General features: G+C 54.3%; 2 protein-coding genes across 3 annotated transcripts; one reads left to right on the top strand and one right to left on the bottom strand.

Moving 5' to 3' along the window:
- The first annotated feature begins 8,407 nt into the window (after positions 1-8,407).
- On the top strand, positions 8,408-24,224 carry FADS3 (fatty acid desaturase 3). Of its 2 annotated transcripts, XM_040255996.1 has the most exons (12): positions 8,408-8,844; positions 17,780-17,890; positions 18,312-18,509; positions 19,125-19,226; positions 19,355-19,477; positions 19,707-19,767; positions 20,290-20,366; positions 20,838-20,935; positions 21,280-21,376; positions 21,515-21,594; positions 21,769-21,894; positions 23,180-24,224. In XM_040255996.1, the coding sequence occupies exons 1-12, from the start codon at positions 8,638-8,640 to the stop codon at positions 23,229-23,231; spliced, it is 1,332 nt and encodes a 443-aa protein (XP_040111930.1). In that variant the 5' UTR covers positions 8,408-8,637; the 3' UTR covers positions 23,232-24,224. The 2 variants fall into 2 exon arrangements, with proteins under 2 accessions (XP_040111930.1, XP_040111931.1); XM_040255997.1 differs by lacking the exon at positions 17,780-17,890 and having other exon boundaries at positions 8,415-8,844.
- A 4,557-nt stretch (positions 24,225-28,781) lies between these two features.
- Positions 28,782-66,810, bottom strand: FADS2 (fatty acid desaturase 2). Its single transcript, XM_040255992.1, has 12 exons — positions 66,236-66,810; positions 54,049-54,159; positions 52,349-52,546; positions 52,102-52,203; positions 46,451-46,576; positions 37,934-37,994; positions 37,491-37,567; positions 32,060-32,157; positions 31,695-31,791; positions 31,324-31,403; positions 30,757-30,882; positions 28,782-30,433 (listed from the first exon to the last, which is right to left on the bottom strand). Exons 1-12 carry the CDS (start codon positions 66,440-66,442, stop codon positions 30,382-30,384), a joined length of 1,335 nt encoding a protein of 444 aa, XP_040111926.1. The 5' UTR covers positions 66,443-66,810; the 3' UTR covers positions 28,782-30,381.
- Positions 66,811-67,639: the final 829 nt, after the last annotated feature.

The following is a 67,639-nucleotide window of genomic DNA, read 5'->3' as shown; positions in this document are numbered from 1 at the left end:
ATTCTCCCTCCGCCGCAGACCCTCCTCTCCATTCCACTTGTGATTTGAATACCTTCTGTCTCCCCAGCCCCCCTGGGATGTTCACCAGCTAGGCCTCCTGTTGTAGACGGTCATTTATTCACTCAACAAACACTGGGCAACTCATACGCAGACACAGTTCCTGGTGCTGGGGGTACCTTGTTGGAGCTGAGACTCTCATGGGGAGGCTGGTAATGAAAATAATGCACGGAGAACATCCAACATGGCAGATGGAGGAAGTGAAGCGAGGAGGGCGATGGAGGGTGTCAGGGAAGGAGACATTACATGGAGTCTCCTATGTCCTCTCCTGCCTACAGTCTCTGTGTCCTGGGTCAATCCTGGGTCAGCTGGAGGACTAAGGAGGATGGAGGTCTGGGCCCTGGAGCCGCCCCATGCCTGCCCCGAGTTTCTGTGCTTGTGGCCCCGCCATACCCACCACCAAGGAGACACCAGGCAACACTTCAGAGCCCTGGCAGGGATTCCCCACCACAGACTCGCTCCGCCTGCACCTGCGATAGCATTTCCTGGTGTCAGGCCCAGATGAGGCGAGGTCAGCCAACAGTACGCTAAGATACCTGGAGGCGCATGTGACTCACACACTGTGGCCTCAGTATCTCAGTATTTATGAGCACTATTATGTCCTGGGGCGGGTTCCGAGCCATTTACATTGTGAAACGAAAATACCTCTTGCCATATTAATAAACAAGAAATGTCACAGCCATCAGCGATTTCTGACCTCCAAATGTGAATGGGGATGCAATCCAGTGGTTGCTGCTACCACTCATGGTGAGTGCTGAGGAGCTGGGGGAATACAAAAGCAAGGCGAACAAGCAAACAGGACTGGCCCCCGAGAGCTGCAGTGTGTATGACAGGAATGAACTCAGTGATCCCCTTCCCTGGTGGCTCAGACAGTAAAGCAGTAAAGCATACGACGATGCGGGAGACCCGGGTTCAGTCCCTGGGTTGGGAAGATCTCCCGGAGAAGGAAATGGCACCCCACTCCAGTATTCTTGCCTGGAAAATCCCGTGGGTGGAGAAGCCTGTTAGGCTACAGTTTGTGGGGTCGCAAAGAGTCGGACTCGACTGAGCGACTTCACTTTCATACATAGAATGCTGAATTCCTTAGCTTGATGCTGCTGCTGCTGCTGCTGCTAAGTTGCTTCAGTCGTGTCCGACTCTGTGCGAGCCCGTGGACGGCAGCCCACCAAGGCTCCTCTGTCCTTGGGATTCTCCAGGCAAGAATACTGGAGTGGGTTGCCATTTCCTTCTCCACCTTAACCTGATACCTGATCTTTAATGTTCAGACTGCTTGTACCCTTTGTTGCAAATTTGAATATAACCTGACTTCCACTCCTGCCTCCTTGGAGGCAGTTTTCTCGGAGCTACTGAGATGCTGTCTTCCTGGCTTGCAGTCCTAAGCATTCCCACCAAATAACTCTATTTTCAGGTTGTGACTGTATTTTTTAGTCGATTGCTGCTGCTGCTACTAAGTCACTTCAGTTGTGTCTGACTCTGTGCGACCCCACAGACAGCAGCCCACCAGGCTCCCCTGTTCACGGGATCCCCCAGGCAAGAACATTGGAGTCGGTTGCCATTTCCTTTTCCGTTCAGTCGACAACATGAACAAATTCACTTAATGCTCAGGGCACCCCTGTGAGGTACTATTTCCCCTCATTTTGCAGATGAGCTGACTGAGGCACCAAGAGGTCGCACAGGAAAAAGTGGCCCCAGATGAGGAATAAATGAGCCCTGTCCCAGAGCCGACGGCATCAGTCAGCCTCCTAGAAGCTTTCCTCTCACCACCTGCCGAGTTCCTGATGCTGCCTTAGGCCCTTCTGTGTTTTTCAGTTGTGCAGAATTAGGGTCAGGTGGTGGCAGATGGGGATTTTAATCTAGGTTTGTTTCTTACATATACCTCCTGACAGCTGCACCTGCAGGCTTCTGGGGGCGGGGGCTCTCAGGGCTTTGAGAGTTAGGAGGGGAAGGCTAGCTGACATCAGCCACACGCTCTTCCTCTCAAGTGAACTTTCTAGATTAACCCGCTCAGGTCTTGCTAAGTGCCGCTGGCACAGACAGCCACATCTTAAAAGCCAGCACCAGCTACAGTCATTGAGCCTGAGCCTAGCCCCACCCTGGCCTCACACTATGTGTCACATCTTACCATCTTCCGAGCCTCTCCTGTTTGATCTCGCCAGGGCTGAGGACCTGGGCAAGTCACTCCCCTCTGGGCCTCAGTTTTGAGTTGGGAATATCGGACTAAATGACCTTTGCAGCACTACCACCCCCCCACTTTTAAAAAATTTATTGTGGTTTAAAAAACAAACCACAAAATTTACCATCCTAACCATTTCTCACTGGACAGTTCAGGAACATCAAGTATGTTCACATTGCCATGAAACAGATCTCCAGGACGATTTCATCTCACATATCTGAAACCGTGAACCCATTGAAGAACTCCCCTCCCTCCACCCCTGGCCACCACCAGGCTATAACTACCTTAGTGATTTTCTCTAGGTGGAAAGTTTAGTCACTCAGTCTTGTTCGACTCTTTGTGACCCCCATGAATTGTAGCCTACTAGGCTCTTCCGTCCATGGGATTCTCCAGGCAAGAGTACTGGAGTGGGTTGCCATTTCCTTCTCCAGAGGATCTTCCAGACCCAGGGATTGAACCCCAGTCTCCCACACTGTAGGCAGACACTTTACCATCTGAGCCACCAGGGAATCAGGCAGTGTTTTGTCTATTGATGACTGGCTTATTTTCCTTACCATAATGTTCCCAAGGCTCAGCTGCGTTGCAGCAGCCTGGGGCAGGATTTCCATCCTTTTTAAGGCTGAGTAATGCTCCATTAGGGCCTCCCTTGTGGCTCAGACAGTAAAGCGTCTGCCTACAATGCAGGAGATCCAGGTTCGATCCCTGGGTCAGGAAATTCCCCCGGAGAAGGAAATGGCAATCCACTCCAGTATTCTTGCCTGGAAAATCCCATGGATGGAGGAGCCCGTTAGGCTACAGTCCATGGGGTCACAAAGAGTCGGACATCACTTCACTTCAATGCTCCATTGTATGCAGAGACCACATTTTATCTGTTTACCTCTGTTGAGATGACTTCCCTCATAGCTCAATTGGGAAAGAATCTGCCTGCGATTCAGGAGACCTGGGTTCGATTCCTGGGTTGGGAAGATCCCCTGGAGAAGGAAATGGCAATCCACTCCAGTGTTCTTGCCTGGAGAATCCCATGGACAGAGGAGCCTGGCAGGCTATAGTCCATGGGGTCGCAATGAGTCGGACACAATTTAGTGATGAAACCACCTAAACCACCACTACGTCTCTGTTGACTGCTGGCTTGAGCCGTTTCTACTTCTAGGCTAGTGATTAAATAATGGCTGCTATGAACTTGGGAGTACAGATATCTCTTTGAGATCCCGCTTTCACTTCTTTTGGACATTTACCCAGAGGTGGGACTGCTCGATGATATAGTGGTTCTGTTTTTGATTTATGTATTTTTAGCTGTGCTGGGTCTTCACTGCTACGCTGGCTTTCCTCTAGTTGCAGGACAGGGGGCTGCTCTCTAGCTGCAGTGCACAGACTGTGCATGGCGGTGGCTTCTTCGTCACAGGTTCTAGAGCACGTGGGCTCAGTAGCTGTGGCTGCTGGGCATTAGAGCGCAGGCTCAGTAGCTGTGGCTCCTGGGCGTTAGAGCGCAGGCTCAGTAGCTGTGGCTCCTGGGCATTAGAGCGCATGGGCTCAGTAGCTGTGGCTCCTGGGCGTTAGAGCGCAGGCTCAGTAGCTGTGGCTCCTGGGCGTTAGAGCGCAGGCTCAGTAGCTGTGGCTCCTGGGCGTTAGAGCGCAGGCTCAGTAGCTGTGGCTCCTGGGCGTTAGAGCGCGTGGGCTCAGTAGCTGTGGCTCCTGGGCGTTAGAGCACAGGCTCAGTAGCTGTGGCTCCTGGGTGTTAGAGCGCGTGGGCTCATTAACTGTGGCTCCTGGGCGTTAGAGCACAGGCTTAGTAGCTGTGGCTCCTGGGCGTTAGAGCACAGGCTCAGTAATTGTGGTGCATGGGCTTAGTTGCTCCATGGCATGTGGGATCTTCCCAAATCAGGGATCAAACTCTTGTCTCCTGCCTCGAATTCTTTACCACTGAACCACCAGGGAAGCCCTCTTATTTTTCATTTTTTGAGGAACTTTCCTACTGTCTTCCATAGCAGAGGCAGCATTTTACAATGTCACCAGCAGGGCATAAGGGTTCCAATATCTCCATATCCTTGCCAACACTTGCTTCCTAATGGCTACGAAGTGATATCTCACTGTGATGTTTTCTTTCTTTTTTTTCAATTGTAGTTCAATTCCAGTATTGTGTTAATTACTTTTGTACAGCAAAGTGACTCATTGATACATATATTTTTCATATTCTTTTCCATTATGATGTATCACAGGATACTGAACATAGTGCCCTTGCTGTTTATCCGTTCTGTATATACCAGTTTGCATCTACTGATCCCCAGCTCCCATTCCTCCCCTCTCCCCCGCCCCCCACCTTGGCAGTCACTAGTCTGTTCTCTCTGTTCCTGACTTTGTTTCTGTTTTATTTGTGTCATATTTTACATTCCACATGTAAGTGACGTCTTTCGGTATTTGTCCTTCTGACTGAGTATGATAATCTCTAGTTACGTTCATGTTACTGCAAATAGCATTATTTCATTCTTTTCTATGGCTGAGTAATATTCGGACATTCAGATTGTTTCCATGTCTTGGCTATTGTGAACAGTGCTGCTACCAACATAGGGGTGCATGTATCTTTTTGAATTATAGTTTTGTCTGGACATATGCCCAGGAATGGAATTGCTGGATCATATGGTAAATCTATTTTTATTTTTCCGAGGAACTTCCACCGCTGTTTTCCACAGTGGCTACACATTCCACCAACAGTATAAGAAGGTTCTCTTTTCTCTTCTCTATACCCTCTCTGGCAATTGTTATTTGTAGACTTTTTAATGATGGCCATTCTGACCAGTATGAGATGGTACCACACTGCAGTTTTGATACGCATTTCTCTGAGATCTTCCTGGTGGCTCAGATGGTAAAGTGTTTGCCTGCAATGTGGGAGACCCGGGTTCGATTCCTGGGTCGGGAAGATCCCCTGGAGAAGGAAATGGCAATCCACTCCAGCACTCTCGACTGGAAAATCCCATGGACGGAGGAGCCTGACAGGCTACAGTCCATGGGGTAGCAAAGAGTCGGACACAACTGAGCAACTTCACTTTCACTTTCTCTGAGATTAGTGATGTTGAGCATCTTTTCATATGCCTATTGGCCAATTGTGTACAGCCTCTTTTTTTTTTTTTTTTTTTCACTAAGGTGTATTCTAAGGAGCTTACTGAACCATCACAGTGATGCTTCCATAGTCTTTCAGGCTTGGTAGGGCCACAGCTCTTGAACAACGAATGATAACTCTTCACTGAGAAATTGTATCTAGGGCCTAATAACCAAGCTCAGCTTGGTGAGCTTGTGTGTGTGTGTGTATGTGTGTGTGTGTTCAGTCACCAAGTCATGTCTGACTGCAGCCTCGTAGACTGTAGCCCACCAGGCTCCTCTGTCCATGGAATTTCCCAGGCAAGAATCCTGGAATCCCGTTGGCATTTGCTACTCCAGGGGATCTTCCTGACCCAGAGATCAAACCCGCCTCTCCTGGGGCGCCTGCGTTAGCAGGTGTATTCCTTACTACTGAGCCACATGGGAAGCCTGTGGTGAGCTTTAACTCAAAGCCAAATTACAAACCTCTGACTTGGCTCCACTGCAGAACAAATGCCTGGGTTTGTGACTGCTCTTTCTGGGAGGTGCACAGCTTTTCTCAGAAATTTGCTCAACTGGGCCACCGCTGCCCCTCTGTGACTTGCCTGAGCCCTGCTGGCCTACACAAGCATCACTCAGCTCCAGGACAGTGACTGGCGGCTCCACAGGGGGATGGAGACTTCAGTGTGTCCAACAGGCCGTGAAGCAGCTCGTGGAGAAGCCCAGCAGTGGCTCATGTGACACCACCCTCCCCCCAAAAAATGCCCCAGCCAGTCAGACCCTCCTTTGCCTTTTGTATACTTCCCCTCCCCCTGCCTCAACCCAAAGCCTTTACAGTAGCCCCATGGCAGCTCAGGAATGTCAAGTGGTACCTCTCTCTTTCCAAGTAGCCTGAGGCCTCACTGCCCTGATGGGGGTTTGGAGACAATGGAATCCCAGGATTCCCCAGGGCCTCCAACTCTAGGAAAGTTGCCAGATTCCCTGGTTTGAAGCCCAAAGAAGCCATGGAAGGTCCAGAGGCCCTCAGAAAAATGAAAGCTGTTGGTGGAGCTCCGGGGAGAAGGCACAGTTCAGGCTTTAGAGCAATCGGCTTCCCTGATGGTTCAGTGGTAAAGAATCCGCCTGCAAAGCAAGAGACACTCTAGGTCAGGAAGATCCCCTGGAGGAGGGCATGGCAACCGACTCCAGTATTCTTGCCCGGAGAATTCCATGGACAGAGGAGCCTGGTGGGCTACAGTCCAGAGAGTCGCAAAGAGTCGGACCCGACTCAAGCGACTTAGCTCGCACTCCAGGTAGTAAGGTTCAGCTGCCTTTCTCCCCTTGTTGGGATGAAGTAGCTGGAGGCAGTGGCCTAGCCCTGAGCCCTGTCCTTGGTTTTCCTCCTAGGGGATCCTTTGTGGGCCTTCATCTTCCTCACCTCTCTGGGCACAGCTGGGGCAAGCGAAGGTTCTAACCCACTCAATCCCCTGCTACCTCACAGGAGCTGAGACCAGGCTAGGGCCCAGGGAGAGCGTCAGGGGTCAGTAACTGACCCTTGATGGCCGCTGAAGACAGGGTGGGGGCCACACCTCTTCCATCCTGCTGCCCATGTGTGGATATGACGGGGCAGGGGTGTCAGCAGTCCTCTCCAGCTGCGGAGCTGCCAGCCACGCTCCTCCACCCCTACATACACTCAGGGAGGGGACTCCAGGACGCCTCAGTAGAGACAGCTCAGGCAGCCCTCCGCCATGGTCTCTACAAGCTCTTACTGGTTGTCCTGGTAACCGAATGCAGGTGCTCTGGGTAACAAGGAGAATTCAGAGGCCTCTTCAAACCCTTCTTTGGACCCTGGCCAATCTGGTCCCACAAATATTACTGAGTGATTTAACTACCAAGTGTTAAATGAAAATAAGATTCTAGCACATCAGAAAACTATAGTTAGAGTTCTCAAAGTGTGTTCCCCAAACCAGGACATTGGCATCAGCATCGCCTAAGAACTTGTTAAAATCCAATTCTCTGCCCCCCAAACCAGACCTGCTGAGCCCTCCTGGGGGCCGAGCCCAGCAGTCTGTGCCTTAACACACCCTCTGGTGGTACTGATGTGGGCTCAGCTTTGATACCTGCTGTCCTGCAGCATAAACCTTAGCCTGATTTCATGCCTTGTCAGGTGTGAATTCTTAACTTTTAGAAACAGGTATCTTTGTCTCTGGGGCTTGCCAGGTGGCTCAGTGGTAAACAATCTGCCTGGCATGCAAGAGAAACACGTTCGATTCCTGGGTCAGGAAGATCCCCTGGAGAAGGGCATGGTATCCTACCCCGGCATTCTTTCCTGGGAAATCCCACGGACAGAGGAGCCTGATGGGCTACAGTCCGATGGGATTGAACAACAGTCAGACACGACTCAGCCACTAGACAAGGACAACAAAATCTTTTGTCTCTGACAAATGACAAAGTGTAGGGGAACAACCTACACTCTGAAAAGGAATTTAAGTAAAAAATAGGGAAGGGTAGTATAAGGAGCAAGCCAGCCAGCTGAGCAGCCACATCTGGTGAATGACAGTACCCCACTCCCCACTCCGGGGCCCCTGTTCTGCCCGGGTGGCCATCCCGCGGCCTCCCCACCTCTGAATCTCCGAAGGCAGAAGACCACTGACCTCCACAGATGGTCCCCCGAGGGGTGGGGGTGGTCAGTCCAGTAACAGCCCCGACCGAGAGACCTCGCTGAGCGGATGCTGGGGACCCCTGGTTCGAGAGTTCTTTACAGTCATCTCGAGGTAGTGTCCCTACCTCTAAGACCTCAGAATTTAACGTTCCAGAGGGCGCAGCGGGAAGGCCATTCTTCGCAGACTCTTGCACAGGGCCCCACCGGGCGCGGACCGGGCCCCCGAGGGCGCGGCGGACGCCGGCTGCCGGCTTCACCTTCCTGCGGCCCCGCCCTCCCTGCCCCGCCCGGCACGAGTCGGGTTGCGCCGGTGCCCCCCACAGGCCGGGGTGTGGTGGCCGCGGAGCCCCGCGGGCGGGGCGCGCCCGCTTCGACGCCGCCCTCCCCGCCGGCCCCGGCGGCGAGCGGCGCAACCAATGGGGGCCGAGCCGCTGCGCGGGGATTGGGGCGGCGGCGGCGGCGGGGGCCGGGGCGCGGGGAGGGGGTGAGGCGAGCGCTGTCAGCGCGGTTATAAGGGAGGGAAAAGTTGCCCGCGGACAGCCGGGCCGGCGCACGCTCGTACGGAGGCCGCAGCGGCAGGGCGGGGCCGCGGAGCAGCGGGTGGCGGCGGAGGCAGTCTCCGATCGCTGCCTCGCTCCCCTCGGGGTCTCTGCTCGGCGAGGTCCCGGGTTCGCGAGGACTTTTGCGAGCAACCATGGGCGGCGTCGGGGAGCCAGACTGGGAACCTGCTCAGCGGGGGGCGCCGCTGCCCACCCTCCGCTGGGAGCAGGTCCGCCGGCACAACCTGCCGGGCGACAAGTGGCTGGTGATTGAGCGTCGCGTCTACGACATCAGCCGCTGGGCACAGCGACACCCGGGGGGCAGCCGCCTCATCGGCCACCACGGCGCCGAGGACGCCACGGTAAGGCCGCCCACCGCCGGCCGGGTGGAGCCCCGGTGCTCGGCTGGGGCCTGGTCGCTGGGCACCATCCCCTGCTCCACCGCCGGTGGGAGCGGCGCGGGTTGGGAGCCGGGTGGGTGCTTAGCATCCTTCCTACTTGCGCTGACCTTTGACCTCCTGACGGGGGACCCAGAGTTGGGAGGGACTGACGGGGGCCTGATGTAGAGTAAGAAGACCACAGCCCGGCAAAAAGACCCGCACTCCTGGGGCTGAGCTGCAGCAGATGTCTGTGGGAGGAAGCGGGGGTCTCAGAGGTGGGTGTGCCGGGGCAGAAAGCGCTGGCCCTAGGTGAGGGCGCTCCCTGATGCTCTGGTGTTCCTCCTCTGGGTTCTGGGTCCCCCAAGAGAGGGGTCTTCATGCTGGGTGCTTGCTGGATGCCAGAGGTAGGGCGGGTTCCCTAGGGGCTGGCAAGGATGTGCCCTCAGAGGCTGGAGGCAGGGCAGCAGAGCCTGGGCAGGGCCTAGAGGTCTGTGGCTTTCCCAGGAACTGCTGTGAATGGCTCTGAGGGGCAGTGACTCACCTCTCCTGGGCTAGCAGCTGCGTGTGGGAGAATTTTGCCAGTCAGGCTGGGTGGGCCTCTTCGGAAAGCACAGTCACCCCAGGAACAGACGGGCTCCTGTGGACCCCAGCTTCCCCTCTGCAGCTATGTCAAGACATTTTAGTCAAGGAGGAATGTGGCCTGTCCAGTGGGACCATTTGGCAGAGGAGCCATCAGGGTGAGACTCCTCACCAGCCCCTTTTTCTACAGACCGCCCGACCCCCTGCCCCCAGCCAAACAATAGCACTTGGGGCCGTGATGCTCTGACCATCCCAAATTCTAGGTTGGTCACCCTGGGCACCAAGAAGTTCTTCAAGATTCCAGGGGATGCATCTCTAACTGGCGGGGCTTTAAATAACAAAAGAGATTGTGTCCTGTCCCAGCAGGGTCAGTGGCCCTGTTGCCAGAACCACCTTCTCTCTGCCTACTGCCTTCTCTTGTGGGTTGGGCGATCTTCCCGGGACTCTTTTAAGGAAAAAGTCTCTCTTCCTGACTTGCCCCGGAAGCTGAGAGGTTAGGGATCAGACATCTCCTGAAACTCTAGAAGGTGACAGTCAAACCCTTGTGTGCAATGCCAGGGGGCCACGCGGTGGCCAGGGAGTGAGGGCTGGTGAGTATGTGACCGTCTCCAGGCCTATACATGTGTGAATGAGGCCTGTGTTTGTGTGCGTGGTTACACACACGTGCATTGCTGCCAGGGCATTGGGGCGGGGTTGGGGGGTGGGTTAGTAAGGAGCTGCAGCTCCTCCCCGCTCCCCTGGGCTGAGCGCTGGGCACCCCTCCAGTATCCTGGAGGTGGCCGCTCTGGCCTTTTATCAATCTCTGACCTGGCGGACAGGATGGAGGCTGGTGAGAGGAAGATGATGTAGAATGTTTGTGAATCACTTTTTCCTGCTTGGTGCCCAGGCCTATGCTGGGGACCCTCCCTGTGTGGGAACCCCATCATCCATTTAGCTCTACACCCTGAGACCCCACGTGACCGCTGTCTCACTGATTCCTCACCAACAGGGCCCGTTTTCCCATTTCCATTAAAAAACATGCTCTCTGTTCCCTGGGGCCATGTACTGGCTCTGCCATTGGAGGCTCTGAGTGACCTTGAACCAGGCCTGTCACTCCTGTGAGCCTCAGTTTCCTCATCTGTAAAGTGGGGACAGCGGGGACAGACAGTGAGACAGCTGAGGGCGGGACTGTGCCTTTGCAACTCTGCGGCCCCACAGCTGCTACGCAGTTGTTCCGTCAGCGTGTGTTGCCGGCTGATAAGTATGAGGGTGCCCTGCAGACTGTAGAGTGCAGTAGACAGCCATGACATAGCCCCCTCTTTGGTTCATTCATGTCTGTAACAGGGCGTGTTGTTAGGCCATCTCTTAGCTTTCCCAAGGCCCCAGACACTGGGCTTAAGTTGCCACCAATACCTGGTCTGTTCAGGCCAAAGGGGTTATGAGGAGATTGGGGGTGGGGGACCCCAGTTTTTGTCTGTGGTGAGCCCACAGGGCAGAGCAGGGCTCAGACCACCTAAGGCCTGGTGTGGTCCAGCCCAGACCCCCAGGCACCCCAGCCCCTGCCCTGGAGCACTGGTGGGGGTGGGGTAGCCATGTCACAGGGGCTGTGTTCCCGCAGCCACCTCTTACCAGCCCCTGCCGCCCATCAGCTGTTCTCCTGTTCAGGCCACAGAAGCCTTCCTGCCAGGAAATTCCCAGAGTTCCTGTGCTGTGAAGTCAGCTTGTGGCCATCCTGGGATACAAAGCCGGGTACCCTGGGGAGAATGCTCTGGGCCCTGAGCCAGGTTTGTCTAAGAGTCATAGGCGGTCTGAAACTAGAGGAGCCAGCCAGGGAGGGGCAAGGCCCAGCCACTGCTGGTCATAAGTTGACCAGGGCTGGGTGCTGAGCACCTACTATGTGCCAGGCTCCGAATTCAGTGCTTGATTTATAGACAGTCCCTCTTTGAATCCTCATGATACCTCTATGGGACAGGTACTGTTATTATTTCCATTTTACAGATGAGAAAACAGACTCAGAGAGGCAAAATGACTTGAAATTAAGTGATGGGTCTCAGATTTGAATTCACAGCCCATGCTGTTAACCAGCTGCTCCACTGCCACTTAGCTGTTTATTTCATTCATTCATTCATTCATTCATTCTTCAATTATTAACTCACTAGATTCAACAGCAGATACCAGCAAGCATATCCCATATGCGAAACCTCAACCTAACTGAAGATACAGCTATGAACAGAAAATCTGCTGGGAGGGACTTCCCTGACGTCCAGTGGTTAAGGCTGCACGCTTCCACTGCAGGGGGCATGGGTCTGATCTCTAGTTGGGGAACTCTCATCCCTCATGCTGCATGAGGCAGCAGAAAGAAAATCTGCTAAGAGGGTGTTCCTTGGCGGAGGGACCAGCTAGGGCGAAGGCTCAGAGGTGGGGCCATACTCTGTGCGTTCAGGGAATAGCAAGACCATCGGTGTTGCCGGAGCCAAGCAGTGAGAAGGGCCAGCGATGAGGACCAGTGATAGCAGGGGAATCAGGACTGTGGTTTTATTCTAAGGGGAGAATGCAGGGCAGAACAGAGAAGACAGGGGAATCTGACATATCGATACATTTTAAAAGGATCCCTAGTGAGGAAGGGGAAGGCAGAGCCTCCCAGGAGAAGAGGGAGGCGTTAACAGATGATAGGGACCTCCCTCCCAGCCCTGCCAGGGGAAGCCACTTGGAAGAGGTGGCCATTCACCTGGGCCCTGAGGTGCAGGTGTGTCCAGAGGAGAGGGCAGGTGATGCTGGGCTCAGGGGCACCGATGGGAACCATTAGGATCTAACTCCGGGTGGTATTCAGACAACAAACTTCAGAGGTGATCCCAGTGTTAGCCCATTTTGCAGATGAGGAGACTGAGGCTGAATATGGGTGATTTAAAAGGACCTTCTTGGAACCCTCAAAGGGCAGGACCTTTGTCCTTGGGCTTGGAAGTTGGGGTTTGTGTCTGGGAGTTGAGTAGGGGCAGGTCTGAGCAGATCTGAGGCTCTGGAGTGAGAATGGGGCCGGAGAGAGGGGCTGGCCGGGGACTCAGATGACCTGGTCCTGGGGCCCACACTCTGCTTCCACTACCATGCCGGCTGCCTTGAAAGCTGCCTAATGGCCACTGCCTGTGAAGCTTGCCCTCTCTGGGCTCTGTAGACGTTTTCTGCAGTGTCCCCACCCACCCAGGCCCCTGGCGGAGCTGGGCGGTGGGGGGATTGGGGGGCACAGTGCCTTGGGGAGGTGTCAGGACTGTGCGGTGCTGGGCAGGAATGTGGGGATGCTAGCAGCCTAAGCACCCTGGGAGCCCGTCTACAGTTCCTCTAAGGATGCCCAAGCGGCAGCCATGGGTTTCTCAGGAAACAGCAGTGGAAGAGAACCAGAACTCAGTGGTGGAGAGAGGACCCAGGGGTCCACTTCATGTCACAGCTGGGTCAGTGGCACCTGTGAGGCCAAGGGTGCTGGGTGGAGGAGACCGCCCCCTCCCAGGCCACCACACTCATCACCAGGGGTGCTGGGGGGGATAGGGGCAACTTCCTGGGGGCATCTGCCATTGAGCAAGACTCTGCTGCTTGGGCAGGAGTTGGATACTCATGTCCAGAGCTGTGTGCCCTTTGGCCTCAGTTTCCTCATCTATAAAATGGGTATACTGATGGTGCCTCCCCATTGACTGGAAGGAGCATCTGGCCACTGGGGGTGAGATCCGGCTCTCCTTTCGAATCTTCCCACTCGAAAGGGAGGGAGGGAGGGAGAGAGAGACGAATTTCTGAGTGTGTCCTCCCCCGTCTTCACCAAGCCACTGTGGCCTCCTGAGCCGAGGTTAAGAGGAGCAGACCCAGGCCACCTGAGCCCCCAGCTGCTCCACCCCTTTCCTGATCTGGAACATTCCAGATTCTTTGAAGAAGTGATCAGAAATGCTCCCCGCCCCCACCTTATCTTTGGGGTGGAAGGTGTCCTGCTTCCTCGCCTCAGGCTGCCCAGAACGTGACCAGCAGGGCATACCTCCGCCCTCCCGCCTCCAGCCTGCGGGCCTGGATCTCTGGGTGGACCGCAGTGAAAGGCAGCTGAGGCCACGGGGACTGGACGCCGGGCCCCTTCCCAGTGCTCTACCTGCACTGACTCAGTCCTCTGGCAGCCCCACAAGATGGGCACAAGTGAGTCCTGATTTACTGACGACAAAGTACAGGTTGGAGAAGGGGTGTGATCTTGTCTGTGGCTCCACGGCTTGGCGTGGCTCATAAATGACTTGGCTCCTACCCTCTGCAGGCTGCCTCCTGAGTCTCCCTATGCCTGCCCTTAACCAGCTGCTCCCTGGAGTTCAAGGTGGGGCTGGGGGCCTGGGCAGGGGGCCACTCTGATGCTTCCAGGGACTGAGGCAGGGCTGGGTGGGAGCTGTGCCCTGGGAGGATGTGGACCTCACAGGAGATCCCTGGATTTGAATCCGCGCATTGCCACTGCAGACTCTGGGGCGGGTCGGCCCACCACTCGGAGCCTCTGTTCCCTCCCCGGCAAATGGTTCAGACCCCCGTCTGGTGGGCTGTGGGGGGTCGGCTCTTGTCCACACATTCACACCTGCCATCCTGCGCCTGCTCTGTGCAGGGCTCCGAGGCCACCGCTGTGAACAGGGCCTGTCCCTGCCACCTGCAGTCTATGTTTAGAGACACCATTTTAATTCTAGAAGTTTCACCCAAGTCTGTTCCAAGAACTAGTGAGAGGCCTCAATTGCCACCTCCTTGGGGGAAAGTCACAGGGTTTGCACCCGTGCCTCTGAGAAGATGTTTCCAGATGCACTGGGGGTGGGGGGTGGGGAGGCGCAGTGTAGGGCTGGGACCTCCTGCAGTGCCCTGAGACTTGGTCAGTGCAGCCCCAGAAATGCCAGGACCACCTTCCTGACCCCCACACCCTGGCCTCTGAGCAGCCAGATCCTTGGTTACTCAGGATGGTGACCAGCCTCGTGATGAGGACCCCCTGCCCCCACCTAGAAGACCCACCGCCTCCCCTCTGACCGGGGAGTGGCCACAAGCACCATTTTACAGGCAGACCAAGTTCTGGCCCAGCCTTCATCAGATGGAGCTGTGTGACCCTGGGTAAATGGCTCAACCTCTCTGAGTCTTTTGCCCATTGAGATTCCTGAATGTTTAAACAGAGGCCAAAGAGGACTGGGTCACATGGCCCCAGCCAATAGTCCAGGAAAAAAAAAAAAAAAACAACTGTTTGCTGAGGTTTGGGTCTGAAGCCAGGGACCTACTGTGTTAATACTCAGACCGCAAGAAGTGTAGGCTCTGGAGTGCTCAACCCAGCCCCAGGAACCTGAGCTGCTTTCCCAGTACCTACCGCAGCGCTGCCTTCCCACCCATCAGGTGGAGACTTGTCCGTGAGCTCTGGGATATTCCCTCCTGGACCTGAGGGGGCTCACTTCTTCCCTACTCACTGTAAGGGACACACTTGGCTGGAGGTCTCCTGGGTGGGCTTGGCTGTGGCCTCTCCCTCGGGGCATCTCCAGGCCGGGCTGGGTACACCCGGTCGAGGGGAAAGGAGTCAGGGAGGTGACCTGCTGCCCCAGCGGCTCAGCTCAAGAGTGTGGCCCCGGAGCATCTGGGGTCTGCCAGGTGCTAGGGTGGCCCCAGAAAAGACTCAGAGGTCAGGAGAGAGCAAGGCTGGGAGGGTGGACATCCTGAGGCCGTAGCCACAGGACACACGTCTGCTGTGTGTGTGTGTGTGCCAGGCTGTGTCTCTCTGGGTGTCCGAGTGACTGGCCGTGTGCGTTGTTCCCGAGCGTGGCTGTGAGCCTTCGTGGGTTGGTGGTGGTGTCTGCTTGTGTAGAGACACGCTTATGGCGCTGAATTTCTGTGACCTCTGTGAGCCTCGGTTGTTACACCCTTTGTGAGCGTGCCATGAGCCTGTTTGTATGTGGGCTCCGTGCACCACCACGGGGGTTTCAGAGGAAATGAGAATCAGAGTCAATGCTCATTCAGGCGTAAAACAGAAGGAAGTTCTGACATGCTACACATGGGTGAGCCTTGAAGACATTATGCTAAGTGACAAGTCGGTGACACAGACTAAATGATTCCTCTTCTAAGTGTCAATTCTTTCTTTTTTTTCCCCTCTGGCCGAGCTGCATGACTTGCAGGACTTTAGTTTCCTGACCAGGGATTGAACCTCTGCCCTGTGCAGTGGAAGCATAAAGTCCTAACCACTGAACCACCAGGGAATTCACAGAGAGAGCAGTACCTATGGTTTTTGGAGGCTGTGAAGTGAGTCAATCAGTTGTGTCTGACTCTTTGCGACCCCATGGACTGTACAGTCCATGGACATTCTCCAGGCCAGGATTCTGGAGTGGGTAGCCTTTCCTTTCTCCAGGGGATCTTCCCAACCCAGGGATCCAACCCAGGTCTCCCACATTGCAGGCGGATTCTTTACCAGCTGAGCCATAAGGGAAGCCCAAGAAAACTGGAGTGGGTAGCTTATCCCTTCTCCAGCAGGTCTTCCCAACCCAGGAATCGAACTGGGGTCTCCCGCACTGCCGGTGGATTCTTTATCAACTGAGCTCTGAGGGCTGGGAGAGGTAGAAATTGGGAGGTAGTGTTTCATGGGGACAGAGTTCTAGCTGAGGTAGATGAAGAAATTTTGGAGATGGCTGGTGGGGATGGTTGCCCAACAAGTGAATACATTTAATGCCACTGAACTGTACACTTCGAAATGGTGAAAATGGTCAATTTTATGTATGTTTGAATATAATTAAAAAGAAAAAAAAAAAGTTAATGCTCTTGGTTCTAGAGCCAGAAAGGTCTGGAGTCTCATCCCTTGGATTTGCCCCCTGGATTTGCCTAGTTCCAGGCAGGAGAACAGACTCGTTCGAGGTCACGGTGAGCGGGGTCAGCCAAGCACAGGAGCAATCTTCCTCTTAGCTCCCCGGCCAACACTGGTCCCCAGGTAACCAGGGCCATGGCAGCTTCCTGGGGGGCCAGTCTCCCCTCGACCCCCTGTCTCCTAGGGGTGCTGCCCCCCCATCAGAGCTCTTCCCTGGAGACAGATCTATACCAATACAACCCTGTCCCCTACTGTGAGCTCCAGGGAGGGGCCCCAAGTCAGCCTTTCCAAGGACCTAGGTTATTCCAGAAGCTACACCCTCGGAGCCCTCAGGTCCTCAGGCTGCTCTGGGCCAGGAGGGGAGAACAGCTAACACCTAGAGGTGCAGCCTCTAGGTGGGGGCTGGAGGGGCCTGAGGTTCTTCTGAGCCCCGCACAGGATGGTGTGGGGGATGTTGTGCAGTAACTGCAAGGGTTGTTGGAACACCCACCAGGTGCTGCTAGGCTCATTAGCGAGAGGACAATAGCAGCCAGCAGTCACCTTCCTGGGGACATCCCCATCCCAACTGGCCCCAGACACTGCTTCCACCATCCAGGCTGCTGGTCAGCTGGGGCTGGCTCACTCAGAGAGCCTCTGCAAGTCCAAGGATAAAAACCCGTTTGTGAACGACAATGAGCCAAGGACATGAGGGCTAGATCAGGAAGTCTGAGCCCCAGGTGTGACGTTCAAGTTTACTCACAGTTCAGCGCTGCCAAGCATGAGCGATGGGGGTCACTTCCTGACCAGTCCCTGTCCTCTTTATCTTTATCCCTCTGCCCTTTATCTTGCTTGAGGTCTCTGTCTTCCTCTAACCCCTTCTGCTTTGCACCCTGTCCCCACCCCCCACCACCATTACAGAGAATAACAGGAATGTTAGATTGTTTATTAAACTTATGTATTTTTTTAAAAAACTTATTTTGCCCTCCTGCTTTTCAAATTAGATGAGTTTAACTGTTCGAGCATCTTCAGGCTGTGTGGTCTTCGGTGGAATTTTTTTTTTCTCCTGGTGGCCCAGTGGTCATCAATTGCCAGTTTCCTCACTCCCACGTTACTCACTGCTTATGTTTGTAAAAGCTGGTAGATCTGACATTTGTGACCCAATAGAAAAGCTTGTGATTTCGAGAAAGCTTTCCCGCGATCTTTTTTGGAAAAGTCAAACCCTTTCATGAACGGAAGCAGAGTGTTTCAGGGGAAACTTTCTGTAAATCCAGATTTTAAAACACTCAGCCAAGTTTGGGGAAAGGCCCCATGGCAGGGTGAAGCAGCTGGAGCCCAGTAGGCGAGGGGTATGCAGGCAGGGCACCCAGGGCCTGGGCAGGACCAGGGAGGACTCATGGGCAAGGCTGACTGTCGTTCAGTTGTGGCTAATGAACAACTAGCTGCCTGCCTGCCTCTGCCTGTTCTGCCCTTCCATCAGCAGCCCTTGTGCTTTGCTTCTGCCTGCTGCCTCTGGGTGTTGCCTGTCTGTCTGTCTGTCCTCCTGACTCTGCTCTCCTTCAGGATGCCTTCCACGCCTTCCACCAGGACCTCAGTTTTGTGCGCAAGTTCCTGCAGCCTCTCCTGATTGGAGAGCTGGCCCCAGAGGAGCCCAGCCAGGATGGACCCCAGAATGTAAGCAGGGCTCCGGTGGAGGCTAAGCCCCTCGTATGGGGCTGGAAGAATGGGGGCATTGCTGATAACAGCTTCATGGTTTGCCAGCCCTCCGAGCGGACAGTTGCTGGCAGAGCTGTAGGGACGCCTGCACCAGCATTTCCTGGGAGACTCCAGGCAGACCCCCTTCCTTCCTCTGGGCCCTGCATCCCCATCTATGATGAGGATTTAGATGAACTGAGCTCTAAGGGTTTTCGCTGTTTCTCAGGCTCCCCACACCTTTTGTGGGGATGGGGGAACCCCAAGCTGGGCATTCCATCCCCTTTGGCCACACCCCTCGGACCCTAGGAGGAGTGGCTGTGGAGGGCTGCCCAGGAAGGTGAGGGTGGGAATGGGGGGCCTCCCTCGCTTTCTCGGCTGACCGGCTGTTCCGCCCCGGCAGACCCAGCTGATCGAGGACTTCCGAGCCCTGCGCCAGGCGGTCGAGGACATGAAGCTGTTTGAAGCCAAGCCCGCCTTCTTTGGTCTCCTGCTGGGCCACATCCTGGCCATGGAGGTGCTCGCCTGGCTCATGATCTACCTGCTCGGCCCCGGCTGGCTGCCCAGCACCCTGGCCGCCCTCATCCTGGCCGTCTCCCAGGTGACCCAGCGCTGTCTTGCAGACACCTAGACTGACAACAGCCGTGGCCTGGCACATGTGGGCACTTGGGAAATGTCTGCTGAAAACACACATTGACCAGCAAACAAAAAACACTGCAGCAAACAAAACATTTGTTTCTTTCTTTGTCTGCAAAGAATGACCAGCCAGAGGCCCTATAAGTCCAGCTTCATTTTAAATGAACTAAGGAAGCTCTTTACTTAGTACTCCGCAGGGAGCCCAGGGTCCAGAGCTGGAAGGCTGCTGCCTGCGGCTCCATGACAGTCTTGCAGCCCCTGGACCTCCCAAGCTCAGCTGTCCTTGTCTCTTAAAAGAGGAATCTGGGGACTTCCCCGGCAGTCTGGTGGTTAAGACTCGGCACTTCCATTGCAGGGGTGTGCAGGTTCAATCCCTGGTAGAGGACCTAAGATTCCATATGCCATGCTGGGCGGCCAGAAAATAAAAACTAAAAAAAAAAAAAGAGGTTGGCCCACTAGGGTCTAGAGTGAGACTCCAGCTGTGGGGGTGCCCTGCGAGCTGGGAGGGCTGGCTGGCCAGGGCTCCGGGCTGGACCCCCGGCAGCTCCCGGCCACAGCCCCGGACCCTGCGTCTCCCCAGGCCCAGAGCTGGTGTCTGCAGCACGACCTGGGCCACACGTCCATCTTCAGGAATTCCCGGTGGAACCACTTGGCCCAGCAGTTTGTGATGGGGCAGCTGAAGGTGAGGGTGGGGGCGGATGACGGGGCCACCAGGGCGAATGGGGGCGGGGCTGCATGGGGAGGTGGGCGTGGCCGCGTGGGGAGGTGGGCATGACCCGGCCCCACCCCTGAGAGCCCACTCCCCGGCAGGGCTTCTCTGCGCACTGGTGGAACTTCCGCCACTTCCAGCACCACGCGAAGCCCAACATCTTCCACAAGGACCCGGACGTGACTGTGGCGCCTGTCTTCCTTTTGGGGGAGTCGTCCGTTGAGGTGTGTGGGGGGACACGCTCAGGCCGGGCCTGCAGCGGAAACCTGGTGGCCGCGCCCCCTACTCTAGTTCTAGGCAGAGCCCCTGTCCTCAGAGAGCCCCTCCCCACCTCCCAGTGGCTAGAATCCCGAGTTGCCTTGGCCTCTTGGCCCAGCCAGCCCCCTGGCCCTGCCCGGGCCAAGGAAGGCCTGGAGAGCCGCCCTCCCCAACGGGCCGCCTGTATCCCCACAGTACGGCAAGAAGAAGCGCAGATACTTGCCCTACAACCACCAGCACCTGTACTTTTTCCTGAGTGAGTGTTCCCTTGTCCTCTTGGGGGTGGGAGCACGGATGGGGTGGGGGCCACTCCGGGGCCTGCCTTGTCCACAGCACGTCTCTGGTTGCCCCAGCCTGCAGCCCATGCGGCCCTCCTCTGCCCTGCCCTTCCCTCCACTGGGGTGCCTTCTGGTCTGAGGCGGTCACAGCCCTGGCTGGAGCTTTCAGAGTTCCTTCCTGCCCTTGGTCAGGGCATCCCGAGCCCTAGGGCAGTTGTGGGGGCCACAAGGTGAGGATTAAAGGGTGGAGATATATCAGGCTGGTGCCAACCTGCAGAAAGGGCATGGAGGAGGCGGTGGGGCAAGGACCAGCCTGGAAAGGCTCAGACACCAAGGGCCTGAGTGAGGACCAGGCCTTGTGGGTGATGCAGGCTCATCCCAGCTGGGTGGGACCAGCCTCCAGCCCCCCTGAAGGAACAGAGCCCCCTCCCCTTCCCTCTGGCTGGCCCACTCTGCACCCCCACCCTGCTCCTGAGCCCCCCTCATGCCCCTCCTTGCAGTCGGCCCGCCGCTGCTCACGCTGGTGAACTTCGAAGTGGAAAATCTGGCCTACATGCTGGTGTGCATGCAGTGGACGGTGAGCGGGGGCCCTGCCAGCTCCCCCGGGCATACAGCTGTGGTGGAGGAAGGTGGGGTGTTGGGGACACCACTGCAAACAGGTGTGCGTGTAGTGATGTGGAACACGTGTGCTTGAGAGCAGGGGGAGTGAGTGTGTGCGTGTGTGGTTGCCAGGTCAGCATGTGCACAGGGTGTGGTGTGCGTCTCTCACAGTGAGAGATGAGGGTGGGGACCCTCTGGGCCCCCTCTGCCAGGTATTTGTCTTCTGGGCAAGGCTTCCTTCATCCCACACCCTTGCACAGCATCCATGGTCAGCCCTGTGAGGCTGGCAGGGCGAGGACTTGTCCCCTTACCTGGCTGAGAAACCCAGGCCCAGAGAAGGGGTGGTGATGTGCCCGTCCGAGGCACATCAAGCCGAAAGGATGGGGATGACCCCAGCTCCCCCTCCCGGCTGCCTCGCGGCCTCCCCCGCCTCCTCCCTCCTCTACAGGACTTGCTCTGGGCCGCCAGCTTCTACGCCCGCTTCCTCTTGTCCTACATCCCCTTCTATGGCATTCCTGGGGCGCTGCTCCTCTTTGTGGCTGTCAGGTATGGCCAGGTTCGGCATGACAAGCAGCAGAGCACCCTGACCACAGCCCTCAGTGTTTCCATCTGCAGAATGGGGACAGCAGTACTGTCTCCCTGGGCTGTTGAGTGGCAGCGTCCAAGGGGTGGCGGGTCTCAGGGAAGCTATCTGGGGTGTCCACCCTCTTGAGTAGGGCTGCTCGAGGCTCAGCCTGGTATGGCCTCCACACCACTTGACTGCTTGAAACACCAGTGGGGAGGAGTTGCAATCCCATAGTACAGATGGGGAAGCTGAGGCCCACAGTACAGATGGGGAAGCCTGAGTGGTCAGCAGGATGTGCGGCAGTGCCTTGAACCTCCTCTCACAGGGTCCTGGAGAGCCACTGGTTCGTGTGGATCACACAAATGAACCATATCCCCAGGGAGATTGGCCATGAGAAGCACCGGGACTGGGCCAGCTCTCAGGTGGGCAGCCGGGGTGGGGCCCATCCTGGGGGTAGGGGTGGGGTCCCCAGCTGGGAGGAATGGGTGCACTGATGGGGCTGCCGTGGGGTTGGCACTCTGTGCCAGCCCCTTCACCCATGCCCCGCCCGCTCCTGGCAGCTGGCAGCCACCTGCAACGTGGAGCCCTCACTCTTCATCGACTGGTTCAGCGGACACCTCAACTTCCAGATCGAGCATCAGTGAGCGCAGACCCTGGGGCGGGGTGGGGGGGGCCATGGGGGTGGGAGTGAGGCCTGAGTCCCCATGTCCCATCTACTCCGGGGGAGGCCAAGACATCTGTCCTGGACTTCCCGGAGGGCCTGGGAGAGGTGGTGCATGGGTCCGGGGGTACCAAGGCACTGTTTTCTCCACAGTCTCTTCCCCACGATGCCGAGGCACAACTATCGCAGGGTGGCCCCGCTGGTCAAGGCCCTGTGCGCCAAGCACGGCCTCAGCTATGAGGTGAAGCCCTTCCTCACTGCCCTGGTGGACATCATCAGGTAAGGGCCCTCCGCTCATGGTGGCTCCCCGGGGCCCCCGCCCACCCCTGGGGCCCATCAGCCACTCCCTGAGCACCCACCTGGCTCTCTGGAGTTCTTGCAGGTTTCTCTCTGGGAGCTGGCATTCAGGGCCTTTCCCATCAGCCTCTCTGCTCTTGGCTGTGACCCCACCCCCGTCCTTCCCAATGTCCACTCACACACAGGCCCAGGCCCGGTCCTCATCAGTGAGCAGAACTTCCCAACATCCCTGCCTTCCTGGAGCTGACATCCGAGCAGGGGGAAATGGAAAACAAGCAGTTAATTACAGAAAATAAGTAAATGACAAAATGCGAGAAAGGGAGAAGTGCTTCGACAAAAAACAAAGCAAAACCACAAAACCTTTGGGTGGGTACAGGAGAGGAAATGGGGGGTACCAGGCATAGATGCAGTTTTTAGTCGGGTGGCAGGGTGGGTGGTAAGAAGGCAACGCGTTAGCAGAGACAAGGAGGAAGGGAGAGGGCTGGCCGAAGAGACATCTGGGGGCAGCATGTCTGGGGCCAGGGAATAACCATGCAAAGGCCCTGAGGCAGGAGTATGCTAGATGGTGGGAGAGCCACTGAGGGGAGGAGGGGCACACAGGACTTGGATTTTGGAAGGATGCTCTGACTGCGGGAACGTACTGATGGGGCAGGAGGATCAGAGTGGTGTTCCTGCAGCTGTTCAGGGGTGACCGGGCTCGGCCCTGGTGGTAGCCTTGAAGGGAACAGAGGCCAGAGTCTCAGCCAGAGCTCTTCCACCTGCATGCCTTAGCACAGGCTGTTCCCTTTACTTCGAGGCCCTTCTCTACTGGTGTTTGAATTCCTCCTTCGTCACCCTTCCCAGCTCGATCCTCGAAGCCCCTGCCACTTGGCCTGGCCCCTTTCAAACACCTGGCACAGGGTTTTTTTAGCAAGTTATTGATGCTTCTGGTTCCCCCCCAACCTGAATCAGGCTGATGGTGGGCACATTCCATGCCTTACAAATCTCTGGGTCACAGGGCTCAGCAGGAGGAAGCGACAGAGAGAGCCGGGTGAGGAGGGACAGACCCACCCTGGTTCCTGGCTGGATGTGGCCTGGGCCCTTTCCCCTCCCACCCAAGGTCTAGGTTCCACTGCAGTTAATGAGAGTGTAGCCGCCTCTCCCAGTCCTTCCCTCCGGCCCCACCCCAGCTGCCTGCCCATCTCCGCTCACACTCATCATCGTGGGGGGGAAGAGGTTAATATCTTGCAGTTGAGTCCCTCATATCTTCCCTACCCCCACCACCCAGGTCCCTGAAGAAGTCTGGCAATGTGTGGCTGGAAGCCTACCTCCACCAGTGATGACTGCAGCGCCCGGGGCCCCAGCAGCCACCAAGCCACCCAGACAGGCTTCCTCACCTGCCCCACCTCACCCTGCCTCAGGCTGGAAGCCCTGTCTGTCCTCTTGGGTCCCTCTCCGTCTGCTCCACAGCCCTACGACCATGGCTCTAGACCCACTAGGACCAGGGCCAGGGGCATAGTGTATAAAGACACAGTGAGCGTGACATGTTTTCCTAGAGCAAAAATTTAGGGGGAAAATGTTATTTTTATATAAAAACAAACCCAGGTATGTTATGGAGTAGATAATTTGCACGGATTTTGGAACTGGAGTTCAGGTCCTTGGGCCATCAGGGTGTTGGGAGGTGAGAGGGTGGTGGTGGATGGTGGCTTTCTGAGTTGACCTCTGCTCTGGGTCAGGGAGCTGGCATCTGCCCCAGGCTCAGATGCCCTGAGGGCCTGGTCCCTTCCTGTTCTTCACCCAGTCACCAGCAACCTTGGTAGTTCACTCCAGGCTCATCCCACTTTATTCCTTTGCATAGTTGGACAGGGAGGCTTCCCTGGTGGCTCCGTGGTGAAGAATCCGTCTGCCAGTGCAAGAGACACAGGTTCAATTCCTGAGTCAAGAAGATTTCTTGGAGGAGGAATTGGCAAGCCACTCCAGTATTCTTGCTTGGGAAATCCCCTGGACAGAGGAGCCTGGTGGGATAGGGTTGCAGAAAAAGTCAGACTAGACTTAGCGATTAAACAAGAGACTCGCGGCAGACGGGGGCCGAGGGCCATGTATGTGGGCACCCCCAGATCACAGGAGGCACCCCTGTCCGGCATCTGCATTGGCCTGATGGCTGAGGGGCCTGAGAGGGCCACTGGCGGGGGTCTGCTGCTGAGCTCAGAGGTATACCTGGCATCACACCAGTGAGCGGGTCCACAGGAGGTGATCGGGATCTCCCCCTGCCCCATGCCTCCCCGGGACCAGGTGCTGGTTTCCAACTGCTGCAGTGAACCATTCAAGCAGGACCCCTGTGTGTGTGTGTATTAATTTTGCTTCAGTTGTATCTGTCTCTTTGTGACCCTATGGACTGTAGCCGGCCAGGCTCCTCTGTCCATGGGATCCTCCAGGCAAGAATACTGGAATGGGTAGCCATTCACTTCCCCAGGGGTTCTTTCCGGCCCAGGGATTAAACCCAGGTTTCCTGCATTGCAGGCAGATTCTTTACTGTCTGAGACACCTGGAAGCCCAAAGACCCCTGGAACAGGGCTCTTTCTGTCCCTGGAGTCTTGAGAACAAGGTGTGGTCCTTCACTGAGCCTTGGGCTCCTCATCTGGAAAATGGGTGTTGGCCTGGGCCTGTGGTGTTTGGACACTTTTGGGGGCCCTTCCTGAAGGTGGGAAGGAGGGAGAGCCGGGCTGCTGGACCCCTCTGCTCAGCAGCTCCAAACCGAGTGGAAGGTTTCATTAGAAGTATCAGCAGATTGAGAAAAAAATAGAAACGCTGAGCTAGGATTTCTCTGAGGGACTTTCTGGCCCAGGGGCTGGAGTCTCCCCACCAGCTGCAGGACTGCCCCCCACTGTTTGTCCCCAGGGCCCCTGACTGGGTTTCCTACAGGAAGTGGAAGGGGGCAGGTTCTTGTCCAGTCTTTCCCTGGACCTCCAGTCTCACCCTGACCCACTCCACACCGTGTCCAGCTGTTCTCTTGAGTGGGCAGCCGGGAGGGAAAGTCCTGGACTCCAGGCTGTGACCTTGGGGAAGTTATGCAGTCTCTTGGAGTGGTAGTGTGACCTCCTAGGGTAGAAGAGATACCTGTGGAAGGCTTTTTGCTGAGAGCCTGCAGCAACAGGCCTGAGCCATTTATCTTAAAAATGTGTACAATCCATGGCCCTGGGGCCATCACAAGCTCTCACCTGGGACAAGCATGTGGCTGCCTCCCAGCCTGTTTTGTCCTTGAAAGTAAGTCCCACTTTCAGGGCCCCTGCCCAGGCTGTTTGTTCTCTTGCTGACTCCTCGTGCCCTGTGGGCCCTGGGATGGTAGTCCCGCAGGGCAGATGGCCAGTGTCTTTCCTATAGCGACCCTGATGCCCTTCTCAGGGAAATACTAGCACATGGATGGAGGAGCCTGGTAGGCTACAGTCCATGGGGTCGCACAGAGTCGGACACGACTGAAGCGACTTAGCAGCAGCAGACTCGGGGTGAGCACGCGCCCCGCCCCGCCCCCAGCAGGAACGCTGAGCCTGCAGCTCCACCCAGGGGCACCTGGAATAGCTGCACCAATGTGGAGCAGGTCGTGCTCCGTGCTGCCCCTGGTGGTGGCCGAGGGCGTTGCGCCCTCACGTCTGCAAATGGGTAGTTGCCTAGGAATAACTTGTTTAAAGGACCAAGTGATTTTGGGTTCCAGAATCACTGCAAACAGTGACTGCAGCCACGAAATTAAAAGATGCTTGCGCTTTAGAAGAAAAGCTATGACAAACCTAGATGTGTTAAAAAGCATAGACCTCACCTTGCTGACAAAGGTCCATAGTCGAAGCTGTGGTTTTTCCAGTCAGTAGTCACGTATGCTTGTGAGAGTTGGAACATAAAGAAAGCTGAGTGCCAAAGAAATGATGCTTTCGAACTGTGGTGCTGCAGAAGACTCTTGAGAGTCTCTTGGACTGCAAGGAGGTCAAACCAGTAGATCCTGAAGGAAATCAGTCCTGAATATTCATTGGAAGGACTGATGCTGAAGCTGAAGCTCCAGTACTTTGGTCACCTGATTCGAAGAGCCGACTCATTGGAAAAGACCCTGACTCTGGGAAAGATTAAGGGCAGGAGGAGATGGGGCGACAGAGGATGAGATGGTTGGATGGCATCATTGACTGAATGGATGTGAATTTGGGCAAACCCCTGGAGATGGTGAAAGACTGGTAATCATGATGTGTTCATGGGGGGTTGCCAAGAGTCAGACACGACTTAGTGACTGGACAACAACCAAAGGACCACTGGGAAAGCCCCCTGGCCTCAGTTAGCTATCCCATTGCCTACTGCCTGGAATCCTTCACTGGTGGGTCACCTTTGCCCTTGTTCCTCCCTGTCCCTTATGCTAGAATCCCTGGGGCCAAGTCATCCACCCTTCTCCCTAGCTGAGTTTTCCCTTTGTCTATAGGTTTCTTTTGCAGTCTCAGGGCCTGGGCCCGGTCTGTGCAAAGGAGGGAAGGGCCTTGGTAGAGCCACTAAGAAAAGCAGTGTCCCTGCTTTATGATCTGCACAGTCTTGGGCCCAGAAGAAAAGCAAAAGTCTTTAGGGAAGCCTTGTTCATTTGCCCCTTCAATCGGCCAGCATTTATTTACTTGGGGTCTTCCATGAGATGGCCTGGGCAGATTGGGGAAATGGAAATTCACAAGAACCAGCCCATGTCTGTAATGTTGGGAGTGGCTGGTAGGTCACATGCCTGAGCAAAGGGCAATAGGGATATGATCTTTTAAGTCCTGGCACGGTAGGCGTTCGCTTGTTCTGTTTATGATGGGCTAGTTCCTGTCCTGGAGCCCGCCTGCACCCTCCAGGCCCTGGTTCCTTCACAGATGGGTGTAGGTACCCCACTGGATCCACAGCTAATCTTTTCCACTTCAGACTCGGACCACGGGGCTCTTTGAGAAGCTGTGTCCTGTCCAGAGGGGCACCTCTCCAGGGATGGCACAGCTGGGACAACTGAGCTTTGATTGCCCCAAGGCTCTGTATCATGAGCAGTGGCCTGTCACTCCCGGGGCAGCCCGTGCGCAGTCCAGGTGGCTGCCATCTCCGCCCTGCCCCGCCTGGCTCACCAAAGGCCTCCTCTTGACTCCCAGTGGGCCAAGAGGGTCTGAGTGTCCCTTCCCACTGGAAGCCTGGGAACTTGCCAGGCCAGTGACCACCACTGGGGCTCTAGGTCCACACCCAGCCCGAACTGTCCTGCAAGCCTCCTCTGGGCCTGGTGCCCAGCACATGCCCACGCCACCCGCAAAGCTGAGGTACACTGTTATAAGGGTAGGCACTTTGCCATGGTGAGCTCTTATCCCCTCCGCAGGGACTAACTCCCCTCGTCTCCATCCACTCCACCCAGCCCCTCGCTCCTGTGGGGAGCCATCTGACACTGATGTGGAGCAGGAAGAGCCCAGGCTCTGGGAAATGGCCCTTTCCTTATGGGGCGCCCCGCCGGGGAAGGGGAGGGTGAGGGGCTGGAGTTCAGCTGCCCAGTCCTTTCCTCTGGCTTCAGCCTCCTCCCCTGTGAATCGAGGTTTGCTTCTGTGACCATCTGGGAGGCTGAGTTTGGCAAAGGGTGGGGATCAGAAGCCCATGATTCCGTGCTGGGCAAGAGCCTCAGCAGAGTATGGGGACAGAGGGGCAGTTAGGCAGAGAGCAGGAATGAGTCTCCCCAGTCCCCGGCCCCAAGGGTGGACAAGGTTGGCAGTGTGGGGGAAGAAGTCACAGAAGGTCCAGGCCCCCATCAGTCTGGGCCAGGTTTTACCCGATGCCCTCAGAGTGGCAGCAGAATCCTTCCCACCACTCTCCCCCTGCTGGGATCCTGGTTGTCACTGGTGATGGGCGCTGCACTTACAGCTGGCTGGGTGTGTGTGTGTCTATTACTGTACCATCCTGAGCGTCACAGTGCTGGGCCCAGCCCAGGTAGGAGAGAGGAGACAGGCACAGGTGAGGGGGCCGGAGGCATGTTCCCCAAGATCCCCCAGACTCCAGGGCCTCTAATGGGTGTCAGGGCAGGGCAAGGCCAAAGGCTCACAGGTTGTTGAGAGATGATCTGTGCCCACCGGGGAATCACACACATGCTAGCTGGATCAGCTGGGTGTCCCTGCCAGCTACACTGAGGTCACAGGTGAAGGAGCAGAGAGGACGGGTCCTCTCGAGCCCTCCCCACCCCCACTGGGAGCAGACGCAAGGCCAGGTGGGGAGCTTCTGAGGTCCTGGCTCCCCAAAACCTCTTGGCACTTCCCTGGCACTCCCAGCTTGACCTGCCAAGCTGAGCCAGCCCAGAGGGGAGGGCATAGAGAGCAGTGTAGGGGCCACTAGGAGGCTCACTGCCCTGGCATGTTCCTTGGGGCTCTTTCCAGGCTTGTGGGACCCAATGAGCCCCTGCATGGGCACAGGGGCCACAAGACACCTGGTCTCCAGGGCTCCCCTCAGCCCTTTCTGAGACTCTACCCCTAGGGCTTGGTACACTGACCAGGAAGGGGTAGGGCCGAGGTTAGAAGAAGCAAGTGACCTGGGGCCTGTGGGTGGTCCCTCAAGAGGGGGATAGCGATTGAGGATGTCAAGAAGGTGGCCTGTGCACCCCAGAGACCTTTAGAAAGCCTCACTCCACAGAGTCCCCAGGAAGAAGGAGGGCTCACTAATCTGAGCCATTTGCCCAAAACTCCTGGCCTGCTGTGCATTTTAGGGAAGGGGAAAGGAAGTTCTCTTTGAGCAAAGGTGTGGAGGTGGGGTGGGGGGGATGGACAGAGGAAAGCGCTCCCAGCGCAAAGCAGACCCTCTTCTTCATACTCCATTGACACCGTACCCAGCATCAGCGAACAGGAAGTGGAGGAGAATCAAGCCAGCGCTGAACAAGGAAGTCAGAATAAAATCACTTCATTTATTTCCAAAAGTGTAGAGGTGGGGAAGCAACATAATAAAAATTAAGGTCAGTTCCCTATGGATCCATTCTGCCTCAGGGGAGGGGCAGTGGCTCTCTGGGCTGGCCTATTCTCAGTGGGAGGGCTTCAGGCAGTCTGATCCCCCCGTTGCCATGGCAACCCTCAGGTCCATCACCAGTCAGAGCTGGTCCCTCCTGCCCCGCCCTCCCCTGGAGCTATCTACCGGTTAGTGGGTTAATTTCCAGATGCAGCGGCTCTGGACCCTCCCAGTGGCCGCCAGGTTCCCCACCCTCTCACTTTCCTGTCCCCTCAGCTGTCTGGCCTTCGGCCCCAACCCCTTTGTCCCATTGGGTACCCCCACCCCCACCAAGTCCCCGGCTTCTCTGGGTCACCCTCCTCTGGGGCTCCTTCCCTCTGTCTCCTGACAGTCAGGGCCATGGAGGCCTCAGTAAGTGAGCCCAGCTCAGCCCACTGTGGGGCCTGGGAAGGCTGCAGAGGGGCTGGAGGGTGGGAACAGGCAGATCGTCCCAAGGCCCAGTCCCACTGCCACCCCCGGCAGAACGCATCCTGCAGCAAAAGGTTAAAAAACGACTAAAAGACACAAGAGCGTGATAGACTGGGAAAGAGCATGTCCATGTGGGCAGCCCCAACGTGGGGAGGGGCTGTGATGAGCTTCTGGGCTCCAGTGCCCACTCGCAACCTGGAGGGCCTAAGTCCGCACCAGCCAAGTGGCCAGGGACTGGCTGGCACTGCCTGGCAGTAATGGAGCACTCTGGGGGGACAATCCGATTGCTCCAGAATCTTGGGTCTCCCAACCAGAGCAAACATCTGAGCCTACAGGCCGGCTCACCCCTGACCTGGCCATTGCTTCTGCTGAGCTCTTCTGTGGCCCTGCCCCCCGGACCCGAGGTCACAGGCTCTGGACTTGGGAGGCGGCGGGATGGAACTGCTTGAGCCCTGGGTCAGAGGGCTCCGGTGGGGCCAGGACGTTTCCCTGGGCCTGGAGGCCTGAGCTGGCTGCAACACGGGCGAGGGGAGCCTGGCATCAAGGCCAGGGCCCTGGACATCTGAAGAGAAAGTGGGGCCTGCAGGGGCGCCCCCAGTACCGAGCCAGCAGTGGGAGGGAGACCCGGGGAATCCAGTACATCATCACCCCACAGAAGGGCAGAGGGTGGGCGGCCGTCCGAGGCGGTGGGGACATCCTGCAGGCTCAGGGAGCCGTCCCACTTGCTGGCTGGGACCCAGCCCTGCGGATCTCAAGAGCAGGGAGAAAAGAGGGTGGTGTGAAGCCTGGAGGCCGGGCTGCAGGGGCTAACAGGCCGCACCTGTGCGAGTCTGGTCTGGCTGATGCTTCAGGACAGAGGGTGGAGGCGGGGCAGGACCCAGGAGGGAGGGTGTCAGAGGGAGGCGTGAACGCCTCGAAACCAGACAGCGAGAGAGGAAAGGCCGAGCCTCAAGTCTGTGGGCCACGCACCACAGCCTCCTGATGCCCCTCTGAACAGAACCCTGCCCTCCCCTTCAGCCACCACCCCCGCCTGCTCCCCCCACCGTCCCCGTGGGTGCCCCAAGGGCTGCAGCTTCATTTGTGGAGGTAGGCGTCCAGCCACAGCTGCCCAGACTTCCTTAGGGACCTGGAAGAGGAGGAAACAGACGGTCAGGGAGCAGGTCGACGGGACCAAGGGGCCAGGGAGCCCAGGGAGTCAGGGTCTGCCGGCCTGGGGGCCTCCTCTCAGCTCTTCATCAGGAGCCCAAGGACCCCTGGGGAAGGACCTTGTCCAACCCAGACAGAGGCCAGGCAATCCCTAGCGACAGAGGGGCCAGGTGGGGGCACCCGTGCCAGCAGGGCCCCTCTGGTCTCCACCTCGAGTGGTCCCACGACCACATGCCTCGCAATCCTCTCCCTGTCCCCTGGGGACCTGGGGGGTCCCCGACCCCCGTGCCCGCCCCGCCTTACCCAATGATGTCTTGCAGGGCCCGAAGCAGCGGCTTCTCCTGGTACTCAATGCCATGCTTGGCGCACAGGGACCTCACCAGGGGGGCGATCTTGTGCAGGTTGTGCCGGGGCATGGTGGGGAAAAGGCTGGGGAGAGCACGGGGGCAGGCGTGAGGGCTGGCCCACTGTCTCCACCGCCCAGATGGAGGCTGGCCACGCCCGGGAGACCCTGTTTGCCTCTCCCTGCGTGCCTGCAGGGTGGCTGGCCTGCAGCGGGAAAGGGCTGGGCCTCGGGCTTCCTGTCAATAAAGGGTCCAGTCGCCCGCCCTGCCAGGCTCACGGGATCCAGGAGGATGCCAGGCTCCATGTGCAGGGGTGGGCACCTCTGTGGTCACATGGCCCGGGGAACAAGAACCCAGGCCTCAAGGGGGCTGGCGGGGGTGGGGGCGGAGATACAGTCTAGGGTCGTTGGGGGAAAGATAGACAGGAGCCCCCACCTGCTGCCCTCTGCCAGGTGAAGCTGGTGGTAACTTGCCTCCACTGTATGCTCTCCACCCACCCCCACTCCCTGCCCACGCCCGTGCTCACTGGTGCTCGATCTGGAAGTTGAGGTGCCCACTGAACCAGTCATTGAAGAAGGACTGCTCCACGTTGCAGGTGGCTGCCAGCTGTTGGGGAGAAGGGGGGTGAGTGGCTGGGAGCAGAAGCACAAAGGGACCCCTCTCCTTTCTGCAAGGCCCAGCCTTCTCTGGGTCTCACCACCCTGCCCCGATTCCCACTGGTTCCTCCAGAAGCTCCCGGCCACCCTCTCCTGCCCGGCCCTGGCCCTCCCAGTGAAGGACACCGGCAGCCCCAGCGAAGGGCAGGACAGTGCAGGGCCTACGGGGCAGCCACGCTCCTGGGGACGTGAACCTGGGCTCCATGGGGCCCTCCTGGCAGCCAGCGCTGGCTGCCCTCACCTGGCTGCTGAACCAGTCGCGGTAGGGCTCTCGGTCAATCTCCATGACAATGTGATTCATCTGTGTGACCCACACAAACCAGTGGCTCTCCAGGAACCTGGAAGGGGGCTTGGCTCAGTGTGCAGCCTGGCGGCTCAGGCTCCACGGGGTCTGGGGAATCGGTGGGAACCGACTGTCTCTCCCAACCCCAAACGGGGCAAGGCGGGTACAAGTGAAGGGGATTGAGTGAAGCCCCTTGATGAGGGGCCCAGGCAGAAAGTGGGACCTCTGAGGTTTTCCTCGGCCGGCGGGGGGCCTCACATCAAACCCCCATCAGCACCAGTGCTTGGGGGCTGAGGGGCTAGTAGCCAGCAAAACTCAGGCACCTGATGAAGTTGAGGAAAAGGATGGATCCCAGGACACCATAGAAAGGGATGTAGGTGATGAAGAAACGGGTGTAGTAGCTGATGGCCCAGGCCAAGTCCTGCAGAGAGAAACACAGTTAGATGTGGGAGTGTCTTGCCCTCCTGGGCACGGAGTCCCAACCATAGGTGTGTACACAGCAAGCGCAGCTCACCGCTGAGTGAAGGCAGCCAAGAAACCCTACGGGCCTCCAGGAAGCTGGACACTGGGTCCAGCTAAGGATCCGAGGCCTGCCAGAGGAGGGTGTATACGACAGTCTTTGTGTCTAGGAGAAGGCTGAGCGGCTTTAGCAACATGGAGGGGCTACCGGCTCTGCATCTAGGGAAACCCGCAGGGATGGGGACTAGGACCCTGGTCCTGGGGATTCTGGAGGCGTACCACAATGTGCACACACCCCCGACACCCGCAGGCTCACAGACTACTCGTTGGCACCCGGGGGTCCTTACTCCAGCACGGCAAAGGCCAGGACGCCATCCATCACCCACCTCAGGACCCTCCCAGCAGCCTGACAGTGCTGGCCCTCTCTCCACACCTGTGGCTCCTCCCAGCCCCTCTTCCATTCTGCTCTCTCTTGCTGGGCAAGCACCCCACCTCCCCCAGCTGCCTCCGCAGCCCTGCAACCATGGCAACCAGAGTGAACTGTCTTAGCTCCAAGCCCACTCTGTCCACCCCTGCCAAGCCCTCCCATTCCACCCAGAGTAGCCACAGGGACTGGCGACCACTCTGCTCAGCCACCCTACCCCAGCTTGTTCCCACCTCAGGGCCTTTGCACTGACTGTTTCCGCCCCTGCATCACTTCTACCCCTCGGGAGGGTAGCGATGAGAGCACAGGTGTGTGCTAAGTCTCTTCAGTCGTGTCTAGCTCTTTGCAACCCTATAGACTGAATAGCCCACCAGGCTTCTCTGTCCATAGGATTCTCCCGGCAAGAATACCGGCATGGATTGCCACGCCCTCCTCCAGGGCATCTTCAGACCCCAGGATCGAACCCGTGTCTGTCTCCTGCATTCTTCACCACTAGTGCCCCTTGTGGCTATTCTGTGTAGCTTGTAAGTAATTTTCTGAGCTGTGCGTCTGATCCTCCATCTTCAGTATGGGAAAAGAATATCCCCCCCGAGGTTCTACAGGCCTGAAGGTGTGGCAACAATAAGCAGGGCTTGCAAGTCTGAGCTCTAACGACTCCACTCTGGTCCTGGCACCAGTTTGCTGTCATAGAGACCTTCCGACATGCAAGCTGGATCATGCCACTGCCATCCCCAAAGCCATCACGAGCCTCCTGCCCTGTCGGGGGATAAAAGACAAAATCCAGCCTCCCAGTAGGATGCACGGGTCCCTCACATGCCTGTCCACCATCCTGGCCTTGCCTACAGCCTGTCACGTCTCCTATGGCCCAGCCGTGCCATGCTGTGTCTAGCTGGATCTGCCCAGAGGCTCCTTCTCCCCTTATCTGTTCAGCAAACATCCTTCATAAGAGCTCTGTTCGGTTATCTCCACAAGCATTCAGTGAACACCTTCCCTGTGTCAGGGGGTGAGTTAGGTGCTGGAGGCAAACAGGAGTGCTTGAGAACCCCTTGTCTGGAAGGACAGAGTTTAGACAGAGATCCCTTCCATAGCATACAGAAGGGGACACACAGTTACAGGGGTGATGGCAGCATGGCATAGGGTCCCAACCCCGCCCTGATTTAGAAAGACTCCCATCAGGAGGTGGTGCCCGAGCCGGGCTGGGATACAGTAAAGGTTGGCCAAGCAAAGAACAGGAGGATGGATGTTTGCAGAAATGACAATGCGAAGAGAAGTCCGGAGAGGTGAGCAGGCAGGGGCTGTGTTTACATGTAGATTACATGCTCCATATACTCCAGCCCAAGCGCTCCAGGTGGGGGCAAGAGACAGTGGCCAGGTCACATCCGCCTGGGGGAGACTGGCCTCTGTTTTGGTGGCAAGGAAGAAGACCCACTGTGCTTTAAACGACAAGAATGTGGTTCCATTCGAATCATAAAAATAGGTCCCTGCCAACTGAAGGTGAGGAGATTCGGTTATTCCAGGAGCTCAGGGATGAAATGAGGGAGGCCCAATCCAGGACCCCCGGCCCTGCCGAGGGGGCACCAGTCTCCAGGACTCTAGGAGGCGGGGGCGGTTCTGTGCAGAGACTGTTTGGTCATGGTGAACCCAGGCTGGTCCCCGGTGTCGGTGTTATCAGCTGGGGAGGGAAGGAGTGGGAAGAGGGGCTGGGGAGGGGTCTCAAGGGCCAGCAGTGGGCAGACGGCAAGAACTCAGGACGGAGGTGGTCTTTAAGGGTACGTGTGCGACTAACAAGTCACTCAGTCATGTCCAACTCTTTTCGACTCCATGGACTGTAGCCCGCCAGGCTCCTCTGTCCATGGGATTCTCCAGGCAAGAATACTGGAGTGGGTTGCCATTCCCTTCTCCGCGGGATCTTCCCGACCTGGGGATCGAACCCGAGTCTCCCGCACGGCAAGCAGACCCTTTACCATCTGAGCCACCAGGAGAGCCCTTGAGAGGGTGGGGGAGTATTTTAAGTTCTGTTTCTACTTTTCGTCACATTCATTTTATTTCCTTTTCTGTTGTATGCAGTGCAGCAGTATGTACACATATATTAATGGAGGTGTGTGCTTATTAACTGTGGTGCAAAATGATACATGACCACGGGCCGCTGGTGTCAGGGGTGAAGGGGTAAAGGAGGTGCAGGGAGACAGAGGTGGAGGAGAACCAGTAGAGGCTGGACTTGGAAGCTGACGGGGAGAATTTCAAGGAGTGGATAGTGGGATCAGATGCAATGGACCTCCAGGAAGTTGAGGCCTGGGGACAGCCCCAGGATGCAGCCACTGGCAATGCTGGTTGGCCTTTGGAGCTGGACAGTTCTCAGCAGTGCGGTGGGTAGGGGTTGGGGGAGCTGTCCCGGGCATGGCATGGTGCCCACGAGGGGCCAGGTACACTCCATCCCTCCTGAGTTGTGACAATCAAAAATGTCTCCCTGGACTTCCCTGGCGGCTTAAGTGGTTAAGACTCTGTGCTTCCAACGGCAGTGGGCCCAGGTTCGATTCCTCATCAGGGAACTAAGATCCTGCATGCTGTGAGGTGCGGCCAAAAAAATCCCCAAATTCTCCCCGATGCTGCCAGTGGCTCAACAGAATTGCTCCCACTGAGGACCACCACCCCAGGTCACAGCTGCACGTGGCACCTAAGCTCACAGTTTCCATGAATCAGAAAACCACAGCACAGGGCAGGCCTCTGCCATGCGGGCCTCTGAGGGGTGCACTTTCGTCTGGCGCTAAGCCTGGTACAGTCAGCTACTGCCGTGCCCTAGAAGCCCAAGCTTGAACCCTACTCCCTGGCAAGAGAGCCCTGCCCCCAAGGGCCTGATCAAATGTCCCTGGCTGGGTCACCTGAGCCGGTTCAGGTATAAAGTCTGATTCCCTTTCCCACCGTGCCTATTTCATGCTTTGTCCTTCAGGGAACACACACAGTGAAAATTTTAAAAAAAGGGATTAAATATTCATGTCAGGCATCTGCCATGAAAGCAGATTAGAGTGTCCCGAGCAGCTGCAGCACTATCCTCTTCCACTGACTCCTCCCAGGGCTCAACAGTCACCACAGGGGCAGGAGAGCTGGGTTCCAATTCCCACCCCCTCACTGACCCAGAAACTCCTTCCCTCCAGCCCAGATGCGCCTTAATGGCCAGACACAGCTTCCCTGATAGCTCAGCTGGTAAAGAATCCACCTGTAATGCAGGAAACCCCGGGTCGATTCCTGGGTCAGGAAGATCCACTGGAGAAGGGATAGACTACCCACTCCAGTATTCTTGGGCTTCCCTTGTGGCTCAGCTGGTAAAGAATCCGCCTGCAACGCGGGAGACTTGGGTTCGATCCCTGGGTTGGGAAGATCCCTTGGAGAAGGGAAAGGCTACCTGCTCCAGTATTCTGGCCTGGAGAATTCCATGGAATGTATAGTCCATGGGGCTGCAAAAAGTCGGACACAACTGAATGACTTTCACCGTGGGTGGCAGTGCCTAACTGTCCCTGGAGCACAGTGCGTACTGATAAAAAGCATGCCCTACAAGCGTGTAGTACAGGTTTTACCAGCACAGGGCTGGTAAGGACTTCCAAATCCCTCCTCTTCTCCAAACAACCCCAACCTGCTCCTGAGTTCCAGGCTGGCCCTCTTAGCAGAATCAACAGGCACCTCTGCCAATAACACCAAGGAAAGCATGTAAGACAAAGTACTTTGAAGTCCTTCAATTGCTATACAAACACGAGGGCCTGTTACTGAGAGAGCAGTGTCTAGGGTATGGGAGGGGGGTGAGTCCAGGCGGTGGCACTGGGAGGTTCTCATGCTTGACCCACCCCTTGGTGTCACCTTGGGCAAGCCCCAAACTCTCAGAGTTTCAGTATCTTATGAAACTGAGTTTTATAAAACAAAAAAAGACCAGCGATACCAACCAAGTGTCCGCTTGGTCTGGAAGGCACGGGTCTTGTCCCTGTCCCTATCCCAGTCTCAGTAAACCCTGTTCTGCCAAAAGCAGGTTCTGCCCAGGGCGACCACCTCCCCCAGGGCCTCCCATCACGAGCATATTGTCCTCTTCCGAGAACCACACCTGCGTGTCTACATCAAGCCAAGGACCGTCCCTCTCCAGGGTCCCCTTCTCTCTCTGGAGTGATGGGCGGGATCGTGTCCCCTAAAATGACTCTTCATCCCCGGGACCTCACAGTGGGACCTTATTTGGAGACAGTGTCATTAGTAAGATGTGGTCGCTAGGGAGGGCCCTAATCCATGACTGGTGTCCTAAGACAGAGGGGAAACCTGGAGGCAGAAACACCCACAGAGAAGACGTTGGCCATCCACATGTCAGAGACAGAGGCTGGCCCAAACCACTTCTCACAGCCCCCAGAAGGGCCAACCCTGCAGACTCCTTGATCTTGGACTCTAGTCTCCAGAGCTGTGAGACAATGTGATCCTGTCGTTTAACAGAAGTGCCTGCGGCACGTTCTCACGCAGATTTAGCAAACTAAGCACCAGGCTGCTCTCCATTTACCAACCGGAGAGCAGTGTGACCTGGTCCACTGGCTCTTAGGGGCCTCACGGGGACTCAGGACGGGGCTGGCTGGAGCCATGGATGGGTGGACTGCGTGTGACTCATAACTCGGCCTTCAGGGAGTTTCTGAAGGGCTCTGCCAAGGCAGGGGCTCTCCCAGTGGACACCCTGCATGGCGGGATATTTTGGGCTGGGGTGCTGTGGCCTCGCTGGCTGCTGCTGGCCTCAGAACAAGTTCCTTCCCGAGAGTGACAAGGTAGTCACACCGGGAGGAGATGCCCGGGGATGTGGGCCGATCCAGGGTCTAGTCGCCCTCCTTCCCACACTCCTGGGTCCCTGGACTCACCACCCAGTCCTTGCGAACAATCATGGTCATGATGATCTGGTACTGGAAGTACAAAGGGATGAGCAGCGGCGGCCCAACTGCAAGAGAGAGAGAGAGGGGAGGGGCTTCGGGCGGCCTGTCCCGCCCGGCGGGCTGGAAGATGGGGAGGAGCTGGGGGGCAGAAGCCAGGATGTGGTGCCAGCTCTGGAGCTCCCGGGCAGAGGAGACCGGAACCCTGGCGCCCTGAGAAGGGCACCCTGCCCAGGAAGCCCGAGCATGGCATCTGGGTGTCTGGGCTGGTGTCCCTTCTGTGTATCACGGGCCAGGATGGGTTTGTGGCTATTGTTGCTCTGACAGCTTTGGTGTCACTTTCTGGGTCTGGAAGGGTGTCAGGTGGGAGCAGGGATGGACGGCCACACTGGGGTGGGAAGGAGGTAGGGGTTGTGGGGCGCCCGGGCACTCACTCAGGAAGAAGTACTCATGCTGGTGGTTGTAAGGCAGGTATTTCAGCTTCTTCTTGCCATACTGAGGAGAGAAGCAGAAACTGTGAGCCCCCAGCACCCATCGGACCCCCACCTCCCATGCTCTCCTCCACCTGCTCTGCAGTCCCTGTTCCTCCCGCCCAGGGGGGCTTTCTCTCCCTCTGCACCCTGGGCCCCTCTCGGCTCCCGATTGCTCTGGCCAACACTTCCTCAGCCCTCGCTGGGCGCACCAATCCCAAGCTGGCCTCTCAGCTCAGGCGCTCCTCTATGAGCTGGTGCTTCCAAAGCTGAAGCTCGGGGTCAAGTCACTGCCCACAGCCACACAAGAAGCAGGATGGCCGGGATCTGAACCCAAGAAAGTGGACTCAGAGCCCGTGAGACAGGCAGCAGATCAATGTTTGTTGAATGAATGTACCACGGAACAAGGAACTGGGGGTGGGGGTGTGTGTAGAGGCACTCGGAGCTCCCTGGCCAGCCTGTACCCCTTTGGAGACAGAAAAGCTCCTGGGTCCTCCTGAGGAGCTCCCTGGAGCCCTCAGTGGCTGGGAGAACCCAGGTAAGCGCTCGGGAAATTGTTACCAGTCACCAGGTCAAGCATCTAGTCCCTCAAGCTGCCTGCAGTTTCCAGGCTGAGACTTGACACTTGAGGTTCCAGGCCAGGGAGAGTCACCACACGGACTCTTCAGGACACATCTGGTCACCTGGTCTTACCCCGGGCACTCTGATGCCCAGGTATGCCACTCAGGAGGGCTGAGAGGTCTGGCTGGGGTGTGGACATCCTCACTGTACAAAGTGAGTGTGAGCCAGGGTGGGGGTGGGGAGACCTACGGCCCCACAGGTTCCTGCAAGCCCCTTACTTCCGAAGTCCAGCCCCCTGAGGCCCAGCCCACCCTGTTCCTTGGGGAATGAGACCAAAAGATGCCGCTCACAGAGGGGGACCTGCTCTTGCCTGCAATGCTGGGGCCTGCTCTGCCTCTCACCAGCTGAGACCCTGCACAGGTCACTTAGCCTGCATGAGCCTTGCTTGGCGTCCAAATCACTGACAGCTAAGAGGAGTCAATGAGAACACGGGCATGAATGCCAGGGGCTGACCCCTGGGACACGGCTCTTCCCCGGCCCCCTACCTCCTGCCCCCAGCTCCGAAGGTCGGTGCCACCCGCATCGCATGATGTCCACTCCTGCTTATTGCAGCCAGGAGATCAAAGCATGTTACAGAGGGAAAAACCCTGGATGTCCTCTAGACCAATGCTCCCATTCTCCAGGTGAGAACACAGAGATGGAGTGAGCGCCAGCATCACAGGGAGGGCCCACGGAGGAGCCCTGGGTGAGAACAGAGCCAAGTCTGGCCCCAGGGCATTCACCTTGGCACCAGTGACCACGGGGCTGGCACACCCGCTGAAGCACCATCAGAATCTATCTGGTCCGTGTGGCCTCCTGTGCCTTGATAGAGGTCTCACCCAATCCCCAGAATACACAAATCCTTTGCATGAAGGCTGTCGTTAAGACTGAGGCTGGTGGTCCTATGGTTATGAATCCACCTGCCAATGCAGGGGATGTGGGTTCGATCCCTGGTCGGGGAACTAAGATCCCACATGGGTCAGGGCAACTAAGCCCGTGTGCCATAACTTCTGAAGCCCATGTGCCTAGAGTCCTTGAGCAGCAACGAGAAGTCACCGCAATGAGAAGCCCTTGCGTCCTAAACAGAGAGTAGCCCTCGCTCACCGCAAGGAGAGAAAGCCCATGCACAGCAATGAAGACCCAGCCCCGCCAAATATAAACAAACAAAATTTAAAAGCTCCAGCCTACTGATTGTCAGTCGGGAGGAGTCAGCCTTTGGACAGGAGTCTGTACTCTGCACCCCACACCCTGGGCCAGCCTCTGAAATAAAAGGAACTTTTCTTTCTACCAATCTTGCCTCATATATATTAAAAAAAAAAAAAAGATTGAGGCAGGGCTTGGAGAGATCCCAGTCAGGGCACCCCAGACACAGTCCTGGACAATTTTGCAGGGGGAGGGAGGGATTAGAGGCACCCCCCTAAGTGAGTGGTCTGGTGGTCTGGGTTCTGGGGAGCGTGTGCTTCACGAAACAGTCCCCCTGCTCCCCCCGGGGTCCTGCTCTTCCTCCTAGAAGCCAGGAAACAGGCCCAGACTTTGCAGGCTTCTCCGGCCCTGACAGGTGCCCTCCTCACCACCCCTCTGCCCGACAGGTTGTCCCGAGGGACAGCCCCAGGCCCAGAGGAAGCTCAGGCTGGCTCAGCTCTATTCTGGGAGTGAGCACTAGGGGCAGGATAGGCTGGCGGAGGGTCACAGAGGGACTTGGCAGTGGGCACATCTGGGGAGCTGGTTTGAAGCTGCGTTTGCACAGCAAGCACCCCGTCTGCATGGATCCATGGTGCCCTGGAGGGGGTGACAGGAGATTACGGGGCTAATGCTCCCTGGCAGGTCAGCACTGCCGGCTCCTGCATGCATCCCTTCAAGGCCCTGGATTGCCCTGTGGGAGCTGCCAGGTCCCTGCCCCCAGGCAGTGGCTGGCCCCTCTGCCCACCCCTGAGGGCACAGGCTTTGGGGTTCGGGGCTCCAGATTTGGAAGCAGTTTGTTATTTGAGCAGCCCCCCTCCCCTGCCATGAGATTTGGGTTCGTTATGGGTACTCCTTAGAGCTATTGAGGGCCGGTGGATGACGGGGCGACAAAAGCCCTTCAGAAGGCAGGTCACGGATACACAGGCGCCTGTGTGCCGCGACACACGGACCATCACAGGGCATCTAATCCCATCCTGATGACCTCAGTTAGGGGGATTGTAAGATCGCCTGTCAGCGTGAGGCTGACCCAGGGCGCTAGCTTCTCCTCTGAAAACCAGCAAGCACAGCAGAGATTCAGGGATGCCAAGGGAGGCATGGGCCCAACCTGGTTTCTTGACTTTCCCACGCTCAGCTCTCTGCAGCCCTCGGTTATCTGCCATGGGTGCAGGGAAGGGAGGGAGAGGTGTCTTAGGATAAGAAGCCCTTGGAGGAGGGGCTCTTGGCTTCTTAATACATTAGGAAGCTGGAAGGATCCAAGAAACACAGGGCCCTAGTGTCCAGCAGGTGGTGGCCCCGGGCAGGGCCCTGCAGGACCGAGAAGCCCTGGCTGGGAGTCATTCAGCCAGGGTTTGGATGGTGACACTGCCTTTTCTAGCTGTAGCCTTGAGCCAATTATTTCACCTCTCTCAGCCTCGGCTGTCCCATCTATAAAGTGGGCTTGATGAGAGCCCCTGCCTCATGGTTAAGCAAGGATTAAGTGATGCCCCACATGTGGTGCTCAGCATGGTGTTGAGCCCAGGGACTAAGCAAGAGTCAGCCTTCCTGCCCACGGGGGCCTGCAGGCTCAGGGGTGGGGGGTGAGGTGCTGCACTCCTTCCCCCTGCAGAAGAGTCCTCATCACGATACACAGGAAGAAAGCCTGGGCTCTGGGGTGGTCACAGAGGAGACACAGACTCGAGCTGCGGGCGAGGCTCCGGGTGGTTTGCCGTGTCCAGACCCCGAGGTGCGGCAGCACATGCAGGACCCATTTTGACGTGTCCTCAAGCTGAGGCTGCGGTGAAGGCAATGGCACCCCACTCCAGAACTCTTGCCTGGAAAGTCCCATGGATGGAAGAGCCTGGTAGGCTGCAGTGCATGGGGTTGCTAAGAGTCGGACACGACTGAGCGACTTCACTTTCACTTTTCACTTTCATGCATTGGAGAAGGAAATGGCAACTGACTCCAGTGTTCTTGCCTGGAGAATCCCAGGGACGGGGGAGCCTGGTGGGCTGCCGTCTATGGGGTCGCACAGAGTTGGACACGACTGAAGCGACTTAGCAGCAGCACCAGCAGCAGCAAGCTGAGGCGGAAAGGGACGCAGGTCAGAGGCAGAGGCAGGGGGAGCCCTGGCAGCCTGGCTTCCCGGAGGCCCACGACCCTGGGGCCCTGGCCAGCTGACACTCCGGTGCTCTGCCTCCCCCGGACCACAAGGCCCGGCTTGGATTACGGGCTGAGGGGGTGCCAGGGGCATGTACAGGGGACTTTTCAGCCTTGGAACAAAATGTCTGAGCAACGACAAGGGCCTGCCTTGTCCATTCAGGGTTGGGGGAGGGGGGCAGCTGGAGAGCCTTGCCTGCCTCTGGGAAAGTACAGACTCACAGGCAGAGAAATGAGGAGCCGGCCACGGCAGGCATGCGAGGAATGGCAAGACTCCAGCCCAAGGGTCCCGGCTGCTCCAAGGGAATACTTGGCCTGTTTGCAAAGGTAGTCTGGAGGGTCAGCTGCTGACAGGCCATGGGGCAGGGAGAGCCTCCCATGGGGTCAGAAAAGCAGGTTCTCAGGCCCAGAGGCGGGCGAAAACACTCCTGGCTTCTGAGAATCCATTTACAGAGCTCCAGGGCTGATGGCCTCATGGTTCTCCTCCACAATACAGCAAAAAAAAAAAAAAAAAAAAAAGTGGGCGGTGGAGAGCAAAAACAAGACTACTCTCGACATCACCACTATTCAATTCAGTTCTGAAGTTCCAGTAACTTCATAAAGCCCAAACCAGAAATAAGAGTGGAGAGCTATTAGAAAGTGTCTAAATTTTCACTATTTTCCAAAAATATGATTGTCTACCCAGGAAATTCAAAAGAATCAACTGAAAAACAACTAGAATCACAAGCAGACATCAGTGGACCCTAGTTGGACATAAGATAACTCGCCAAATGGCAACAGTTTTCCTGAATACCACAGAAATTCCTATCGTCATGACAAAATATAGACGTTATCTAGGATTCAGTTGAAAGAAATATGGCCACAAGACATATAAAGAAGAGGAAAACTTTTCTAAGAGGTATAAAAAAGAGACTCAAGTGTAAATGGAGAAAGATGTCATATTTCTGGATGGAAAGACTGAATGTAAAGATGTAAAGTTTTTTCTGGAAGGGGCAAGTCAGTCCATGACAAGCTCTCAGGGAGCTATAAGGAGCCATGGGTGCCCAAGTCACCCAGACAGTGTCCTGCACTGACACGCAGTCCAGACCAGGCGCTGGGCTTCAGGAGAAGACACCTCACCCCTCATCAGGGGCAACATGAGCCGGGAAGGGGAAACCAGAAAACCTGGCTGACTCCTGCAAGTTATGGAGGCAGACCATCATCTTAGCCAAGCCTCATGTGGCCAAAGTCAAGCATTCAAAAGTGAACCTAAGGACTTTCCTGGTGGTCCATCCCACCTGCGACAGGGCCCCCCAAAAAGTGAAACCATAAAGCACTGAAAATATATGACGAACTTTCTGAGCATAAAAGAAAGGTTTGGGGACTTGCCTGGTGGTCCAGTGGTTAACACTTCACCTTTTAATGCAGGGGGTGTGGGCTTGATTCCTGGTCAGGGAACTAAGATCCCACAGGCCTCATGGCCAAAACACATAAAATAGAAGCAATATTGTAACAAATGAATACAGACTTTAAAAAATGGTCCACGTTCTTAAAAAAAAAAAAAGAAAGAAATCTTTAAAAAGAAAAGTGAAACCATAAAACACTAAAAATCTGTTGAAACACTTTCTAAGCATAAAATAAAGATTCCTTCCAAGCAGCATAGTCCTGGCAACACCAGGAATCCAGGAACAACTGGCCTCTTCCCGAGTATGTGAGAGAGGGTTTCATGGAGTGCTGTGGTCATGGCCTTAAGTCAATGGCAACGGGATGGCCAGATCCTCTAAACTTCCACTGTACCTCCCAAAAGTCGGCACTTGAGAGGCGTCCAGGGAGAGATGTTGGAAGGAATTTCACAGCCACCACACAGAAAGAGACGCCTTGGCCGCGTCGCTGGTGAGACTAGGTTTTATTGTCAGGAACACAGAGAGCTTGTCAAGCCAGTCAACAGCTCTACAACACGAAGCCTCCCCACCTAGAAAGGGAAGCCTTTGTCTTTTTATCACTTAATGATAAATACATAAGTGGACTGACTCCACTTAATCAGTCCTACTATCTAGACACTTCAAATCAAAGCGAGCAACCTCATGGCAAGAAGGAAAATGCAAGCATGTATTTTGGCAAAGAAAATCCTCACACTTGAGAAAGCTCGTGCGAGTCCCTTGAACTGCAAGATCAAACCAGTCAATCCTAAAGGAAATCAACCCTAAATATTCATTGGAAGGACTAATGCTGAAGCTCCAGTACTGATGTGAAGCCACCTGATGTGAAGGGCTGACTCACTGGAAAAGACTGATACTGAGAAAGATCGAAGACAAAAGGAGAAGGGGGATAGCAGAGGATGAGATGGTTAGATAGTATCACTGACTCAATGGACATGAGTCTGAGCAGACTCCGGGAGATAGTGAAGGACAGGGAAGCCTGGTGCACTGCACTCCATGGGGTTGCAAAGAGCTGGACACGACTTAGCCCCTGAGCAACAGCAACAAAGTCCTTGGCCAGCCAGAGAGGCTCCACACGCCCAAAGAACCAAATTTTGGCTAATTTCCTCTGAACTGACAATGTCACAGAAAACTTATGTTTCTGCTCAAATATTCTGTTGGGCAGATATGAGACGGGAGGAGTGGGGTACCAACCAGAGTTGAGGGAAACGTCTCTCTCCTCTTCCTCTTTGAAGTCTTGGATGCCAACATTTCTGGGAATACAACCAGTTCAAGACACTGCTCCTCATGGAGGGTAAACGTGCCTCTCTTGGCAAATGCTTGAAGTGTGTGAAGTGAAGTCACTCAGTCATGTCCGACTCTTTGTGACCCCATGGACTGTAGCCCGCCATGGGATTTCTCCAGGCAAGAATACTGGAGTGGGTTGCCATGCCCTTCTCCAGGGGATCTTCCCAACCCAGGGATTGAACCTGGTTCTCCTGCATTGCAGGCAGACGCTTTATTCTCTGAGCCACCAGGGAAGCAATCTGTGCACAGTTTGGTCACACTTAAGATCTACATAAAAGCAACAGGGATCTTCTACACTTTGGTTTACATCATCAATGTATTTCAGAAAAGTAAAGCTTCTATAACATTTTTTTTTTTTCACCTAGAAGCACTACTTAAAAAAAGAAAAATGAGGACAGTCTTTAAATTCTTTAAATGCCTTGGGCATGGCTTTATTCAAAGACTCAGCAACACCAAATTTTCCTGTCTTAGAAACACAACAGAGGACTGGACAGCCCCAGACGAGGCCAACACACTTGGACTCCAGCAAAGAGGCCCCACATTTGCTGAAGCAGCCAGTTGCAAGAAAACGGTCTAAGTTTGGATTTTTGTTTTTAAAAAAGATATGTGTGTCTTTGTTTCTTCACACATAGAAAATACCTGGAAGGATTAGAGACTGCTGTCAACAGTGGTCACCAATGTTGACACCAACAGTTGTCAGCAATGTCAGGGGCATGACAACTGGAGGCACAGCAGGGATGGGAGAGAGACCAGGCAACTCGCTTCTCAGTCTGGTCAATTACTGTTATTACTTAAACACTTACAACAGGTATGTCTATACTTATAATAAAAAATTAACTAATATTAAAAACAAGGCAGGGGCTTTCCTGGTGTCCAGGGATTGGGAGTCCACCTGCCAGTGCAAGGGACATGGGTTTGATCCCTGGCCTGGGAAGGGACCCACACGCCACGGAGCAACTGAACCCACGTGCTGAAACTATTGAAGCCCGCGGTCTACAGCCCATGCTCCACAAGAGAAGCCACCACACTGAGAAGCCCTTGCTCCACAGCAACAGAGAGAGTAAGCCCCCATCACTGGAACTAGAGAAAACCAGTGTGCACCAACGAACACCCAACACAACCAAAACTTAAAAAAAAAAATGACTTTGCCTTCCAGGGTAGGGGGTGAACTTTTGATCCCCGGTCCAGGAGCTACGATTCCAGATGCTTTGTGGCCAAAAAACCAAAACATAAAAAACAGAAACGATATTCTAACAAATAAAGACTTTAAAAAATGGCCCACATTAAAATATATATATATATAAAATTAGTTAATTAAATAAATAAAATAAAGACAAGGCAGTGTGGTGGAGTGGAAGGAAATGGCTCAGCTGTCAGATAAGGAGCCTCATCCTAGAACAGCCACTAAACGATGTAAGCCTGACCACATGCCCTCCTCCTGCTGAGCCTCACTTCGCGTCTGTGGTGAAGCAGGTGGAACCAGACCCTGTGAAGGTCCCTCCAGCATCGGGGACTGTGACTTTCCAAGTAAGGTTTCCTGGAGCTGATCTTTGAGAACCAAGCGTGAGCCTTGGAGTTGTGCCTTCCTGTCAAACTGGAAGGAATAAGCTAGGAAATGCTCTTCCCCAGACCGTGGGCATCAAGGAGGTATCTAACACTCTGATAAGGAGCTGCCTTCATTATTTAACCAGGAGGCCATTCCATAGAAATTCCAGCTGGAATTACTCAGGGTGTCCACGAAAGGTTTCTGTGTAAATATCAGACACAGACATATGTGTCTGACTCTTCACCTTACAGTCCCTCCCGATTCCTGCGTGAGCCAAACACTCCCGGGCCCATCCCATCCCCTTCATCATACCTCAATGGGCTGCCACTCGCCCAGGACAAACACATGCAGCATGTTTACATCCGGATCCTTGTGGAAGATGTTGGGTTTGGCGTGGTGCTGGAAGTGGCGATGGTTCCACCAGTTGGCAGAGGCACCCTGTCAGGGGAGGAACAGGGATGAGCAGGGCAATCCTGGCAGTAGGGGTGTGGGGGGGTGCCCATGACCTACACTTCTTGGGACCAGTTCCTAGCAGGTCCAATACTCAGGTTCCAAAAGTCAGAAATTGACTCTGCCAATGCTGAGTCCAGAGTGCTGGGCAGCCCCTTGGCCAGGACTTCTGCATGGAGCCAGCTTACTCCACCCTTCCAGGCCTGTCTCCCTGATCATAAGACAGTGCTGGTGATAGATGGAGAGGCAAGTGCTTCAGCACACATAGGGGGCCTCAGCTGTCTGCCAGTCCCAGGGATGAGGCTAACACCCCTCATCCTCTGCTTGTCTCTCATTTGTGCCTGTTGTGCAGAGGGGGACACTTCCATTCGGGGAACAGTAAGAAGTGGTCCTTACCATATGGACCCAGCACTGCACCCTTAGGTATGTGTAACCAGAAGAAATGAAAAATTGGCCACACAAAAACCTGTACATCCTCAGCAACATTATTTAAAATAACCAAAAAGCACAAACAACTCAGAGGTCCATGCACTGAAGAGTGGATGAACACTGTGGAAGATCCAAATGGAATCCTGTTTGGCCATAAAAAGGTGTGACGTGCAGACACGCACTACAGCATGGATGAACCTGTAAAGCATGGTGCCAAGCGAAAGAAACCAGCCTAAAGGAGTCTATGAACAGTGTCCTGAGATTCCATTTATATGAAATGTCCAGCACTGGGGAAATCCATGGACAGAAAGATGAGAGGTTACCTAGTTCCAGGGTTGGGATGAGGGGTTTAGAAGTGATGGCTAAGTGGTGTGGGGTTTCTTTTAGGGGTGATGAAGATGTTCCGAAACTGATTGTGATGGAGGGTGCACAAATCTGTGAATATACAAGTCATTGATTTGCACACGTAAATGGGCAAACTGTAGAGCTTGTGAATTAGATCAAGAAAGCTTAAAAAAAAAAAGAAAGAAATGAAGACCACAAATGGCTCCTGCTCTCAGAGGGCCCAGAGAGTAGCTGGCAAGACAGCCCCACAGCCAGACGTGCTGCTGCACTGAGAGGTAACCGCTGAGTCACGTGGGCAAGTCACACCATAGCCAAAAGCTTGGGGGAGCTTAAGAAACAGTCACCAATACAAGCAGGTAAGCACTTTCTGGTTCTAACAGGCAAATGATAATCCCAGGGAATTCCCTGGCAGTCCAGGGATTAGAGTTCCAAGCTTTCACTGCCGAGGGCCCAGCTTCAGTCCCTGGTCAGGGAACTAAGATCCCACAAGCCGCACAATGCACAATGTGGCCAAAAATAACGAAAAACTGTAATAAAAGTCATAATAAAATTATGACTCTAGGAGACAAGAAGCATTACATGAGTATTTCTTTCAAGGCCATGAATTTCTGTCTCACCAGCTCCAACTCCGGGTGTATTTTGACGGCATGTCCCTCCATGGAGTCACCCAGTCATACAAAGAAGGAAACAAAACTCCTCTGACTCGTCAGCATGAGGGTTTCACGGGTGAACAGCTGCTGGATCAATCAATGTTTTGGCCTAGGGTCTGGTCATCTACAAAAAGGCCTAATTGCAAAAACAAACATTTCACTTGGAAGATGTTTGGGTACAAACACAGTCTCTGGACCCTAAGGGCCGTGGGTGGGAACAGCTCTGAGCAGCTGTGGCCTTTGCGATGACCTCAGGTCCCTGGGCCTCCAAACCCAACAGAGCAAAAATAAAAAATAACAGCAAATGAGCTTAGAGGATTGGGAAATGAGATGATACACTGGTCTTTCTAGCCAAAAGGAGCCAAGTTCCTGGGAAAAGCACAATGGAGTCCCTGACACAAAGGAATTAAGGAGCAAGGTATGTGAAACATGAGGTTTAGAATACACCAACCAAGAGATGTTTGTTGAATGAATATTGGAGGAAAGAAAGACAGGCTGTGAGCACCATGAGGATGAGCTGTGGCAAGGTGGGGCCACCCCCGAACTTGGCATGGGGTGTAATGATGAAATAGCTTTTGACGGTGCTCTTCTCTGCTGATTCTCTTCCATTCTTCTTCACTAGGCCCAACTTTACATACCATTCCTGGGACAGGGCAGCCCTGCCTGCCTTGGAGCCATGATTTAATGATGCCTGTCCTGGGGATGGAGCAGGGAAGGAGGCCAGCCATTGTCTACCTACCAAGGGAGAACAGGGCTTCCCTCCACACTGGGGTAGGGGGGGCCTCATTCCACATGGGTAGGGGGCTTCACTCCACACTGGGGTTGGGGGGGGTCTCCACTCCACACTGGGATATGCTGACAGAGCTGTAAAAGTTTTGGGAGGCCATTCAGAAGGTCTGCCCTTGGGCAGCATACCGGCTAGGAGGGGCCAGACAGAGCGAGGGTCCCTTTTCTGACAGAGGCGGGGTGACGGCCTTGGGGGAAGGGGAGCGTGGGCTATCACAGAAGCGGAGAGAAAGCCTCCCTGGTTGGCGCCAGCAGTTCTGGGAGAGCCGCAGTAGAGTCTCATTAACAATATTTTCAAAAATCTATCACCCTTTTGCTCATCTTGTTTTGAAATGAGAGAACTGCCAAGTTTGACAATCTCTCTCAACCAAGCGACAGTCAAGTAATTTTTAATTAAACTGAAGTAAAATAATAATAAATTTGGTTTCAGTATAAATAATAAAGTTAAATTTCATCTTCGGACTTTTTATATACCGCCTTTCCAAATTTTAAGTAGCTTTCAACTACTTTAACGCTCTGGTGAATGAAATTCAACCAGTTAAAAAAAAGAGAGAGCGCGAACGCATAAAAACATGTATGTAAGATACAAGTTGTCCTTCAGTTTCATATTCCAATGTGTCTCAAAGTCCTAATCTTTATTTAAAATGTTGGTATTTTGTTGCTTGTGGATTTTTTTTTAATTTTGCATTAATTTTACTTAAAAAAAAAATTGCATGGCAGCCTGGATAGGAGGGGAACTTTGGAGAAGAATGGATACATGTACATCTATGGCTGAGTCCCTTTGCTGTCCACCTGAAACTATCACAACATTGTTAATCAGCTTATACCCCAAAATAAAATTTAAAAGCTTTTAAAATATTGCATTAAAATGCTACTTATTTCATTCTTGATTCTTTTTGTGGTTGCTTAAATTTTGCGTTCCTGGCACACACTTGTGTGCTCGCTTGCCTCGCCCTAGTCCCAGCCCTAATGGCCCCAGATAAGGCTGAGGAAAGACTCTAGGTTCCAAAGATTTCCATCTCCAGATGCAGTCTAGACGGTGCCAGGCCTAGCGGTTTGCATTTCATCCTGGGTGCAATGCCAGACAGAGGCTCACCCTCACAGAACCCCGTCTGTACAAGGTTAACCCTGGGAAGAAATGGCCATGGGAAGTGACATGGGAAGAAATGGCCACCGGAAGTGACATGGGAAGAAATGGCCACCGGAAGTGACAGGGGAAGAAATGGCCACCAGAAGTGATGGGGACCAAAGGAAAAGGCATAGGCAGAGGGTGGAGGGCTCGCCCAGGGAATCCCATTGGCAGCACAGGCTGGCATTAAGAAGCGGGTCCCAGCATCCTGAAGCTCCCGGCACCCCATTCAGTGCCCTCAGTGGGCTGAGCTAAGACATCTGAGTTGGTGGGGTCCTTGAAGACCTTCCCCAGCCAGTTCCTTTCTATCCCAGCAAAGGCACCAGAGGAGCAGCTGGACCTACAGGCTTGTCTGCAGCCATGTGCCCACCACATGCCAGAGTGATACTGTGAAGCCCGGGATGCTCCTCGCTCTGGGGCATCCCTGACCGAGCTGCCCAGTTATGCCACTGGCTTGGACACAGCACGGACACAGCTAGCAGGGAGCTGGCAAGCCATCAACAGAACCCAGGGCCCTGACCTCCTAGAGCCTCCCAGCCCAAGTACTCTGTCACTCCAGATTTCACAAATCAACGTTCTAAAAGAAGGCCAATCCCCTGTCCCGACCTCATCCTCTGACACAAGAGCTGTGTCCCAGAGCCCTTCAAGGACACACGGACACCAGGAGGGACAGGCCCTCCCGGCTCCCACCCAGAATCTGGAAACAGGACAAAGTCCATCTTTGTTAAGTGTGTAGGGATAACCTGGGTCTGGAGTGAAATGCTACTTTCAACACCGAGGAGGGTTTTCTCCAACAGAAAAAGGCATAAAATGAAACAAAGTGCTCTACTATGTGCATCCTTCACCCCTGAAATTCTGGAAAGAAACCAGGTTCTCAGACAGCTCCAGGCTCAGGGCCAGGCAAACTGCTTGCTAAGGAACTGGTTACCAGTTCAGTGGTAATTCACTCCCAACCAGATCCAGAGCCGACAAGTGGAAGACTGGATGTTTTCGGGTTGCAGGGGTTGACATTTTAACCCAGACACATAGCTTTTCCCAAGCCAAGGTAGGGAGGGATGGGAGTGTTTGCAGCTGGATGCTGCTGGGGTAGGGCTGGGCAGGAGGATGAGAATCTGTTTCGAAGGGAGACTTGGCAAGGACTTATTTCCAAAACCAAAGAGATAATGCCTATCACATGAGCACAAGGTCGCTGGCAAGTCCAGTTTGTCTTTGTACAAACTTGCCAAACTACAAGGCTGTTGCAGGTCTGCCTCCTGATCTGTAGGGCGATGAGACAGCTACCTGCCCTTCTGGGTTTTACACAACTCTTGCCCTTTGGCTCAGTACACTGTTTGAAGTCCCTTATCTAAAGACTTAAGAGAAACACGATGTCTCAGATATAAAACATCATCTGATGCAGGAAGCATACCGATGTATCAAGAGTGTTTCTTCAGGTGCAAGCTATTATATACGGAACGAATAAACAGCAAGGACCTACTGTGTAGCACAGGGAACTGTATTCATTATCCATAATGGAAAATAATATGAAGAAGGAATGAAGGAATGTATATATGCTTGCATACTAAGTTGCGTCAGTCATGCCCGACTCTTTGCGACCCTATAGACTATAGCCTGCCAGGCTTCTCCCTCTGTCCATGAGATTCTCCAGGCAAGAATGCTGGAGTGAGTTCCCTTTTCCTTCCTGAACCAGGGATCGAACCCTCCTCTCTTACATCTCCTGCATTGACAGGCAGATTTTTACCACTAGTGTCACCAGGGAAGCCCACCAGAAGCCCACATATAACCAAATCACTTTGCTGTACAGCAGAGATTAACAGAGCATTGTAAACCAACTCTGCTTTAATTAAAAAAAAAAAAAAAAAAAGAAGAAGAGCGAGAGAGACTGCTTCTTTACTGGCCCCAAACTGAAAGGAATTTATCAGTAAGCTCTTAGGTAAGGAAACAAATGTAATCAACTAAGAAGCATATGCCTGTTTTTACAACCAATACCCTGGTTTTGTGTGTCTAGTGTGATGAGGAGACAGGCCTTGGAAGCTCAGAGAAGCAGAGGGTTAGCAGGTCCTGCAGCTCAGCCAGGACACGGACCGGAGAGGTGACCTGCTCCGAGGGAAGCGAGATGGCACTGTGCCCACCACTAACTGATAGAATGGATGCCCAGGGTGGCCGACATTTACCTTTAAGTGACCGATGATGAACTTGTGGACGATGTGGTTCCACATGGACTTCTTGTAAACAGAGAGGTGGCCGTAATCGTGTTGCAGCCATCCAGCCTGGGCCTGGGGAGAGAGGGCCACGGAGGCTTTCAGAGCGTCAGCACCACGGAGGCTTTCAGAGCGTCGGCACCTAGGCACGAGGCCTCTGCCAGCTGGGGGAGGCAGAGGGCAGGGGCTTCAAGTGACAGGTGAGGGTGTCACGCCTCACCTGAGAGGTAGCAAGGATGAAGGCCGTAATGATGGTTGGAATCCAGCCGTTGCCAAAGTAGAAGATAGTGAACCAGGCGATGCTCTCCATGGCGATGATGTGAGCCAGGTGGAGAAGGAAGAAGAGCTGGTTGCTCTTGAACAGGTTCATGCCCTCAGCAGTCTTCCTCAGGGCCCGGAAGTCCTCGGTGATCTGGGACTGTTGAGCCAGAGCACGAGGAAGGAGTCAATCGCCCAGCTGCTCCAGGGGGTACCAATCCACACACTCAAGCTCTGGAGGAGCCCAGCTGCTATGCACTATAGCAGCTCCTGTTGCTATGTACCTGCCTGGAGCTGGCACAGCCTTGGAACTATGTGTTTGTCCACAGCCAGTTCAGTGGCAAAGAAAGGATTTCACTCAAAATGCTGTCCATTTTGGGTAGCAGCATTATTCAAAATAGGTCAAAGACAGAAACAACCCAAATTCTATTAATGGGCTGAATAAAACGTGGTGCATGCATACAATGGAATATTACACAGTCTTCAAAAAGGAGGGAAGTGATGACACATGCTGCTAATGAGCAAACCCTGAAGACATTAAGCTAAGCGAAATTGAGCTAGACAGGAAGAGACAAATACTTATGAGTCCCCTTCTATGAGGAACCTATAAGAGATTCTTCAACAGAAAGAACAGTGTTTACCAGGAGCTGTTGGGAGGGACAGATGGGTAGTTAATGTTTAATTGAAACAGAGTCTCAGTGTGGGGTGATGACAAAGTTCTACAGACAGATGGTGGTGATGGTTGCACAACAATGTGAATGTACTCAAAGCCACTGAACTGTGTATTTCCAGATAGTTAAAATGGGGAATTCCCTGGTTGCCTAGTGCTTGGGATTCCATCCTTTCACTGCTAAGGACCCCGATTCAATCTCTGGTAAAGGAAGTGAGATCCTTGCAAGCTGCCCAGCACAGCCAAAATAAAATAAAAATTTTATTTAAGAAAGGTTAAAATGGTTTTGTTATGTCTAATTTATACCCTTTTTTTTTTTTTTTTTTAAGCTTAGGGACTTCCCTGGAGGTCCACTGGTTAAGACCAAGCTTCCACTGCTGGGGACGTGGGTTTGATCCCTGGTCAGAGAACCTAAGATCCCACATGCGGTGTGGCCAAATACATGAACTAAATTAAATTATTAAAAAGCTTATGAAAAAAAAATAAATAAAAAATAAATAAAAAGCTTATGTTTTCTACTACCTGACATGCACCCTTTGTTGTGAACACTCTATCAGACAGGAGAGGGCTCAGTGCGCTGGGCACATGGGAGGCAGAGTCAAGGGTGGGTCTGGAAAAGAGGGTATCACGAGGAGAAAGAGGGAAGCTAGGAGGCAGGGGCAGGGCATGAGGGGGAAGAAAGCCCAGATATAAGGGCAAGAGATTGGGCAAGAGGGAAACCCTCTGTGCCCAGCCTGGCTCCACTGAGGCCCCACAGGTGGAGAGGCTAGGAATGAATTACTCCAAGGGCAGGGGTGGGGGGCAAGCCCAAGCTGGCACAGGAGGCGGGCTCACCAGGGCCAGGGGAGTCCTCCCTGATCTTAGGTGACGAGCAATGGTTCTCCCTGGGCAGGCACAAAGGCTCCTACCCGGCACCCTACACTCACCATTTTGGGGTGATCCCCTTCCCGCCACCCCAGCCCTCCCCTCCTTCCTCATCCGGTCAGACTCACATTCTTGCCGCGGTCCTGGCTGGGCTCGTCAGGGGCCAGCTCGCCAATTAACAGGGGCTTCATGAACTTGCGCACAAAATCAAGGTTGCGGTGGAAGGCCAGGAAGGCGTCCTGGAGAGCAGGGGGCAGGCGGTGAGTACAAGGACCTCTACTGCAGGTCCGAACAGCGCCTCCACCCCAGGGAGGGCAGGAGAAGCTCTGTGCCACTAGGACCCCAGGACACCAAACGGGGTATCCGTCATCCGACCCCAAGTGTTCTCTGAGCCTCCTCCTGGCAGGTCCCTCGGCGCTGGATTCCCATAGAGATGCCACTTGGAGCTGCACCCTGATGAGGGGCCGCTGGCTCGCCAAGGATGTTTACCAAAAAATGTGCCCCTCCAGGGATGCAGGCTGCGCAGGGCTGGGAACCAAATTCTCTGAGGGCTACTCTGCCAGCTGCCTGGTTCCCGGCAAACTACGCCACCCACCACGCGGTGCACACGGCTGTCAACAAAGAACAAGCCTGGAGCCTACCACAGGCCTGTAAAATGTGCTTAGATGATGCTATACCCAAAACAAATACATGATTACATAAAAGCATTGGTGAGTGGAGCTTTTTCATATTTCTAAAAGGTATGAAAATAATTACGAAGATTATGAAAGCTTTTTTATGCAGATCTCTAAACTGTTATGTGTTAAGCCTGTGGCATCAGGCCTTGCTTTATCTGCAAAGTTTCCAAACTCTAATACTGCTGCGTTGCTTTTAAAATTAAAAGAATGAATGCTGTGCCTTTTAATCTTTTTTTTCCAATTATTAAGCAATATGGATAATTTTGGCAAATTCACAAAATGTACAGAAGAATAAAGAGGAAAATAATACCACTCAGAGAATGACCACCACTGCTAATATATCAGGATATATTTTCTCCAGTTTTTTTTCCTATACGTGTTATGTATGTTACATGAAACAGATATAGCATTTCTTTTAGAGATGAGCTGACAACAGAGTCCCCCACCCCCATGGTGGACATAGTGATAAACAATGTTCATTTTGCATCAAACTGAGCTTCAAGGTGCACCTGAAGCTAACCCAATACTGTGTGTGCCTGCACGGTCATAAGTCATGTCTGACTCTGTGCGACCCCAGGGACTATAGCCCACCAGGCTCCTCTGTCCGTGGGATTCTGCAGGCAAGAACACTGGAGTGAGTTGCCATGCCCTCCTCCAGGGGATCTTCCTGACCCAGGGATCGAACCCATGTCTCCTTCATCTCGTGCCCCTCCTGCAGTGGCAGGCAGATTATTTACCACTGAGCCACCTGGGAAGCCAACATAATACTGGACATCAACTATATTTTAACTTAAAATAAAAAAAAAATCAAGTCTTGAGACTTCGCTTGGAGAGAAGAACAAATCAAATGACACCATGAGAAACAACTGGGAAAAATCAATGTGGTTGTAGAAAAGTGAGGATGTCTCCGTGTGTGTAGGAGGTGTGGGGAAGCAGGGGCCCTAGATTAAAAGAGACAGAAAAAGATATAACATACGGCTATAAAATCTGCAGTATTTGATTTGAAAGACTCCTGTTTGGGGTGGGGGGAACCCAGCAGTTCTCCAAGACATTCTGGGGTGGAATGAGAAATTTTGAATATGGACAAGATATCTGGTCCTGTTAAAAGAATCACTGTTGAATTTCGCTGATGGTCCAGAGGTTAAGAATACGCCTGCCAGTGCAAGGGACACGGGTTTGATCCCTGGCCTGGGAAGATTCCATATGTTGCCGGGCGACTAAGCCCACAGGCCCTAGAGTTTGCTCTGCAACAAAAGAAACCACTGCAATGAGAAGCCCACACCTCAAAACTAGAGAAAAGCTGGCAAGGAGCAACAAAGACCCAGCGCAGTCATAAATAATTATATTAAAAATTAATAAAGCATCAGTATTCATTTTCTTAAATGTAACCAAAGTATTGTGATTATGTTAGAGAATGTCCCTGTTCTTAGAGGATGCTGAAATGGCTTAATAATGATGCAGTTTATTTTCATATGATTCAGCAAAAAACAGGGATATATGCATAAAGAGGAATTTGAATGTGGCAAAATGCTGAGATTAGTGAATCTTGGTTAAGGATACACAAGTGTTCAGTTCTTTCAACTTTTCTGTATATTTGGAAATTTTCAAAAATTAAGAAAAACAAGGAAGAAATGAGGAAGATGCTGACAACTCATAAAAGTGTGTTCAGCCCCCCTGCCCAAGTATCTCACAAGGGTAATTGCCAGTCTTCGTCTGTTTCTTGGCATCAAGCCGTTTTGCCTGGTCTTTATTCTATTTGTGTCTAGAACAGACTGACAAAGTAACACTTTGTGCAGAAGAAAACTGGGCCTGGAGCCTTTTAAAAATGTCTGCACCCCTACCTTGCTGAACCAACAGAGGTAGTAGCAGAAGATCAGAGCAAATACCCCTTCAGAGAAGAGATGGGCTGCAGCAAGGAGCCTCGGGTCCGCTCTGGGCCAGCAGCCACCTCCGCCCCATCCCCGCCTCCATCTCCTCTGCATGTGAGGACCCTCCCGCCCCACGGTTCCAAGGGCCTGAGAAAGAGCTCATCAGGCGCCCCCACTGGCCTTGGTGGTAAGGCAGTGAGTGTGCGGGCATGCTAAGTCGCTTCAGTTGGGTCCGACTCTTTGCGACCCCATGGACTGCAGCCCACCAGGCTCCTCTGTCCATGGGATTCTCCAGGCAAGAATACTGGAGTGGGTTGCCATGCCCTCCTCCAGGGATCTTCCCAACCCAGGGATTGAACCTGCATCCCGGGCAGCTCCTGCATTGCAGGCGGATGCTTTACCACTGAGATACCAGGAAGCCAGCCTGCAGTGAGCACAGCCTTCCAAAGTCAGAGCTGAGAAAGACCCCATCACTGCTTCACCTCGAATGACACCACAGCTTTTGAGAAGCAAAGGGGAAGTTCTCGGTATGGCAGTTTCCTAACGAACAACAGCTGATAATAATGAAACAATCTCTACTCTGCCAGGCCATCGCCTCTCACCCAGCGCCCACTGCCTCCCCCTACCAGGTCCAGGTCACATCTCCCAGCTTCTGCCTGGACTGAGGAACCTGGTAGAGCAGATAAGACTCCTGTCCTGACTGAGGCTACCCCTGGGCCATCTCCAGAAGCCAAGGGAGAGGAAGGGCCACAGCGTGCCAGGTGGGAGAAAGGAAAGTGGTCTCCATTACCTCCCTGAAGCCTCAAGCCCCACTGTACAGATTAAGGCACTGGAGCCTGGGAAGGTGACATCCAAGTGGCAGTTGCTGTTTACTCGCTCAGTCATGTCTGATCCTTTTGCGACCCCGTAGACTGCAGCCTGACAGGCTCCTCTATCCATGGGATTCCCTAGGCAAGCATACTGGAGTGGGTTGCCATTTCCTCCTCCAGGCAATCTTCCTGACCCAAGGACTGAACCTGGATCTCCTGCATTGCAGGCAGATTCTTAACCATCTGAGCCACCAGGGAAGCCCTGTTCATACAAAGGCCTCAATCAAAATGAGCTTCTTCCTCCTGAAAGTTGACCACTTTGTGTGGTCCCCCTTGCAAGTGTCACAGGGGCCCCTCACAAGGTTGCAAGGGGCTCCCAGCAGCTGCTCGGTTAAAGCATCTGGCTCACACAAGGTAGGCCAAGGGGCAAGGTAGTACAGGCCAATCCACATGTTGACTTTGGAACAAGAACTGGAAGCAGGCTTTATCCTCATCTGACAGGGAGACTGGAACCAAAGACTTTCCAGGAAGGCCAGGGACGCAGGTGAACGGGAGGGAGTGGCCAGCAGTTGGGTGGCAGGGGAGGTAGATCCACCCCCAGGAGGGTAGATGTGTGCATTAGATGCTAGGGAGGTTACGCTGTAAAGGACCAGAACACCCAGATTCCCAAATGAAAGACCTTCACCAGTTCCCATCTCCCGGTTCCCATGCCAGCCCTTTCTGCATGAAGAGATCCTCCCTGTCCAGCCCCCATGTGCTGAGCAGAACTCACAGCTCCTCCTGCTCTGACCATCAGGGGTCACATCTTCTTTCTGGCCGTGTCCACCTCTGCGGCGTGCTGTGTGTGTGCTCAGTGGTGTCTAACTCTTTGCAAGACTATAGATTGTGGCCCACCAGGCTCGTCTTCTGTCCGTGGGATTTTTCCAGGGAAGAATACTGGAGTGCGTTGCCATTTCCTACTCCAGCGGATCTTCCAGACTCAGATCTCGAACCTGCGTCTCTTACGTCTCCTGCACTGGCCGGCAAATTTTCGGAAGCCTCCCAACTCTGCAGAGCAAGGTGAATCTCTAATCCAGCTCCCTACTTCTGGGCACATGGCCAGGGACTGGGGAAGCTCAGGAGAAGCAAACTCAGGGGAGATAACGCTGCAGGCAGCAGCCCCAGGCACAAGGATTCTGAAGAACAAGGGGTTACAGAGGGAGATGCCGAGGAGGGACCCTTTGTTCTCAGCTGGATCCAAGGATGCTGACTTCCTTTCCACAGTGGGGAGATTTAAGCAGGATGAGGGCAGAGTGGGAAGCCCCTGTGCCATGTCCCCTCCAAGGGAAAGAAGCAATGGAGGCTGGGGTGGGGGTGGGGTTCTGTGGCCCGAGGGCTCCTGACGAGAGGGTCCCTGCTGATGCCAGGCACAGGCAACCCAGGCATGAAGGGATTACAGCAAGGAAACACATCTCAATAAAATGCAGAACATAGCAGCAATGCTGGGGCTGGGTACATGACCTCCTGGAGGCTGCAGCTGGCAGGAAGTGGACTGCTCCCACAGAGATCTAACTGAGGGGGTGGAGCTGCCCTCCAGGCACAGGCAACAGAGGGGTTTCATGTAAATATCTTTTACCTTTGGCAACAAAGAGGTCACCAAGTTTCCTCTGCTTCCAGCTTGTTCTTTTCTGGTTTACTGAACTCCCTACTATGCAGACTGGTTCCAAATTGGGAAAGGAGTACGTCAAGGCTGTATGTTGTCACCTTGCTTATTCAACTTACATGCAGAGTACATCATACGAAATGCCGGGCTGGATGAAGCACAAGCTAGAATCAAGATTGCTGGGAGAACTATCAATAACCTCAGTTATGCAGATGACACCACTCTCATGTCAGAAAGCGAAGAGGAACTAAAGAGCCTCTTGATAAAAGTGAAAGAGCAAATAGATGGGGAAACAACGGAAAGAGTAACAAAACTTTATTTTCTTGGGGCTCCAAAATCACTGCAGATGGTGACTGCAGCCATGAAATGAAAGACACTTGCTCCTTGGAAGAAAACCTACGGAAACCTAGTAGTAGTAGTGGTGTAGTGAAAGTTACTGTCGTGTCTGACTCTGCGATCCTGTGGACTATACAGTCCATGGAATTCTCTAGGCCAGAATACTGGAGTGGGTAGCCTCTCCCTTCTCCAGGGGATCTTCCCAACCCAGGGATTGAACCCAAGTCTCCCACATTGCATCTGGTCCCATCACTTCATGGGAAATAGTTGGGGAAACAGTGTCAGACTTTATTTTGGGGGGCTCCAAAATCACTGCAGATGGTGACTGCAGCCATGAAATTAAAAGACACTTACTCCTTGGGAGAAAAGTTATGACCAACCTAGATAGCATATGGAAAAGCAGAGACATTACTTTGCCAACAAGGGTCCGTCTAGTCAAGGCTATGGTTTTTCCAGTAGTCATGTATGGATGGATGTGAGGCTTGGACTGTGAAGAAAGCTGAGCGCCAAAGAATTGATGCTTTTGAACTGTGGTGTTGGAAAAGGCTCTTGAGAGTCCCTTGGACTGCAAGGAGATCCAACCAGTCCATCCTAAAGGAGATCAGCCCTGGGTGTTCTTTGGAAGGAATGATGCTAAAGCTGAAACTCCAGTACTTTGGCCACCTCATGCGAAGAGTTGACTCATTAGAAAAGACTCTGATGCTGGGAGGGATTGAGGGCAGGAGGAAAAGGAGACGACAGAGGGTGAGATGGCTGGATGGCATCACCGACTTGATGGACATGAGTTTGAGTGAACTCCGGGAGTTGGTGATGGACAGGGAGGCCTGGTGTGCTGTGATTCACGGGGTCACAAGGAGTCGAACACGACTGAGCGATTGAACTGAACTCCCACATTGCAGGCGGATTCCTTTTACCAACTGAGCCACGAGGGAAGCCCATGACAAACCTAGACAGCATATTAAAAAGCAGATACATTACTTTACCAACAAAGGTCTGTATAGTCAAAGCTATGGTTTTTCCAGTAGTCATGTATGGATGTGAGAGTTGGACCATAAGGAAAACTGAGAGCCGAAGAATCGATGCTTTTGCACTGTGGTGTTGGAGAAGACTCTTGAGAGTCCCTTGGACAGCAAGGAGATCACACCAGTCAATCATAAAGGAAATCAGTTCTGAATATTCATTGGAAGGACTGATGCTGAAGCTGAAACTCCAATACTTTGGCTACCTGATGCAAAGAACCGACTCACTGGAAAAGACCCTGATGCTGAGAAAGATTAAAGGGAGGAGAAGGGGATGATAGAGGATGAGATGGTTGTGTAACAGGAGGGAAAGGAGCAGGGCACAACTTTTAAAAGAATGACACAGCCCAAGGACACAACATAAACCAATAAAATCAAATGGGACCAAAGTGGCAGACAAGACTAGATCTTAATCCTCAATCAACAAGTGAAATGACATACCCAGAGGTGCCATGACAGTTCCACAGCACTGTTAAGACCAAGGAGTGGGTGGTGGCCCAAATCCTGGAAATCTCCACCCCTTCCCCCGAAATAACTGGAATAATCCTTCCACTCATTAGCATATGAAATTACCCAGCCTATAAAAACTAACCACATCAAATTTTGAGGCCGCATTCGCCCTCTGTGATGGCCCACACTCTGTCAGTGGAGTGTGCTTCTCTCTGTATCTGAATAAATCCACTTCTTACCTATCACTTTCTCTCTCACTGAATTATTTCTGTGATGAGACATCAAGAACCTGAGCTTCACTGTGTCCTGAAACCAGGTACCATGGGTTTTGGCTGTTTCAAGTCCCAAGCAGGGTTTTGGCTGGTTTTGAATTCCAGCCACATGGGTTCAAGTCCCAAAATGGGTTTTGGCAGGGTTCGAGTCCCAATCTGAGGTAAATGGTTTCAGTTGGATGGTATCACCAACTCGCTGGACATGAGTTTGAGCAAGCTCTGGGAGTTGGTGATGGACAGGGAAGCCTGATGTGCTGCAGTCCATGGGGTTGCAAAGAGTTGGACACAACTGAGTGACTGAACTGAACTATTATGCATGCTGGGAACCTGTATACCCGTGTGCAGGAGGCTAAGGGTCCCATAGTAATGACCCTGCACACCAGTAGAGTGTTCTGAAATTTAAAGAATGACTCACCCACAGCCACTGTGAGCCTGATAATAAATAACCTTCCCATTTCATAGACCTGGAAAGTGAAGTTCAGGGATAAGTGCCTTGCCTAGGATACCTAAAGCCAGGACTCAAACCCAGGTCCTCTGCCTTCCAAACCTGCAGCCTCCTGACTTGAGGAGGCCAGAGACTCATTCCATTTTCAACCTGTTGCCTTTTCCCAAGAACAGCCTAGGAGAAGTGAAAAGAGGAATGAATCTTGACCTCTTCTCACCTGCCCTGGGTTCCCAGAGGCGATGGATGCAGACGGGGCAGGAAAAGTCACTGTGACACTGTACAGAGGTGGGGCAGCTGGGGTCTAGAGGGAAAAGTTCCAGATTCAAGTCTCAGTTTGAAAGGAGAGAAGCAAGTCCAGCAGGTGCATTCACTACCTTTTAGATATTCACCTTTGTGCCCAGGACCAACTTGGGGCTACAGAGATGCTGGGGAAAATGTGTGATGATTAACTGTAATAGCATGCTTAGATTCTTTACCCCATGGACTGCAGCCCACCAGGTTCCTCTGTCCATGGGATTTTCCAGGCAAGAATACCGGAGTGGGTTGCATTTCCTCCTCCAGGGGATCTTCCTGACCTGGGGACTGAACTCGCATCTCTTGCATTGCAGGCAGATTCTTTACCTGCTGAGCCATCAGGGAAGCCCGAATATGTATGATGAGTCTTTGTTAAACATGAAAAGTTCTGGATGGAGGGTGTGAAGGAGGTTTGAGATGAATTGAGAGTTTGGGATTAAGACATACTCACTACTATATATAAAATAGATAAACAACGAGGACATTACTGTATAGCACAGGGAGCCATATGCGACGTCTTGTAATAGAATCTGAAAAAGAGTCTGAAATCTGTATGCATGTATATAACTGAATCACTTTGCGGTACATTTGAAACTGACACAACACTGTAAATTAACTATACTTCAACTGAAAAATAGAAGAAAAAAAAAAAGTTCTGCAGCGGTGGGACTCTGCCTCTGAAAGAGGACCCTGGGACACAGGCAAGGGCTCCCTTTGCCCACAGCAAGGCAAAGACCGGAGAAGAACCAGAGGACTAGAGGGGAAGAAACCCAAGGTGAAAACAGGAAGGAAGGAGTAGAGGAGGCAGGAAGGGAAGATGGGCTAGGAGGCGTCCCTGATGGTAAATCCTGATAGTGGTCTGAGTGCTGCCTAGAGGGGCTTCCCTGGTGGCTCAGATGGTAAAGCGTCTGTCTGCAATGAAGGAGACCCAGGTTCGATCCCTGGGCTGGGAAGATCCCCTGGAAAAGGAAATGGCAGCCCACTGCAGTACTCTTGCCTGGAAAATCCCATGGGCGGAGTGGTAGGCTGCAGTCCATGGGGTCGCAAAGAGTTGGACACGACTGAGCAACTTCACTTTGCCAAGAGGGGCTTCCCAGGTGGTGCTAGTGGTAAAGAACTTGCCTCCCAGTGCAGGAGACGTTAAGAGATGTGGGTTTGATCCCCAGGTTGGAAAGATCTCCTAGAGAAGGGCATGGCGACCCACCCCAGTATCCTTGCCTGGAGGATCCCATGGACAGAGGAGTCTGGTGAGCTCCATAGGGTCACAAAGAGTCAGACACGACTGAAGCGACTTAGCAGGCACGCTGCCAAGAGAGCAAGGTTTTTAAACCCAAGATCAATGAGAGCTACTCACTACAGGCCTGATCTGTACAACTGTGCCTTGTGAGCTGTAAAAATTTAGTTTCATTTTTTATGCTTGAAAGCAGAAGGACCAAATGACAACTGCTTGTTCTTGCTCTTCGGTAACAGGAAAATCCCCTGTTGAGGCCTCGGATTATCTGGCTTCCTTGACTGCCAGCCTCCAGTGAGGATTTTACCGCATCTAGACTGGCTCAGAACGGTGCACTCGAGTGTTCACAGGAGGCTGACCTCTATCTACCCATCAGCCCTTCCCAAACTGTACAGGACTGTAAATACTCTCACTGCCCCCACTGGGAGGAAGTCCACACCCAAGGGCAAAGCCACTTGTTCAACAACCAGAAAGTAGTCTCTCCATTCCCAGCCTGTTCCCGTGTCCCTGGAGTCCCCTCTCCAGAGACACCAGACTTCCTGTGTGGTCTTTTTCAATTGTGGTCCCAAGAGAAAGAGAGAAAGAGATGGGGAGGGAGAGAGAGAGAGATGGGGAGACAGAAAGGGAGAGAGGAAATCCAGTTGCTCACTCCACCATCATTCAACAAGATTAATGCATTTCATGCCCCAAAAGTTTTATCTCACAAGGCAGTAAGCTCTGGGCATAGAGATTCTTTCTCTCTCTTGCTACACCAAATGGACCTGGCATAGATTTTTAAAAGTTTCCTCCAAATTCCTCTTTGTTTACTTTACATTCCAGCTGTTACATAATCCTCACTCTTACACTCACTTCTCTGATAACGTAATATGGAAGAACCTTGTCTGTAGTCTATTACAAGTTAATCACTAAAGGGATGTTTGCCTATTAACTTAAATTATACATAATGGCTCATTTCTGGGAACCCTGCTTCCCAGGTAATGAACATTGAGCTAAAATATTAATACCTTTGTTTAGTTCCCAGAAAAACTCCGGACCAAACCTGTGAATGACTGCAGGGAGGAAGACACTAACACATTCCCTCACGAGGCTAATGGAAACCAGAAGTGTTCAACTTTACTCCTTCCCCTTTCAGTATAAAAGGATCCTGAATTCTAATTCAGGCAAGATGGGTCTTTGGGGCAGGAGTCCACTGTCTTCTCAGTTTGGTGGCCTTAGGTATAAAGTCCTTATTCCTTGCCGTAACAACTGTCTCTTGACTATTGGCCTGTCATACAGTGAGCAGTACAAGCTTAGACTTAGTATGTTGCAGTAAATAATACTCCATTGCATTTATCTAATGCTTGCAGTTTATGAAACGCCTTGCCACCTAAGAAAATATATTTAACACTACGGAATAAATGGGCTTCCCTCTCCCTGGTGGCTCAGACAGTAAAGAATCTGCCTGTGATGCGGGAGACCCAGGTTCGATCCCTGGGTGAGGAAGATCCCCTGGAGAAGGAAATGGCAACCCACTACAGTATTCTTGCCTGGAGAATTTCATGGACAGAGGAGCCCGGCGGGCTACAGTCCCTGGGGTTGCAGAAGAGTTGGACACAGCTGAGCAACTAAAGAACAACAACGGAACAAACAGACCAATCCGTCAGACCAATCCACGGGCTTTTGACTTTTCCTTCTAGGAAACTTTTCAATGAAGGCTCAACCATGGGCAGGAACCTTCAGAACTTATTAATGAAGTCATGGCAAGACTCCAACCAAGAGTCAAGTCTATACTTGGGAACTCCTCTTAGGCCACCTCCTCACAGGGTTGTATAAAGGTCCCAATGAAATAATAAACTGATGGTGTTTAAAAATCTTATACCCACTTAAGTCAAGATCACTTTCACAGCCCCAAGGGCTTAAGCCAAGTTCACAAGCAGGTAAAATGGGATGGGGGCAAAAGCTATCACTGACCCTCTGCTGGTCAAAGCAAGGAGCCAAGCAACAGCTTAGATTATAGCTGTCTGACCTGCCCCCATCCTTTGCCTCTCCCTGTCCCAAAGAGATAGAAGAGGTAGGGAGATGTAGAACTCCACTCACTGACAGGCCCATAGAGCTTGAACAGCAAAAGCCCAAACAGGTCAGCATGCCAGACCTCCAGGTGGGATGAACTATGTCAAGTTGATCCCTCTCTAGTCACCTCTCCCAAGTTCTCCGCGCTGTCAGACTTCTCTGCTTCCGGCTCACTGCCACCAAGAGTGGTCCCTTTCTTTCCTCCCTGCCTCTCTCAAGAGAGTTCAGGGGGAGGTGGGGGAGGAGGGAGCGTGATGGGGGTGCTGTGCAGTCACAGAGCTGCAGGTGTGGTGCCTAAAGTTGAGAGTGAGATGGGCAGCCCTGGCTCCGGGAAGACCCTAGGGCGCCCCTACCTCTCCCAGGGCAGGATGAAGGAAGGGCATTCTTGGCAGGATTTGGGAACAGAGGACCATTGAGCTGAAGTCCCAGAGTAACCTCGGGTGCAGCCGGACCTGTTGCCCAAGCCAGCCTAGTGCTGCTATATCGTCCCGTCCCAAGGCTCCTCTCCACCTGGGCTTTGCAAACTCCAGCCCTTTTTCTTTCTACCAGTTTCCATCAGCACCGCCTCCTCCCTCCGCTTCAAGAACGCAGACCTCTGAGGCGGGGGTGGGGGCGGGGAGGAGGGGGTCTCGGTAGTTTCCGAAAGCGTGGGAACAGCAGCTACCAGGCGGGGTCTCCGAGGCAGCCATTGCGGACAGTCTGAGACTGGAATTCCAGCAGGAGCGAGCCCTGGCCGAGGACGACCTTTCCTTCCCCGCCCCCTTGTCTGGCCGGAGAGTGGGGGACGCGCGCCGAGTCCTACACCTGGCTCCTCTCCCGTTCCTCTCCGCGGGGCCCAGGGGCGGCCATCTTCCACGCTGGGGGCGCCGAAGTCCCAGGGTCCCGGCGGCCCGCTTTGGGGGAGTCTCGGGCTCCGGATGAACTCGGAGGAAGGAACGGACGCAAGGGTCCAAGCGCGCGCGATAGATCCTGCACGGATCTCCACCGCTCGGATCTGCCTCCCGGGCTCCAAAATCCGACCCCCACGGCACGCTGACCCAGCTGTGCCACGAGACCAGGATTCGGAGCGGGAGGTGAGCGCCGTAGACACTTTTCCTTCCCTCCGGGACGGCTCCCCCAAGCTCCATTCGGCGCTGGAGGTCTTGTCTGACGCCCTGGGACCCACGGCTCCTGCCTCCCTCCTGCAGCGGAGAAGGGTGGCGGGAGAGGCCCCAGGCCCTTACCGTAGCATCTTCCCCGGCGTAGTGCCCGATGACCCGCTGGCCCCCGGGGTGCCGGCTGGACCATTTGGTGATGTTGTAGACCTTGCGATCGATGACCAGCCACTTGTCGGTGCGCAGGTTGTGCTTCTGAATCTCCTCCCAGCGGAAGGTAGGCATCGGCGCCTCAAGCTCGGTGCCCCCCTCGCCCTGGTTCCCCCCCTTCCCCATGCTGCCTGCTGACCGGGTGGCCCAGTGCACTGCAGTGAGTGCGGTCCGGGCCCTTCTCGCTTTCGGCTTTTGTCTTCTCCTCCTCCTCCTCCCACGACGTCCCCTCCCCCAGCCTCCTCGCCTTGGCTCCCGTGTATCCCTGCCTTTCCTCTCCGCTTCCAAGTGCCCCCAAGCGGTCCCCTCCCTCCGGCCCTCCCTCCACCCCCCTCCCCCCGGCCCCCCCACCCAGCTCGCAGTGGACTTTTGCCTCCAGAGAAAACTCCTGGGTAGCTCAGGGCCTCGAAGCCTCCTCTGCCCGCCCCTCCAGCTCCCCCCGCCCGGGGCTCCGCATCCTCCCGCGTTCCCCTCCGCCTGGGTTTCCACAGTGATCAGCAGAGCGCCTGCACCAATCCGGGCGCGTCGCCCCTCTTGCCATTGGCCCAGGAGGATCTTTCGAAGGCCAGCGGGCTGGGGCAGCGGTTCCCAGCTCCCCCGCCTGCCCGGCCACGCGGAGTTCAGAGGGGCCGGGAGGCCGGTTACGTGTCCGAACTCCTCCCTCCCCCCACTCCAGCCCCGGGCTCCCGAGGAGATCCCAGGGGAGCGTGGCGGGCAAGAGGGGGCGGCGGCTGGGGTTCCGGACGCTTACGCGCACGCCGGCGACCCGCGCTCCCGGGTGTGCACCTGATGCCCGCACAAAGAGGGACGCGCGGCTCCGCGCGCTTTGCGGTGGGGACCGGCCCGAGGCCGGGCTGGCGGGCGCGCAGGCGCGGCCAAGCCGCCGGGCTGGCTATTTCCACTGGGACCAGGCTGGTTAGGTGACGCCTTCCCCTAACCCGCTGGAATCAGGACTCCAGTATCTTCACATTGTGCTCGCTGTCCACACTGGCGCCCTCCTGCAGCCTCCCTGGGGGAACCCCAGCCTGCGGCTCCTCAGGGCTCCAAAGCCTGTAATCAGTGGATCTTAGAAAAGAATTGTGGAACCTCTGATGTGCTTCCTTGTGTTCGGCGCCATGGTGGGGAGAGGACGGAGGGGGACGCCGCGGTGGGGAGAGTGGGGACGCGAGGACTTGGTTCTGGCCCTGAACTCGGAAATCTCGCAATTGGGAAGAAATACTATGGAAACAATACAGGACCTCATACGATGAACTGTTCAGTGCTGTTATACAGACTCCGGGAGATAAAGATGGGGATATCAAAAGAATGGTCCTATGCTGGCCC

The sequence above is a fragment of the Oryx dammah genome, unplaced genomic scaffold (assembly GCF_014754425.2).
Source record: "Oryx dammah isolate SB20612 unplaced genomic scaffold, SCBI_Odam_1.1 HiC_scaffold_15, whole genome shotgun sequence".
NCBI lineage: Eukaryota > Metazoa > Chordata > Mammalia > Artiodactyla > Bovidae > Oryx > Oryx dammah.
Note: the sequence above shows the minus strand (reverse complement) of the source record. Positions and strands in the feature narration are given on the sequence as shown.

Coding starts and splice junctions, on each gene's coding strand:
- FADS3 (XM_040255996.1), top strand. CDS start 8,638: ATGGGCGGCGTCGGGGAGCCAGACTGGGAACCTGCTCAGCGGGGGGCG. Junction 18,510..19,124: donor TCATCCTGGCCGTCTCCCAG/GTGACCCAGCGC, acceptor GCGTCTCCCCAG/GCCCAGAGCTGGTGTCTGCA. Junction 19,768..20,289: donor GCACCTGTACTTTTTCCTGA/GTGAGTGTTCCC, acceptor CCCTCCTTGCAG/TCGGCCCGCCGCTGCTCACG.
- FADS2 (XM_040255992.1), bottom strand. CDS start 66,442: ATGGGGAAGGGGGGGAACCAGGGCGAGGGGGGCACCGAGCTTGAGGCG. Junction 52,547..54,048: donor GCCAGGACCGCGGCAAGAAT/GTGAGTCTGACC, acceptor CTGGCTCAACAG/TCCCAGATCACCGAGGACTT. Junction 30,434..30,756: donor GCCCTGCAAGACATCATTGG/GTAAGGCGGGGC, acceptor CTCCTCTTCCAG/GTCCCTAAGGAAGTCTGGGC.